This window comes from Eptesicus fuscus, chromosome 1 (genome assembly GCF_027574615.1).
Source record: "Eptesicus fuscus isolate TK198812 chromosome 1, DD_ASM_mEF_20220401, whole genome shotgun sequence".
In the NCBI taxonomy this organism is placed as follows: Eukaryota; Metazoa; Chordata; class Mammalia; order Chiroptera; family Vespertilionidae; genus Eptesicus; species Eptesicus fuscus.
Window position 1 is genome coordinate 70,927,930 of NC_072473.1, and position 71,587 is coordinate 70,999,516.

Genomic DNA, 71,587 nt, shown 5'->3' on the forward strand with positions numbered 1-71,587 from the left:
TGTTCCAGCAGCAGTCTTCTTCCAGAGGATTATCCTAGGGAATTTAGCCAGTAATGGCTGCAGACTGGGGTGGCGGCAGAGCCCCTGGTGACTGATCTAATTAGGCACTGCCATATGTACTAGACCCAGGTGTGGTATCCTAATGTAAAAACAGATCACAGATCCCACTAGACGTCAGTCAGAATTTTTAAAGCAACAGGACTTCTTTTTAAAAAACATTTGTAGGATAGTTCAGTAGTTAATCCTCACACCTGCATAAAATAGACAGGAGAAAATGTTGTATGATCTTCCTATTTTATTGACAATTTATATCCTTTGAACTAGTCACCTCCAAACAGCTGCTCCAGTCACCTGCCTGAGAGTTGGTCACAGACATTTGTCTTTCCTCCCCTTTTCTTCAGTCAGATTCTATTTGTTGTCACATGCCCTGTCCCTTCTCAAGGTGCATCTTCGGGTGAAGACTTGGGATTGATAGGCATACAATGGGGGGTTTGGACAAGGGAGAGCAGGACAAGGGAATGGGGAAAGTAAACCTAGCTGCTGCTGCTGCTTCTTCTTCTTCTTCTTCTTCTTCTTCTTCTTCTTCTTCTTCTTCTTCCTCTTCTAGAGAGAGAGAGTGGAAAAGAGAGGGAAAGGCAAAGATAAACAGCAATGTGAGAGAAACCAGGGCCCAGGCTGGGGAGGAGCCTGCAACCGAGGTACATGCCCTAGCGTGGAATCGATCCCAGGATTTTTTGGTCTGCATGCCGATGCTCTATCCACTGAGCCAAACTGGCTAGGGCAACCTAGGTGCTTCTTTACCTTCTGCCCACAAGCACTACTCTAACACACTTGACTAGATAGGGTTTAACTAAATTAGATAGACAGAAGGACTGCACCCAAACAGTGCAAATAAGTGGCCTAGTGTCACCTCAAAAGATTCTAAATGTAATATAGAATTTGTGCTTGGTGCTATCATGTTCAACATTTTTATTTGTTTGTTTATTTATTTATTTATTTAAATATATATTTTTATTTATTTCAGAGAGGAAGGGAGAGGGGGAAAGATAGAAACATTAATGATGAGAGAAAATTATTGATTGGCTGCCTCCTGCACATCTCACACTAGGTATCGAGCCCGCAACCCCAGCATATGCCCTGCCTTGGTATCATAGGTCAATGCTCAACCAATGACCCACACCAGCCGGACATGTTCAACATTTTTATTAATTACTTTTGAGGATTCTATAGAAAGTAGCCTAGCTAATTAGTGAATGAAGTGATGTTATTGTGAGCTAGATGGGATGAGAAAACCAGAGCAATTTCCCAAAAGATTTTGATTGCTTGATATGATAAGCCAAATTCACCAAAATGTATTTTACCAAGGCTAAGGGTCATGTCCCATAATTGGGCACCGACATTGAACTTCAAATCACTCAAGTGAAAGTGGGGCAGCAATAGCACTTGTGAAAATGGTTCAGAGGTTTTTGCTGATAGTAATTGAGAGAAATGCCATGCCAATGATATGGCTGCCAGAAATTACCAAGTGATATCAGGCTTTCGTGAAGAAGCAAGACAGAGAAACATGAACAGACCACCTACTCTGCAAAGCCAGGCCATATCTAGAGTCCTGTGATCAGTTTTGAGTGCCTCATCTTAGGGAAAATTAATGAGCAAGAGCATGTCCAAAACAGAACAGGATTGGTGAAGGGAATAAAAACCAAAAGCCATGTCACGCAAGGTGTGATAAAAAGAACTAAAGGAAGTCATGTTCACTGTCTTCATATTTCCATGTTATTAATATTGAAAACCTCTAGAAACTCCTTGAAGTACAGTGAGACTGCCTAAGAAGAGCCTGAGAGAAGAAAATGTGAGACTTCAGTCTGGTTCTTTGGCAAAGAAACTTTAAATAAGTTTTTATCTTATTCCCGGAGACCATCCAACAAAAAGGGGATGGGATGATCAGAGAGTCAGCTCAGGACCCATGGATATTCTTGGAGGGTTATGTAAGCAGGAAACCATAGGCTCTCATAGTTCCTCAGCCCCTAATACTCTGGCACTTCCTCGTGCATTGCTGCCCAATTCTCTCTCCTCATCCTCCTCTACCCTGCAGATGCCCCTGTTTCCCCTGTGTGATGTTGTGATTAAACACAAGGCTGTGGTATTAGACTACCTGGAGTCAAATTCCAGCTCTACAAAATAACCATGTGTGTGACCTTGGGTAAGCAAATTTAATATCACTTGTGCCTCAGGTTCCACACCTGTTAAAGAATAATAATGGTATAACGTGTGTGGGCTGTTAGGATTAAAAGAGGTAGTATATAAGGTGGTTAGGAAAATGCCTGGTATATAATAAATGCTCAATAATTGTTAGCTGTTATAATTACCAAGCCACAATAGTCTAATTGTATAATGAATGGCAAGGAAACCCAGACTCTGGAGTCAGATCACCTATGCTTGTATCCTGGCTCCACTAAATATGTTAACATTTGGCAATTTTTAAAAACAGCCATGATGCACTGAGAGGTCGCCCATTCAACTCCCAGTCAGGGAAGATGCCTGGATTGCAGGCTCATTCCCCACTGGGGGGTCAGGAGGCATGTGGGAGTCAGCCAATTGATGTTTCTCTCTTATTGATGTTTCTCTCTCTCCCTTTCCCTTCATCTATCTCTAAAATCAATACAAAATTAAATTAAATAAAAAAAATACAGCCATGGCTTGAGAAACAATGTCATCCCAACAGATTCAGTTAAAAAACAGAACAAAACAAAACAGCCTATTGCTTCAATTTCCTCATCTGTACGATGATAAAAATAGTAATACTTACCTCCTAAAATCAGAATTTTATGAGACAATCTATTTTAAGTACCCTGAAGTCTTTCTTTACTGGACTCACTTAAAAAATATATGTCTTTTTATTGATTTTAGAGAGAGAGGGAGAGATAGAAACATTGATGAGAGAAAAACCATCAACATCCATCTGCTGCCTCCTGCATGCCCCCTGCTGGGGATCAAGCCCCCAGCTTGGGGATGAGCCCTGACCTGGAATCAAACCCAGTGACTTCCTGGTGCATGGGTTGATGGTCAATTACTGAGCCACACCAGCTGGTCTGGACTTACTCTTTTGAAACCCAGCACATGCCTGTTTCCAGGTGTCAACAAAAGAATGTCCAAACCCATATGAAAGTTTCATAAGAGTTATTTGAGCTATAATTTTGAGGACATGTGCAGAAGCAAGATGTCAATGGATTAAGAAAATGCTCCAGAGAATGGCAGTTTTGCATTTCTTTTAACATATTTAGAATCAAAGGAGAGAACGTAAGGAAGGTGCATGGTAGTTGATATGGAGGTGGGAGAAAGCAAAGTGGGGAAATTTCTAGGATTGGATAAAAAGCAAAATGGAGAGTCCAGCCAGCTGGCATGGCTCAGTGGTTGAGCATCAACCTAGGAACCAAGTGGTCACAGTTCGATTCCCGGTCAGGGCACATCCCCAGGCTGGGGGCTCAATCCCCAGTCGGGGGATACAGCCAATCATGATTCTCTCTCATCATTGATATTTCTATCTCTCTCTACCTCTCCTTTCCTCTCTGAAATCAATAAAAATAATTTTTAAAAAAGCAAAATGGAAAAACATATACTTCTTTTACATTGGTGGTTACAGGATAGTTAATTAGCATTTATAGCACATAGAGATGGTATTTAGGGAACAAGATAACAATTAAGGGTTCTGTTCATGCTCTAGTGGTCTTGTGCTCTGGTGCTTGTGGCTGTGCCTTCAAGGCATCTAGAAAAGAAAATTTCTCTGATATTTCAGATTTATGTTATCCTAGATGCAGAAGAACAATGGACAGGGCTTGCTTAAGTTAAAGACTGACCTTTACTGAGGAAGCTGTATGTCTGTGACATGACTACTCCCCATGACCTGCTCAGTTAGGAACTTTTATTTCCAACAGCAAAACACCACATTGACACTTTTAATAAAAGGTACCAATACTCAAATGATCTAATAAATACATACATAACAAAAGTGAATAAAGTAACTGATGAGATGATGTTCTTCCCAAAACTCTGTCCTGTAAAGCAACCTAGGAGTCTGAGCCAAAGAAGCACTCCCATTTTGTTCATTCTTCCACCCACCCACTGATACTTCCTTTGACCCACCTTCATACCCAGCTAACTCCAGTAATCCCTCTAGGGAAGGTTCTGTGTTAGCCCTGGGACTTGCAGGTGCCTCAGTAAACAGACTGAAATGTTTAAAGGTGCAGTGCCTTTAGTCTTCTGGATAAAGAATGATGTTGGTATGCTGGAGGCTAATTCCAGCAGGTCATAAATGCAAGAAGTTCATCAAAAGGTTGATGGAACTTGGGGATTCAGCAGGGCTGAAAATTTGCATATATTATTGCTTGCTGCCAGATAGCCGAAGGCAGTTCCCCCAACCTGAAATCTTTAACTGCTTACCAAACCTTACCTTTGATATGTATATCTGATTTGCTATAGGGAAAAATGTGTAAATAAAAAGCCCTGGGTACAGAGACTCAGAGAAGTTAGTTACTAAAGCTAAGCCTCCCTGGCTCCCCCAAAAATGCCTTCCAAATTCATATTTTTTTCTCTAGCCTCTTTATTAATTTACATCACAATCCCTTCTCCAGATTCCTGAACCCTTCTAGATGCAGATACTACCCCAGCATTAATGGCACCCAAGACAAGGACGTCTGGAGAAGAAGATTTCGCCTGAGCGAAGAAAAGAAGTTAATCACTGGTAAAGGTGGGGTCACTGTGCATAAAGCCTGTACCAAGCTTTGGATTTCGCAAACCAGAATGGGCGGGAAAGTCTTTTGTTTTAAGTCAGACTATAATGGGGAAGAATTTGGTTTAAAGGCGAAACTATCATTGTAAATTTTTAGCTTCCATGCTCAAGGATAAAGAAATTAAAATGTCGAAAGGTACTCTTTTAAATCAGGCTCTAGGAAAAAGAGTACCATTGTCATTTTTAACTATGTGGCTTCTTGTTCAAATTGCAAAATGCCTAATTCATATTGGGGATTGAAAGTCTGTAATTTCTAAAAAGCCGCCCGATCCTCTGCCTCTGGAGTGGAGAGACTTGGCAGCTGAAGAGATTAAAGCTGTCAGCTCTCTCACCGAGACTCTCTAATGCCTTGTTTAAAAATTACTGTAGAACACCTTGGGACAGGCAGAATTTGGCAAAAATAACTTTAAAGGCCAGTCAATGCTGTGGAGAGCAGAATAGGAAGAGATTCAGGAAAAGAACTGTGATTTATTAAGTCTATATGTTATTTGTTGAATGTAGTTTTATCTATCATTTTGTATGATTTAATGTGTTTATTGTTAGCCTATTAAGCATGCCTTTAATTCAATAAGAAAAGAAGTGTGGCCAGATCATTTACTGAATTTCCCCAGAGGAAACTGGATGTGGGGGAAGGGAGACACGTGGTGATCCTGTAAAATGGATATCCATTCCCGAGAGTACTATTAGAAAAATCTCATTTCCACCATGTTTTTTCCCGGTCCATCATTTTAAAATTTTGCAAAATTCAGGAATGTGTCTGGAATTTCTGTACTCATAAAGAGAGAAAGCTGGCTTAACACAAATGCGCACACCATCCGATTTCGGATTTTAGATAGTTTTAGGCTAAGTTTAACTCTCTTTGTGGATGATATAGAAAAACCCAAGACTGTTTTTTTCTCAAAAAGAAAGATGTCAGAAATGACCCAAGAAGAAAAAGAAAGATACAGGCTGGTTCTAAGCAACAAGATTGGTGTTTCCATAATAAAGGGTAGTTTTTAAATAATAATGGACTGCATTCCAAAGTTAACATTAAGGCCACTAAAAAGTCAGTAAATTATCTCTGTTACAGAATTTACCAAAGTAAATGCCTTGGATAATTATAACTGGCTTTAGAATCTCAAAATTGTTGAAACATAGATAAATAATATATTATGAAGGTCCAGTCACCCCAGGGGAAACTAGCTTCGCTCTTTAACAGAGAAAAAAGCTGGTATTCTTTCCCAGGGCAGCAACTCAGCAGAAAGAATGAGGCTATTTTACATTTAAATGGCTACAGGCTTGCTTCCAGAGTACTTTAGTTGGCAACTTAAAACTTTGGAAGTTTACTGAATTAAATAATAAATAACTTGTTGAATATATAGGTATTTTGAAATAACAAAATACTGAAATATTAATCTGTTTGCCTGACATGAAAAATCTAGAGGACAGAATTGAATCTATTAATTAAATATGTCTTGTATTTTTTAAAAATGTGAAGTTATTATTAATCTGAGAAATGCTAAATATTTAACTTTTCAGCTAAATTTTAAGGCTTCTAAGAGTTTAAAGTTCAAATTAAGTTAGGAAAAATAATATAGTTGTGGTAACAAAATGCATAAAGTATAGAAATTTATTTTTAAGAAAATAATTCTTGTATTTTCTCTAGAGAAATTAATAGTTTAAAATATATTGATGTACCAAGTGTGGTAAAATTTCAACCTAAGATATAATATTTTATATGGTCTAATTAAAAAAGAGGATTAATTCTATGGTCTCAACAAAATTTTTAATATAAAAAACAATTTAAATTTGATTGGTATCTTTTAGAATAATTATAAAAAGTATATAATATAGCTGAAACCAGTTTGGCTCAGTAGATAGAGCATCAGCCTGTGGACTCAAGGGTCCCAGGTTCGATTCCGGTCAAGGGCACGTACCTTGGTTGTGGGCACATCCCCAGTAGGGAGTGTGCAGGAGGCAGCTGATTGATGTTTCTCTCTCATCAATGTTTCTAACTCTCTATCCCCTCTCCCTTCCTCTCTGTAAAAAATCAATAAAATTTTTTAAAAAGTATATAATATAATCTTTTATATATATATATATATATATATATATATCCTATATAATAAAGAGGGAACATGCTAATTGACCCTCATGCCATCGCAAAGATGGCGGCGCCCATAGCCAATAAAGAGGGAGTATGCTAATTGACTGCCCTGCCCTCAAAGATGGGGGTGCCCACAGCCAATAAGGAGGGAATATGCTAATTGACTGCCCCATCCTCAAAGATGGTGGTGCCCTCAGCCAATAAGGAGGGAATATGCTAATTCACTGCCCTGCCCTCAATGATGGCAGTGCCCACAGCCACAAGATGCTGGTGCCCTGTCCCCTCAGCCCCACTGGGGTGGCAGGCTGTGAGGGGGCAGGCCTGGCTGAGGGACTCCTCTCTAGTACATGAATTTTCATGCACCAGGCCTCTAGTATATATATATATTTGATAGTCTTTCCAAGTTAAGTTTCAAGACTTTAATCAAGGGACAACTTTGAAATATTTCACAGGCCCTGGATTCAAAGATTCATTCTCTCTTCTTAAAAGAAATAATTTTGAATTAGGCCGATCTAATATACTTGAAATCATGTGGGAAGCTTTATCAAATAAAAATTAATGACTATATTTTGTGTATATACATATATTTTAAATGTTATGGGGGTTTTGGCCTCTAAAGGAGGGCAAGACAAAGTAGCTAAATTTTTCTTAAGATTCAGCAAAAGAATTATAAAGACAAAGCCCCAGGCAGCCTGCTTTCAGATAAGCTGGGGGGAGGAGATGGAATTTGTACCTCCTAGGTCAAACGTATAAGTTTGCTTTTTCAATAAAGATGCCTACTTTAATTACTTAATAAATTAGTTTTTAAAAATATAATTAAGGTCTCATATAATTTTGGTTAAATGAGAAGCCAATGTTTTTATAAGCAGTTGGATTTAACAAAGGCCAACATAAAAATTCGCATTCCTGAGACCTCCCATAATCCCTCTGTGTATGCAAATGAGCACTGGTGAAAAGGAATACTATTTAAAAGTAAATTTTAAGCTTAATAAAAAGGAGAAATTCTAACATTTTAAAATCTCTTCCGCTAATATTTACAGGGTAAACTGAAGGTTATTATTCAAGCATTAAATCTGATCATAAATAAAGTCACCATGAACAGAAAATGAGTCACTTAATATGTAAGCAGCAGTATCATTCAGCATCTAAAAGTAGCCATGTAGGTTGCTTGGCATAAAAAAAAAAGAAAAAGAAAGAAAGAGAAAGGTTTTTTAAAAAAATTATTATTATTACTCTTTAAATAAATATTTATTGTTCAGATTATTACAGGTGCTCCTCTTACCCCCCCAGAACTCCCTTCCACCAAGTTCCCACCCCACCCCAAGCCCTTACCCCCCCCCCCCCCCCCACTGTCCTCATCCATAGATGTAAGATTTTTGTCCAATCTCTTCCTGCACCACTCACACCCTCTTCCACCCCGACTATTGTCAGTCCACTCCCTTTCTATGCCCCTGATTCTATTATATTCACCATTTTATTCTGTTCATCAGATTTTTATTGACTTGATTTTTAGATTCACTTGTTGATAGATATGTATTTGTTTTCACTTTGTTGTTCATAATTTTTATCTTTACCTTTTTCTTCTTCTTCCGCTTCTTAAAGAATATCCTTTAGCATTTCATATAATACTGGTTTGGTGGTGATGAACTCCTTTAGCTTTTTCTTGTCTGTGAAGCTCTTTATCTGACCTTCAATTCTGAATGATAGCTTTGCTGGGTAGAATAATCTTGGTTGTAGGTTCTTGCTGTTCATCACTTTGAATATTTCTTGCCATTCCCTTCTGGCCTGCATTGTTTCTGTTGAGAAATCAGCTGACAGTCATATGGGTACTCCCTTGTAGGTAACTATTTTTCTCTTGCTGCTTTCAAGATTCTCTCCTTGTCTTTTGCCCCTGGCATTTTAATTATGATGTGTCTTGGTGTGGTCCTCTTTGGATTCCTTTTGTTTGGGGTTCTCTGCACTTCCTGGACTTGTAAATCTACTTCTTTCACCAGGTAGGGGAAGTTTTCTGTCATTATTTCTTCAAATAGGTTTTCAATATCTTGCTCTCTCTCTTCTTCTGTCACCCCCATAATTCAGATGTTGGTACGTTTGAAGTTGTCCCAGAGGCTCCTTACACTATCTTCATATTTTTGGATTCTTTTTTCCTTTTGCTTTTCCGGTTGGGTGTTTTTTGCTTCTTCGTATTTCAAATCTTTGACTTGATTCTTGGGATCCTCTAGTCTCCTATTGGATCTCTGTATATTATTCTTTATTTCAGTCAGTGTATTCTTAATTTCTAGTTGGTCCTTTTTCATATCCTCAAGGGTCTCACTAAATTTATCAGTGGTTTCTAGAAGATTCTTGAGTAACCTTATAACCATGGTTTTGAACTCTATATCCAGTAGTTTGCTTTCCTCCATTTCTTTCATTTGTGACCTGTTTCTTTGTCTCTGCATTTTGGCTGCTTCCCTGTGTTGATAGTGTGGCTTTGTGTGCTAGGTGTCCTATGGACCCTGGTGGCTCAGCCTTCCTAATTACCTGAGGTGGACACTCTTGGTGCACCCCTTTGTGGGCTGTATGCACAGTCTTGTTGTAGTTAAGCCTTGATTGTTGTTGGTATCACTGGGAGGAATTGACCTCCAGGCCAATTGGCTGTAAGGATCAGTTGTGTCTATGATGGGGGAACTTCTGTGTTGGAGACACCCTTATGGGGCAAGACTTGCTTCAGTGGGGCTTTGGCACTCATTCAGTCTGCCCCCTGAGTGTGTCTCTTATGGATCTGAAGAGTTGTAGTCTGGATGGTCTCTCTCTGACCACTGGATACACTGCCTCTTGGTTTTCCAAGGAGAGAGGCCACCCAGCAGGCGTCACAGAGAGATCTGCCAATTCCTTCTCTTTGTTTGGGGTTTGGAGGTGCCCAGATGAGTCCCAGCTGTGAAGCAATGCAAGCTGCTCTCAAGCCTTGGGTCTTCTTTTGGAGGCTTTGGGGCTCTTTGACCCAGCTGCAGTATGTTAGGTTTCAGATTGCAAAAGGCCAGGCCATTCATATGCAAAAGCCTCTGCGCTCAGCTTGGGTGGGGTTGCAAATTGGGTGGGGCGGGGTCTTGGGGAATCACCAGGGTGGAGCAAACAGCAATGGCTGACCCTCAGCCCTGCCTGGAAGAGGTCCCGGGTCTCTGTGTCCCGTGGCACCATGCAGGAACAATGATCGCTGCAAGCACCTCTGAGAGAAAGCTGCCCTTGAGTTCTGCCCGATGTCAGACAGTCCGGTTTCTCCCCTATGAGTCTGGTCACCAGAGTGTCTCCCAGAGCTGGAGTTCAGAGCAGTCAGGAGCTTGTATCTCCCTCCTGATTGAAAAAGACAACAGCGTACTCAGTTGCCAGCCCTTTCCGCTCACACGCACCTCCGTAACTCTGCACTTCACTTCTGCACCTCCACCCCTCCTCCAAATCTCAGTGTGCTTTTCTCTTTCCTTCTAGTTGTAGAATTTCCACTCAGCCAGCCTTCCCATGGTTCTGAATGATACCCGTTTTGTCTTTTAGTTGTAGGTTTGAAGTGGTTGTGCGAGGCAGCAAGTTCAGGTGTTTACCTATGCTGCCATCTTGGTATCTCTCCAAGAAAAAGATTTTTAAAAGAAACTCTCTGGAGGTGACCTAGAAATTACTCTGGGAAGAAATAAAGGGAGGTTTCCTTCAAATGTCTGGAAAACTGTAATTAAAAATCAATGTGTTAGGCCTCAAAAAGAAAAAGTAAATAATTTGCATTTTGCCTCCTTAAACAAAGCTTATGTAAAATTACTCAAACACTAATAGAAATTCAATTAGTGTCATTTACTGTCAACACCCAAGGAAAAATGGAGTTAGAAAATAAGACTTATTTCAGACTAATTTAAATTAGCAAATTGAAATAAATGAATATTCAGGAGAACTTAGTTGTATTAGGCGGGAACCTATTCTTTTTTTTAAAATATATTTTATTGATTTTTTACAGAGAGGAAGGGTGAGGGATAGAGAGCTAGAAACATCGATGAGAGAGAATCATCGACCAGCTGCCTCCTGCACACCCCCTACCAGGGATGTGCCCACAGCCAATGTACATGCCCTTGACCGGAATCGAACCTGGGACCTTTCAGTCCGCAGACCGACGCTCTATTCATTGAGCCAAACCGGTTTCGGCAGGAACCTATTCTTGAAGCATTAACTAATTTTTTACTGATGGTTTATCTCATAGTAAATCTGCTTAACACGAGATGAATCCAAACCAGTCATATTTCTGTGCAAAGAATTGAATTAAAAGCTATTAAGACTGCATTGCAGGATTTCCAAAAGCCTCTTGATAGTATTTAAAACAAAAAAAGGGGGTAGTGGAGAAATATCATGTAAGTAAATTACATCAAGCCTTAATTACTTAAATTTTTTACTTTAAATTTATTTTTCACTTGTAATGCTGATGGCACGACACACATGGTGTCAGAATAAGCCAAAAGAAAATGGTTTGGAAAAAGGAAAAGATCCCAAGTCTAGTTTATAGAAAGGATTCCTTTATTAACCTTTGGTGGAGAATATGCTTGTATATTTCCAGAAAACTCCTCCAAGCCTGTGTGGATTCCTGCAATAATCCAAGAGAGGAACTAACCAGACTACTCCGGCCACAGATGGTGGTGGCCCCAAGCAACACGCTGAGGAGACAGAGGAGAAACAGTCCAGAAATGGGAATAGTGAAGACGCCTTGCCATGCTAGCAGCCAGCAGCTGTGCATCACTGCAGGTTGTCGAGGACCAAGCCAAAGAAGGTTGGACCTACATTGCTCACCATTTGTCCATCATCCAGGTATCATTGCTGTCATGTCACAGGAGACAGTAATGGAGAAGGAGACTCAAAGAACTGTTGGCCCAGAAAGGAGCTTACCGCAGACTGATTCCTTTGATGCCTGGCAGCAATTTAAAGGGACATAAAATAACTCTATCCTTTCCATTGAATTTAAAAATCTTGAAAGGACCTGAGCTCTGCAAATGACATACATTCTTGTTAAAGTTATTAAATCAAAGAAGCGGGATATGCTGTAGACTAATTCCAGTATGTCATAAATGCAAGAAGTTCATCAAAATGTTGATGGAACTTGGGGATTCAGCAGGGCTGAAAATCTGCATATATTATTGCCTGCTGCCAGACAGCCGAAGGCAGTTCCCCCGACCTGAAATCTTTAACTGCTTACCAAACCTTACATTTGATATGTATATCTGCTTTGCTATAGGGAAAAATGTGTAAATAAAAAGCCCTGGGTACAGAGACTCAGAGAACTTAGTTACTAACACTAAGCCTCTCTGGCTCCCCCAAAAAATGCCTTCCAAGTTCATATTTTTTTTCTCTAGCTTCTTTATTAATTTATGTTGCAGCCCCTTCTCCAGATTCCTGAACCCTTCTATATGCAGATACTACCCCAGCATTTGTACTGACTGGTTAAGGAGATCTGTGCTGGAGACAGTCACTGTAGTGTCCCAGCCCTGTGACCACAGATTGCAAAACACCAGCATGTCTAGAAAGATTCCTTGGAAAGCTTAATAGTGCCAGATAAAGGGAAGAAACAACTCACAGGTCCTAACAGAAGAAAGTGTCACTAAAAACAGTTAACTAAGCACCACTAATAATTAAAGAGTTATTTTCCTGAACTTGGTTTTGGCAGAAAGATAAGAAAAGTTAAGTTTCATTCTCCATAAAAGCTTCCTCTGCCTGGCTGGTGTGGCTCAGTGTTGACCCGTGAACGAGGAGGTCATACTTTGATTCCTGGTCAGGTCACATACCCGGGTTGCAAGCTTGATCCCCAGTAGGGGGCATGCAGGAGGCAGCCGATTCATAATTCTCTCTCATCATTGATGTTTCTCTCTCTCCCTCTTCCTTTCTCTCTGAAATCAATAAAAATATTTTATATATATATATATATATATATATATATATATATATATATTAAGGATTTTTAAAATTTTTTAATATTTTTGAATTAGAGTTGAGGTACAGTACACTTTCAGGTGCATAACCCAGTGATTGGACATTTATATAACTTACAAAGTGGTCATTCCAATAAATCTCGTATCATCTAACACCATACATAATACTAGAGGCCCAGTGCATGAAAGTGCATGGGTAGGGTCCCTAGCGGCTGCCAGCTGCTGGCCGGGGCCTTCCTTCGTTTTGTGCCACCCCTGGTGGTCAACACATGTCATAGCAAGCAATCGAACTCCCGATTGGTCAAACTCCCAAGGGGACACTTTGCATATTAGGCTTTTATATATATATATATATATATATATATATATATATATATATATATATATAGACTAGAGGCCTGGTGCACGAAATTTATGCATGGAAATGGGGATCGGGCCTAAACCGGTAGTTGGACATCCCTCTCAGAATCCTGGACTGCTGGCTCCTAATCGTTCACTTGCCTGCCTGCCTGGTCGCCCCTAACTGCCCCCCCCCTGCCATCATGATCGCCCCTCACTGCCTCTGCGTGCTGGCCTGATTGCCCCTAACTGCCACCCCCTGCTGGCCTGGTCGCCCCTTACTGCCCCCCTGCCAGCCTAATCGTCCCCAACTGCCCCCCCCCCATTCAGCCTGGTCATCCCTAACTGCCCCCCCTGCCAGCCTGCTCACCCCTCATGGCCCCGCTGCCGGCCTGGTCATCCCATGCAGCCTGCTGTTCAGTCGTTTGGTTGTCCCTCACTAACCCCTCTGCCGGCCTGGTCATAAGCAGCCATCTTGTGATGGCGTGATGGTCAATTTGACTATTCCTTCTTTATTATATAGGACTAGAGGCCCAGTGCACGAAATTCGTGCACTGGGGAGGTTGTCCCTCAGCCCAGCTTGCACCCTCTCTAATATGGGACCCCTCGGGGGATGTCCAACTGCAGGTTTAGGCCCGATCCCTGTGGAATCGGGCCTAAACCTGCAGTTGGACATCCCTCTCACAATCTGGGACCGCTGGCTCCTAACTGCTCACCTACCTGCCTGATTGCCCCCTAACTGCTCCTCTGCAGGCCTGATTGCCCCCAAATACCCTCCCCTGCTGGCCTGATCACCCCCAAGGCTTTTATTAGTATAGATATGACCCTGCACAGAAAATTTTACTAACCCTGCTTTACAATAAGGGCTTGACGATTGAATCATTAGGACCAGACACCAAGATTTCCTTTCTTTGAATAGTGGAGGGAATACTTATCTTGTCTTTAAGTTGCCCGGAAATTAAAATGAGATAATGACTTAGAAAAGTATAAAAGCACCATATAAAGACAACTGTCTTTTTAATGAAGTGGTAAAATGAAAAACACTTTTTATTCTCCCCTTCCTTCCTTTACAGCTTTTATTTAAACTTTGAAATTTATAAAAATTTCACTCCAATTTTCATTTCTTTACATTCAACATTATTTTGTATTGGTTTCAGGTTTTATATTAGTTACAGAATAGTGGTTAGACAATCATATACTTTACAAAGTGTTCCCCGATATTTCTAGTACCCACCTGGCATCATACCATCATTACAACACTACTGACTATATTCCCTATTTAAGTGACAATGGGTTTACAGGTTCCTTTCAGTCTTTCTTTTGTGTTGCTCGTCCTTCCTTTACTCTCTCACTTCTTCCCTCATTTTCTTTATATAGTATCTCAATTGGCCATCAAAGCTCAGTGAAGGCACTGGGACATGCTTAATCCATTTTACAGACCAGGAAACTGAGGCCAATTCCAGTTGGCTGTGGAACTTGACTCAGCACACAGGAAGCTCTCAGAGCCATGCTCTTTGCGCTTCCTAAGGGGCAGCGGCCCAGCAAACAGAACAAACCTTCCAGTCAGGCTTCCGAGCCTCTTTCTCAAGCACCTCCTCATTGCAGATGCTCCACATTCTTTCCACTCCTGCCATTATTTACTGACCCCCCTTCTCCGAAGCAGGTGGAAGGCTTCCCACTCACTGCCTAGGCATGCTCTGCCATGGGGCAGGGTGTCGAGAGCTTGCTTTTGGGTCGAGGCAGGAGCAGGAGTCACTGCCTCTGAAGTGTGAAGGCTGCCTGAGTGTGGCCAGTTAGCACTGGGAGCTTCTCTGAATCACATCAGTCAGTCCAGTACCCTGCAGTGCAGCACCCCTCCACTGAGGTGGCACCACCCCTCAACCCCCGCCTCAGGGGTGAGGGTCCTTGCCCCTCTGCCAGGAGTCCTTCCATGCCCCTTGATCCCTGGCTGGGCCCACCCACGTCTTGGGGGCACTGCAGAACCTCTGTCTCTCTGCAGATGAGGCAGATCCCTGCCCTAGGTCTCTGCAAAGCTATGAATCTGTGGCCAGAGGCCTGGTCTGGGTCTCAGCAACCACATGCCTGCAATGTTCCCAGGGACCCCGGGAGCGGCTGGGCAAGTCCCGCCTCACCTCCCCGGGGTGCCGATCTCCCCAGGGACCCCTGGGAGTGGCTGGGCGGCCTGGCCACGCCCCCCATTTTGCCGATCTCCCCAGGGACCCCCAGGAGAGGCTGGGCGGGCTCGGCCATGCCCCCCAGGTTGACAATCTCCCCAGGGACCCCCGGGAGCAGCTGGGTGGCCCGGGCCACGCCCCTCATTTTGCTGATCTCCCCAGGGATCCCCGGGAGAGGCTGGATGGGCCCGGCCACTCCCCCCCTGGTTGCCGATCTCCCCAGGGACTCCCGGGAGAGGCTGGGCCGGCCCAGCCACGCCACCCCCGCCCCTGTTGCCGAGCTCCCCAGGGACCCCCTGGAGCGGCTGGGCAGCCCGGCCTCACCTCCCCGGGGCGGCAATCTTCCCAGCGACCCCCAGAACTAAGAGGACTGGGCACCACCATCTTGATCTTCTCAACGGCCGGATAGGACACCCGGAGTCCCGCCCCCCAGCCTCCCGCCAGCCCAATCATGGGCGTAGCGGAGGTGCAGTCAATTTGCATGTTTCTCTATTATAAGGTAGGATTATTGACTATGTTTCCTATGCTGTACTTTACATCCCCATGACTATTCTGTACCTGTTAATTTGTACTTTTTAAAAATTCTTATTGTTGAAAGTATTACATATGTCCCATTATTTTTTTTAAAAAGCTTCCTCCTCTTGGCTTTGCCTGCCCTGAGTTTTCTACTCTTTTTGCTCCAGGAATTCTAATGGCTAGGTGAGCACAGCCTGGGGCAGATGCTAGCCACCATGAACAGCACCTAGAGGATGATTTTGGCATATGAGGTTACTCACTCTTAAACAGTTTCACTCAAAGAAACTTAAAGCTATAATTGCAGCCATAAAGGTGAACATATATCCAATTATTCTGTCCTCTGTCAAATAAGAGGTAGAGAAGATGGACATGGGTAGCAATGTTTCCAGGTACCACTTAAAGGAATGCATTAAAAGGAGATCCTGAAAGCCATTTAGTAAGTATACCAAAGTCCCAAAATACAGGGTGTCCTCCAAAAATGTATGCACAGTTTATTTATTTATTTATTTAAATATATTTTATTGATTTTTTTTTTTTACAGAGAGGAAGGGAGAGGGAGAGAGAGATAGAAACATCGATGAGAGAGAAGCATCGATCAGCTGCCTCCTGCACGCCCCCTACTGGGGATGTGCCTGCAACCAAGGTACATACCCTTGACCGGAATCGAACCCGGGACTCTTCAGTCCCCAGACCAATGGTCTATCCACTGAGCCAAACCGGTTAGGGCTGTATGCACACTTTAACAGATGATAGCTCAATTTTGAAAATGAAATGTATTTTAATAAACACTGCCTTTATAATTATTCAAAGTGTGTATATACATTTTTTTCTGGGACACAGCCAGACATAGTGAGTGGCATAGCATTTAACCAATCCTAAAATTAGCAACTCTTGTTCAGATAAATCTTACTACAATCTGATTGCAGTTAACTCTACCTGAGACTAAAATAAAACCACGAATAGTGCTGCATGTAAAACAAACAAAAAAAACAAAACAAAAAACAACAACAAAGGGAGAGAGAATCTAACACAGCTAGATCATCGAGACTTGGAGTGATATCATTGGTGGGCCACTGGGGAAGAAGTAAGTCTGCAGAGAAACCAGGTAATAGTGTTTTGAACATGTTCCCCTAACTTAAATTAGTCCAGTTCGGAATTTTTATGTTCTGACCATCCTGTGGTTACTTTTGGTTACTGAGCTTGTCAGGTTTAGTATATGGCCTCTTTTTTGTTCATACAGGTATACAGGGAAGGGAAGAGCTACTGGATATTTTCTATATCCTGGCCTGATTATTGCTATTGCATGAGCTGAACAATTTCATCTTAACTTTTCAGAATTTAGGGCAGCCAACTTGCTCCCTCAATAAAAAGGGGTGCCTTAACGTTGATCATTTTTCCTTTTTTTTTTTACAAGGTAGTTTGTAATTATACATTTATGAGCATGATTATTTGATTGTTGTGCCCAATGCATTGGAACTGGCCATGTAATGGATGAGCATTGGTTCCCTTCAAGCCCTCAGTGAACCAGAAGTTGGCTGCAAACGATGGTCGGTGTCCTTGAGGTGGAACAGGAATGGGACATTCAGGGGAAGGACCCCTCCACTTGACCCTAGTCCTGGCTTTCATTGGGGATAGGGAGATGGAGGCCAGAGTGTGTGAGAGAGCACTGCTTCCTTCACTTAATTCTGCACGGAATCAGCGTCTGCCAAAAGTGATTAAGCAAAGAAAATTCTCAAAGCTAGGGGGCGAGAGGAAGTCTTAGGGAAAGCTCTTCCTTAAGCTCCCTTCCGTTGCTCCGAATAGAGTCCTCTCAGCCGCCAGACGGCGCCACGCACAGAGCCTTAGACTCTATGGTTTCTCCCATGAGGAAGCGCGACCAGGAACCTCCTATATACTTCCGTTTCCGGCCTATCATCTTCCTTTCACTGCTGATAGCGCTCGCAAACATGGTAGGACTTTGGGGTTGGGGCAGAGAAACATCCAGTTTAATCTTCTCTCCACCGTCAAAGATGCCATCCCGGGGTGGGTCCAGGCCTCTGTGTGGACTCGTACCAAAGAAACTCTGTTGCCGGAATCGATCCCCGAAGGGACCAGGCTTTGGGGCCAGGAATTGAAGTGATGGGATCAAAGAAGTAGACGTAGCGGGGGTTGGGGGTGGGGAGGCAGCTGTACGTGAAGCACATGGGACTGGACCACCTTCTAGTGAGTGGTGTATTAGCCAGGAATTTGAGAGTCGAATCTTCGTGAGTTGCCATAGTGTGAATTGGGTCGCCATTGTGCTATTGGCATCTGATAACAGTGCACGTTCTGAACGGTTTACTTTACTAGGTGAACGTTCCTAAAACCCGCCGAACTTTCTGTAAGAAGTGTGGCAAGCATCAACCCCACAAAGTAACACAGTACAAGAAGGGCAAGGATTCTCTGTATGCGCAGGGTAAGATGGTCTTTTGCACGGGATTTGGTTTGAATGTGGCATTTGTGTAGTATAAATACACAAGCCCAGACCCCCCTCTCCCTACCGCTTGGGCATTGATATTTCTTATGGAAACCCAAGATAAAGCCGTAAGACTTTTATGTGACTGTTGTGAATTACTAACTTTGGCATACTGTAACAAGTAACTTCCCTCAGGAAAGCGGCGTTATGACAGGAAGCAAAGTGGCTATGGTGGGCAGACTAAGCCTATTTTCCGAAAAAAGGTGAGTAGTAATTACTGTTTGACATATTTCCCACTGACTATGGTAAAGACCTTGCATTTGTTGTTAGCCCACACACCTCTACAATATAGGTATGTGTTTTCATAGTTTCAGCGAAGTTATCTCAGTCACCTGCCGTAACATACCTGTTACAGACAGTGGAGCTGGGAGTGCAACAACTTAATGTTTGTCTTCAATACTGCAACATTGCAATATATATTTTATTTATTGATTCGAGAGTGAGATAGAGAAACATCTATTTTTTCCACTTACTTTTGCATACATTGGTTGATTTTTTTTAAATATATTTTTTATTGCCCTAGCTGGTTTGGCTCAGTGGATAGAACGTTAGTCTGTAGACAGAAGGCTCCTGGGTTCCATTCCAGTTAAGGGCATGTATCTCCAGTTCCCCGGCCCAGGTTCTGATCGGAGCAAATGCATATGTGTTTCTCTGTCTTTCCCTTTCTCTCCCACTCTCTTAAAAAAAAAAAAAAACAATGGAAAAATATCTTTGGGTGAGGATTAAAAAACGAAACAAAAATATATATTTTATTGATTTCAGAGAGGAAGGGAGAGGGAGAGATAGAAACATCAATGATGTGACAGAATCATTGATTGGCTGCCTCCTGCACGCCCCCCACTGGGGATAAGTCCACAATCCGGGCATGTGCCCTTGACCGGAATCGAACCCAGGACCCTTCAGTCTGCAGGCTGATGGTCTATCCACTGAGCCAAACCAGCTAGGGCCATTGGTTGATTTTTGTATGTGCCCTGACCAGGGATCCAACCTGACCTTGGCATATCCTGGCGACATGTTAACAACTGAGCTATTAGGCCAGGGCTGCAGTGTTTATATTTTTTGCCCTTCTAAGGACTGAAGTTTGAGTATACCAGTAAATCCTTTGCCGTTTCTATCTCTCATCAGGTCCTAGTGAATCCTCAGTTCTTGTTGGCAGTAAGAATGTTCTTTTGCTTCTCTTGCTTCTCAGCTCAAAAGCCTGCAATGAGTGCTATTTATCTCATGAGGTCTTAAGCCTCTTAAAAAGCGCCATTCAGACCTCCCACTGCATTCTCAGGCTGAGTGTGTTTCTGTTTTTACTCCAGGTGACTTGGCTATTCCTTAAAGTACACACAGTGCCTAGAACAGCATTCCCACGAACAGTGTTTTGGCATTTTGCTCTTCCATTTAGCCTGGTTCCAGAGTATTAAGGAATGACTTGAGTGTTCATTTAGGTGCAGTAAGTGATTTGATAGCTAAGGGATGAAAGGAACGATTGCCTTTTCACATTTAGGTAACTTGGTTAGAAGATGGTGAGGTTCTAGCTAGGTTTTGGAATTTTTGAGAACTGCAAAACTAGCAACAGAATTCTGACTACAGGAGCAGGCTTAAAAAGTTGAGTGTTTATGGAGAGTGTACTGAGTTAAATAATACAGTTGAATACACAAATCCTAGATGTAATTGTAGGTATTCTCCAGACACTTGATAGATCTTACGTAACAGTTAACCCTATTTAAAGAATTGCAAAAGTTGTTTTTATTTAATAGTGCATGAATTAGGATGACCTCTTTTTTTTGTTTGTTTTTTTAAATATATTTTATTGATCCTTTACAGAGAGGAAGGGAGAGGGATAGAGAGCTAGAAACATCGATGAGAGAGAAACATTGACCAGCTTGCCTCCTGCACACCCCCTACCGGGGATGTGCCTGCAACCAAGGTACATGCCCTTGACTGGAATCGAACCCGGGACCGGGACCCTTCAGTCCGCAGACCGACGCTCTATCCACCGAGCCAAACCGGTTTTGGCAGGATGACCTGTTTCGATTGTCCAGAATACTTAACTATGTAAAGCTGTTGAACAGCCACAAGTTCAAGGTGGCATGAGTGCCTCTTTGATAAGAAGTCCTCTAAGATGCCTGATGTGAATGGAGAACTTGATAGCAATTATAACTTTCCACCTTGGCGATTACATTTTCTCTTAAATACATTGGTTTTCACATTTATGTTTTCTCTCTATAGCCCAAGACAAATTAAGGTAGTAGTTAACCTGATGTAGTCATATTTTTGAAGAAAGATTTTTTGCAGTGATTTCTGAGGAGTATCACTTCATTTTTTTCCAGGCTAAAACTACAAAGAAGATTGTGCTGAGGCTTGAATGCGTTGAGCCTAACTGCAGATCTAAGAGAATGCTGGCCATTAAGAGATGCAAGCATTTTGAACTGGGAGGAGATAAGAAGAGAAAGGTATACAATTTGGGATGGGCGGTGCAATCTTTTCTATATAGCTTTATTATATTTAGAGAGGTATTTGGCATCAAGATCAGGGGCACTCCCTTCAAAATACTTGATCCATAGCTAAAGGTGTAAGGTTTTTGGTGTTTGGCATGAGTAAGAAGGGGAGAATGAGATTTACAAGATTTTTAAAAAATATTCTTTAAATTGATTTCAAAGAGGGAGAGAGAAACATCAGTGATGAGAATCATTGATTGGCTGCCTCCTGAAAGACCTCTAGTAGGGGGCCAAGCCTGCAACCCGGGCATGTACCCTGACTGGAGTTGAACCACTGAGCCACACCAGAGCGGGAAGGGGGAGAGTAAGAATTATCAGGAGTAGACACTTGATGGAACAGAGGTTCTTTGCAAGAGAAAAACTCACTTTTTCCCCCTTTTCTATTGCAGGGTCAAGTGATCCAGTTCTAGAGCGTCATATTTTGTTTTACTATATGACAATAAAATCTTGATGTGTTCACTTCATGTGGTTGCAATTGGTCTATTTGGGAAGGTAGTAAACTAGTGTCCCACAAGGGGAAATTCAAGCTTAATGGGTTTGATACTTGACTCATTTTGGATTGAATTTGGTTGAACTCAAATCAGATGTTGTGATGGCACTTGGGGCTTCATGGGATCCCTTTTGTTGTTATTGGTATCCATAGTGAATGTTGAGCTTACCAAGAGTGAAATAATTTGTCTCACATACCTTTATGAGTTCAATCATTTTTTTTAATTCTTGGATGTTTTTATTGATCTTCAGAGGAAAAACACCGGTTGTTTCCTGTATAGAATTTGGGCCCTGTTCTCTAGGCATTACATGTCTTCAGACTACTCATACCACCCAAACATTTTGATACACCACCCCCTTCAAACTTTTTTAAAAGATACATTTTTATTGATTTCAGAGGGAGAGATAGAAACATCAATGATGAATCATCAGTGCCTGGTGCATGCCCCAACAGGATTGAGCCTGCAACCCAGGCATATGGCCTAACCAGGAATCCATCATTGAGCCATGCTGGCTGCCCTCACAACCCCCCATCTCAAATTTATACAAACTCTTTTCATGATGCAAATGACATAATTCCTAGTTAATTAAAATCCTAAATGGAACCTAGCAGTGATAATCCATTTTTTAAATTGCCTAACCATTTCAAGTTCAAATCCCTTTCATCTTTGTGTATTACTGAGATTCCGCTCTTAGTAATAAAGGATATCCAGAGACTGAAGCATTGATCAGAATATCAAACCTCAGAGGGAAAGGAGGGGAGGGTGGGGGTAAGGGGAGATCAACCAAAGGACTTGTATGCATGCATATAAGCCTAACCAATGGACACAGACACGGGGGGGGGGGGTGAGGACACATGTAATACCTTAATAAAGAATGAAGGATATAGCTTACTGAGTTCTACTTGTGCAGTAAAACTGGATGACACAGTAAGTATGCTACATACTTTGGTAACTGGAAGGGCATCTCACTGAGATGGAGCAATTTGCTTCCAAATTTATGTATTTTTATTTTTTTCAGAGAGGAAGGGAGAGGGACATAGAAATATCAATGATGAGAGAATCACTGATCAGCTGCCTCCTGCATGAGCCCTACTGGGGATCGAGCCTGCAATCCAGGCATGTGCCCTTGACCAGAATCAAACCAGGGACCCTTCAGTCCCCAGGCTAACAATCCACTGAGCCAAACTGGCTAGGGCTGCTTCCAAATGTATGTATCTGGATGACTGAGTCATGGTTCACCAATTTCATTGCAATTTTTATCAGCTGACAATGATTAGACTTCCAATTTTTTTTAAATCCTCACCCGAGGATAAGCTCACTGATCCTAGAGTGAAACAGAGATGTGACAGAACATGAACTGTTTATATTCTGTATGTGCCCTGACCACATACAGAATATGAACAGCAACCTCGGTATGTGGGACCATGCTCCAAATGAGCCATTGGCCAGGACAGTCTTCCAACTTTAATTACTTGGCGGGCAAAGGAATTGTTAAAACATACTTTAGGCCTTTTGAACCATTGGTTTCTGTAGTGAAATTTTTTTACCTGGGCATGCGCCTTGACCAGGAATCCAACCAGCAACCTTTTAGCGCATGGGAGGATGCCCAACCAACTAAGCCACACTGGCCAGGGCTGTAGTGAAATTTTATTCAGGTAAATCAAAGAATAGCTGAAGTGAGAATGGAAGATAAGGACAGATGTGTGGTCATTGGCAAAAAATTACGATTTTTTAAGGAAGCTTTTTTTGCCCTGGCAGGGTAGCTCAGTTGGCTAGAGCATCATCCAGATAAGCCAAGGTTGTGGGTTTGATCCCCATCAGGGCACATGCCCAGAATCAACCAATGAATGCATAATTGAGTGGAACAACAACTTGATGTTTCTTTTCCTATCCCTCTAAGAAAAATCAATAACAGTTTTTAAGGAAGCTTTTAAAATGTAGTCTGGCTTATTTTTAGCTGAAGCAAAACGGTGCCTGTGGGATTTATTCGAGTTTTTACATAGGAAGTCCATTCATAAAACCCAAGCTTTGTCTTCACAGGGAGGAGCTCTGTGATATGACAAGCAGGATTGCAGGCCACTCCTTGACCCAGGGAAGCAAGACTGATGGTGTAAGAACGAGGTCCACCAATCTCCTGCAGGTTTACCACAGCCACAGCCCAGGCTAAATTTGAGAGAGGGCGTTCCCATACCTCAATGCTGTCTTCCTGAAAAACAAGCCAAGAAAATAGGTGTGATAACTTGGTAACTAGCAGTAAGCTGCCTTGTAGCATTCAGTCTTATTGTCAGAACTACCAAACACTTCTAGGAAAAATTAAAATTATCTTGTAGCATGTTTGGGAATTAAAGTAATGATTGTAGCAAAAAAGCTTAATTACTGATTATATTGAGATTAAAAAATATATTCTCAAAAGATCAGTGCATATCTTAATATATAATAAATTTAGGTCCACGACAAAGTTGGCATTTGAGTATAAAGCCATCTTAAAATACATAACCCAAATAAACATTTGGATGAATTTCATTATTTTTTTTAAATCCCCACCTGAGGATATTTTCCCATTGATTTTCAGAGACCGTGGAAGAGAGTGGGAAAGACAAAAAGAGGGAAAGACAGAGAAATATCAATGTGAGAGAAACACGTCGATTGGATGCCTCCTGCACAACCCAACCAGGGACGGCTGGGGAGGGGCCTGCAACCGAGGTACGTACCCTTGACCAGAATCGAACCCAGGACCCTTCGGTCCGCAGGCCAACACTCTATCCACTGGGCCAAACCGGGCAGGGCCATTTGGATGAATTTTAAACTAGAAGGCAGGAGAACATATTCTTGTCCAATTCCTATTTCCTTCCAGAGAACATTTACTATACCTTTCTAAGTAGGTACCCCTGCTTGCCCAAGGGGTCCTGGTTGATGGCAATTACATCCTTATTCTGTAGGAGGGTTTTGGCTTGAAAGCTGATGTGTCGGAGGTCATTGGACATGAGTAACGGAGCTGCCATGATAGCCCAGAGGGCCATCTGAGTTATCTGCTGATCCCAGCTGAGGCCAAAGTTGCCAATCACTAACTGGGACAAAGAGTGAAATTAGAATTCAAATGAGAGAAGACAAACATTCTTAAAGTTATGTAGACACAGAAGCCACTTTCCATGGCACCCTGTTTTGAGTACGCTCACCTAAAGGCTGCTCCAAGGAACTTCCCAATTTACCTTGAATGCCAATAGGAAACAGGCCCACTGCAGGGGTTTGAACACAGAGGACTCAGGTTCTTACCATATCTGGGTCATTCCAACCCCCAGGTCCTGCAGCACTAACAAGTGTCCGCTGGTTAGATGAGGTCCAGGCCAAAATATTCTTTACACTTTGCCAAGAATCATAAATGTCTCCAAAATTTCTCCAGTGATTGCAGTATTGTCGGATTTCTGTATAATTGGGCTGTGAAAACAGAGATACTGTAACTCTTCTGCTTACTTTCTACTAATATTCTTGTGAGATGAAAATAGTCAAGTTTAAAGGAAGAACTTGTAGCCTTCTCTTTAGTTTATAGCTTAAAAGTCTCCATTGAGGAGAGCTAAATCCTTATTATAATGGATCTTCATTGTAAAAATTTTGCTTCAGAATTAGGCCATATAACTTAAAATTTCTACTTAAAATGGCTTAAACAATGTTTATGCTGAAAATTTACCAATGGTAACTAAATACTGGGATTATGGAGGAATGACATTTTTTTACACTTCACTATTTTCAAACTTCTAAAATGAACATGTACTGTACAACATTTAAAATCACAAATAACAAACGACCTAATAAGTAAAAGCAGCTGAAAAATTACTAGAACTCATCAAACATAAAGCAATCTGAATGGCATATAATTTGTTAACAGAACAAATACATGTTTATAAATAGGCACATGGGATATCCAAGGTTTAAGATGTTGAAGAGAAAGGTGAAGACTATTTTAGAGATTAGAAATAACAGCCCTAGCCGGTTTGGCTCAGTGGATACAGCATTGGCCTGAGGACTGAAGGGCCCTGGGTTCAATTCTGGTCAGGGGCACATACCTCCGTTGTGGGCTTGATCCCTGGCCCTGGTCAGGGTGCATGCAGGAGGCAACCAATCGATGTGTCTCTCTCACATCCATGTTTCTCTCTCTGTCTCTCCCCCCACCCCCGCTTCCACTCTCTCTAAAAATCAATGGAAAAATATCCTTGGGTGAAGATTAATAACAACAAAAAAAGAAATAACAGGGATTCATTCTATAAATAATTATTCAACACTTACCATATGCTAGTGATAAAGTCAGACAATGTCCCTGCCCTCCTGGAACTTATATTCTAGTGGGGAGACAGACAGTAAGTCAGTTAACATATGATTCTATATAGTGCTAAGGTCTTTGATGGAAACTAAATAGGTTAATGTGGTAAAGAATGAATGGATAGAGCACTATATATATATTTCAGAGAGGGAGAGAGAGAGAGAGAAACATCAATGAGAGAGAATCATTGATCAGCTGCCCCCTGCATCTCCCACACTGGGGATTAAGCCCAAAACCCAGGCATATGCCCTGACAGGGAGTCAAACCACAACCTCCTGGTTCATAGGTTGATGCTCAACCACTGAGCCACACTGGCTGGGTTAGAGCACTATTTTTTATAAATATATTTCAAAAATCCTTGCCTGAGGATATGTTTTCTTTAATTTGAGAGAGAGGAAGGGATGGGGGGGAGACGGGGTTGGTGAGGGGAGAAATCGGTTGCCTCCCATGGTGCGGGGATCAAACGCGCAACGTGTTTGTGCCCTGACTAGGAATCAAATCTGCAACCCTTTGGTGTATGGGACGATACTCCAACCAACTGAGCCACCTGACCAGGGCAGAATAGAACACTATTTTAGAGTAGTTAGAGAAGATCAGTCTGAGTGTGTGGTATCTGGTATGAGACCTCAATGTTAAGAAGGAGCTCAGAAATCTTGGCAAAGACCATACCAGGCAGAAAACAATAAGCAATAGGCCCTGAGGCAGCAATAGGCTTGGAGTGTTGGGGGACAGAAAGAACACCAGTGCAATGAGGGCGAGTGATGGGGAATGGGGTTGGAGAGATAGTCCAGGGCCAGATCAGTGGGGTTTGATTGTATTCCAAGTGCAATGGGAAGCCCGTTAAGGATTTTAAACAGGGGAGTGTTCCACTTACATTTTAACAAGGACACTTTGGTGCTGCTGAAAAAATGGTTGGAGGTAGGTGGAGAGTGGAAGTGAGAGGGAAGGTTGTTGGGATCATTTGGGGTGAGTGATGATGGTGGCTTGAAAGACCAAGATGGATGCAGCAGAGATGGAAAGAAATGGGCTGATTCAGGATTTATTTTGTAGATAGTACTGATAGGATTGCTGATGAACAGGTTGTGAATCATGAGACAAAGGGAAAAATCAAAGATGACTGACTTTCCAAGTGGTGGTAGCTTAGACTCCAGTTGGAGCAGTGGGGATGATAAGAAGTGATTGGGTCCTGGGAGAGATGGTAGGATGAGACTGTTAAGTAAGATGGGACTTTGAAGGAGACCTTTGTTCTCAAGTCCTGAAAACCTATCACCAAGGCTCTATTAAATTCTGGAGTCACTAGCTCACCTTCTGAAAGGGCAACATATAAAGGGGCCACTCACAGGAGTACACAATGCTTCTGCCAGTCTTGTTCAGGGCCAAGGACATGTGCTTATAACCTGAATGAGAAAACAATGGGTAAAATAAGGGGAAGAAAGGGACTTCCAACAGGGGCTTCCCTGAAGGGCCATGTTTATATTTTAAACCAGCAGCAGAGACAGGTAGCTTCTCTGTGTTGAAATTGTGTCTAATACCTCCCAGACTGCTGGGATTGTTCTGAGGATATAGTGCGGGATGGTGCATATATTGAGGAAAGGCAGTCATGAAGATGCCCCTTTCTCTGTGACTGTTTAACATTCTAGATGCTTTCCCAAATTATGTTAAAGAGTTAGAATTACTATTTGTAATTAACTCAGAGCCCTCTTTAATTAAAAGTACACAGTATTAGCTGTGGTTAAGTAGCATGGACTTTATACTGCATGAATGAATGAGTGCATGGACAAACTGAAAGAAAAGAGGTAGTAGCTCTGGCATATTGAGAATAATTATTTCCAATATTGTGACTGGGTACTTAAAATGGGAAGATTAGTTCTGTGGATACCCAGTTACCTTGGCTTCAAAGTTCTTCTCTTTGCTCATGGCTAAATCTCTTGAATGAAACATACCATCTGCCAACTGTTCCACAGTGTCACAGTAACAACCATCAAATTTTAGCAGATCTACGCCCCAGTCGGCAAAGGTCTCAGCATCAATGTCATAGTATCCCAAACTCCCAGGGTAGCCTGCACAGGTTTTTTTCCCAACATCTGCATAAATTCCTAGCTTCAGTCCTTTGCTATGGACCTGAAATGAGAGGAAAGCCACCACAATAGAAGTGCAATCATGAAGCAGAGAGAACCACTCCATGCTGTGGGAAGCGACACACTTCACCAGGTACTGGGGCATTTTTTTTTCACAAGTCCCAAAAATTATGTAGATGAGTTTATTGGGAGACAAAGAGCAAATTCTCCAATTCTGCTGAGTTCAAACTCACATGTAAGCTATAGCATAGAACTGAAGAGAAAGTTATCAGCCACTCTAATCTTTCTCTGATGGGAACCTAATAGTTACCTTTCCAGGGCAATGATATCTGGACAGAGTCTCTCCTTGACCAAACCTTGGTTAGGCTCCTCTAAGCTCTCTTCTCAAGTGGGCCTCAACTTTGTCAGTCAGTGTCTACTTTTAGCAAGAATCCTATTAAGTCTTCCTCCTACTCTTGATATATGATCAAGTTCCTCATCTTCCACCCTTGATGTGTAAGTCCTTGGCCTATTCTTAGCAAGAATCCTCCTCCCCTTAGTAATTTTCCATCCAGTGATCCTCCCAATCTGCTTTTTGGCTACAAATCCCCACTTGCCTTTGTTATATTCAGAATTGAGCTCAGCTCCTTCCCTTACTACAACAGTACTAAATAAAATGTCTTCATTGCCTTTACCTAATGTTTGGCTCGATTACTCTTAAAAATCTTTAGCAAGTATATCTTCTAAAATTCTAGTTTATAGTACAATTACAATACTGCTCAAAGTTTATATGGAAATATATGCACACATATGTCAAGAACCAAGTTCCTTTTTCTTCCCAGAGAATTTGGCTGTTTCAGCAAAAGGAGAACTTACTCAAGATGGGCCTCAAGAAGTGTTGCAAAATATATATCTGCTGACAGATGAAAATTCCACCTGATAAGCCTTACAATTCAATCTTCAGATAATGGCAGCTATTTTATTCTCTAAGTGTTTTTGAACAAGTTTCCATACAGAATTATTTGGTCTCCTGAATGAAAAAGAAAATTATCTATATACTCACATAATTAGATAGATGGCGGATTCCACTAGGAAAGCGTTTAGGGTCTGCCTGAAGTCTGCCTTTTGAGTCTCTTTGGGGAGCCATCCAACAGTCATCAATGCAGAGGTACTCATATCCTACTTCCTTCCAGCCTTCTGAGGCCATGAGATCTGCCATCTGCATGAAGAGCTTCTCACTAAAAGAGAAATTCCAAGAATCATTACAATTAATTAAACAAATGCTTGGGTACTTCCTATTTGTTAGGTACCTTGGGGCTTTCAATTTTTTTCAACCCAGTAATAGTTGGGTAGTAATCACAATCAAAGCAAGTTAAAATGGACTGAGCCTTTTTCCTTCTCCCTGCCCCCAATCTTAATATTTGTACCCTAAGAACCCTAAACAATTAAAATAGGAATGTGCAATGCAAGAAATTGAAAAGGCATGTTCATGGATTGGTAGAATCAACATCATTAAAATGTCCATACTACCCAAAGCAATCTATAGATTCAATGCACTCCCCATTAAAATACCAATGGCATATTTCACAGACCTTGAAAGAACTCTCCAAAAATTCATCTGGAATAAAAAAAGACCCCGAATAGCCACAGCCATCCTGAGAAAGAAGAATAAAGTAGGCAGGATCTCAATACCAGATTTCAAGCTGTATTACAAAGCCATTGTTCTCAAAACAGCCTGGTACTGGCACAAGAACAGACATATAGATCAATGGAACAGAATAGAGAATCCAGATATCAACCCAAACCACTATGCTCAATTAATATTTGACAAAGGAGGCATGAACATACAGTGGAGTCAAGACAGTCTCTTCAATAAATGGTGTTGGGAAAATTGGACAGATACATGCAAAAAAATGAAGCTTGATCACCAACTTACGCCATACACAAAAATAAACTCAAAATGGATACAGGACTTAAACATAAGACGGGAAACCATAAAAATACTAGAGCAATCCACAGGCAGCAAAATCTCAGACATATGCCAAAAGAAATTCTTCACTGACACTGCCCCTAGGGCAATGGAAGCTAAAGAGAAAATTAACAAATGGGACTACATCAAAATAAAAAGCTTTTTCACAGCAAAAGAAACCATCAACAAAACAACAAGAAGGCCTACTGCATGGGAGAACATATTTGCAAATGACATCACTGATAAAGGTTTAATCTCCAACATCTACAGGCAGCTTATACAACTTAATAAAAGGAAGATAAATGATCCAATAAAAAAATGGGCAACAGACCTAAATAGAATCTTTTCAAAAGAAGACAGAAGGAAGGCCAAGAGACACATGAAAACATGCTCAACATCACTAATTATCCGAGAGATGCAAATCAAAACAACAATGCGGTACCATCTCACACCTGTCAGAATGGCTATCATCAACAAATCAACAAACGACAAGTGTTGGCGAGGATGCGGAGAAAAAGGAACCCTCGTGCACTGCTGGTGGGAATGCAGACTGGTGCAGCCACTGTGGAGAACAGTATGGAGTTTCCTCAAAAAACTGAAAATGGAACTCCCATTTGACCCAGTAATCCCACTCCTGGGAATATATCCGAAGAAACTAGAAACACCAATCAGAAAGGATATATGCACCCCTATGTTCATAGCAGCACAATTCACCATAGCTAAGATTTGGAAACAGCCTAGGTGCCCGTCAGCAGATGACTGGATCAGAAAACTGTGGTACATCTACACAATGGAATACTATGCTGCCATAAAAAAGAAGGAATTCTCATCATTTGCAGCAACCTGGATGGAATTGGAGAACATAATGCTAAGTGAAATAAGCCAGTCAATGAAAGAAAAATACCACATGATCTCACTCATTTATGGATAATAAAGAACATTATAAACTTGAACAAAAAGACAGATACAGAGACAGTAAAGCATCAAACAGACTGTCAAATTACAGGGGGAAAGTTAGGGAGAGGTGGGGGAGATAAGAGATCAATCAAAGGACTTGTATGCATGCAAATAAGCATAACCAATGGATGCAAAACTCTGGGGGGTGAGGGCATATATGGGAGTGGGGTGGGGGATGGCAATGGTAAGATATGTACACATATAATACCTTAATAAAAAAAATTGAAAAAAAAGAAACTAAAAAGTTATATTTGATATATAAATGTTAAAACCAAAATACAGTAAGAACCACCATATTCATAACATGATAGACAAAAACAAAATATCCCAAATGCAAAAAGCATTCCAATTGAAAAATAGGGGACTAATACAAATAGGTATAATCAACAGCTTCCTTGGCTATCAACAATAACCTAGCTGGAGAAAAAGATACCATTTACAAGAGCAACCCAAAAAACAACAGGAAAACCTAAAATACCTGGAAATAAATTTAAGGTATCATTTTGCTCTTGGATAAGAAACTCAATATTAAAAAGAAGCTAATTCTCGCCCTGACCGGTTTGGCTCAGTGGACAGAGCGTCGGCCTGAGGACTGAAAGGTCCCAGGTTCGATTCCGGTCAAGGGCATGTACCTTGGTTGCGGGCACATCCCCAGTAGGAGGTGTGCAGGAGGCAGCTGATCGATGTTTCTCTCTCATCGATGTTTCTAACTCTCTATCCCTCTCCCTTCCTCTCTGTAAAAAATTAATAAAATATATTTTAAAAAAATAAAAAAATAAAAAGAAGCTAATTCTCCCTACACTTTATGCATTTTTTGGTTAATCCTCACCTGAGGATATATTTTTTCCCTAGTGATTTTTAGAGAGAGTGGAAGGAAAGGAGGGAGGGAGAGAGAGAGAAATATCGACTAGTTGCCTCCTGCACTCATGCCCAGACTGGGGGCAGGGAGCGAACCCGCAACCAAGGTAACATGCCCTTGACAGGGAATCGAACCCGAGACCCTTCCATGCCCCAGTTGATGCTCTAACCACTTTGCTACACCAGCCAGGGCCCTTTATGCATTTAATAAAACCCTGAACAAATCCCAAAAGGACTTTTTAAGGAACTTGGCAACATGATTTGAAAGGTTCACCTGAAAGATTAAACATATAATCATTCTGCAAAAAAATAAATGAAGCTGGTGTAGTACCAGTAGCATTAGAATACACAAATCAATGGAATTAAAGAGAATGTTCAGAAAGAGATCCTTCCAGCCATTTGGTACCATGGAATTTAGTTAATATTAAATACGGTATTCTTTATAGGATATTAAAGGCCAGACACATTAAAGATTTAAATATTTTAAAAATTCATAAACATACTAGTAGAAAACATAATGACTATATTATTTTCAGGTAGGAAAGTACTTTCTCAGCATTATGCCAGAGTCAGAAATAATAAAGGAAAAAATTTATATTTGATATATAAATGTTAAAACCAATGTATAGCAAAAACCACCATATTATAGACAAAAACAAAATATCATCCAAAAAGCAAAAAAAAAAAAACACAACAAACAAAACATTACAGTTGAAAAATAAGGAACTAACACAAATAGGCAATCTATAAAAGAAACCGTGCCAAGAGCCAATTTAACAAATGAGAAGATGTTTAATTTTATTACAAATCAAATAAATGAAAATAAAAACACCTACCTGATTGACAAAGTTTTAAAAGAATGACAAAAATGCAGTGTTGGCCAGGGTGTGGGGAAACAGGCATTCACATACACTATAGTTAGGACTGTGCATTTGTAAAACTTTTGGGGAGGACAGTTTGTATGTCACAAAATGAGCATATACTTGGACCCAGTAATTACACTTCTAAGGAAATAATCAGATGATGTACAGTGATGTATAGTTTTGTTCACAATAATGAAAAACTGAAGAGCCTGAATAGCTATCAACAGGAATTTTCTTACATAAAATATGGAATATACACACAACTTGCATTTATGAAGTTCTTATTCTATGACAGGCTTACATTTAGGAAGAGTAATTCATTTGCCCAAGGTCATATGGCTAAGTAACAGCAAGCTAGAATTTGAAAGTAGGCAAGCAAAGTTCAGAATCTTGCTAACAACTCAACATAAACATAATTTCATTTTTATTGGAAATAATGAGAAAAAAAAAGAAATCTGTGATCTGTGTTACTTACTAAAAAACTATTCCAAGACCTTATATTACCATTTTAACCATGATTACTTCTGGGTGGTGGAATGAGGGGAATCTTTATTTTCATTATACTCTTCTTTACTATCTATACTTTTTGCATTGATTATGCATTAGTTTTATAATCAGATACAAAAATAAAGACAACCACCACTTAGAAAAAAATTAAAAGAAAAAGAAATATGTGATGGGCACAATTGCTATACACTTTACCCCAGGGTCACAATGGACTTTTTCTGAAACTTAGAGGGTCCATTAATTCTGTAATGTTTGACCAACATTCTAATTTTATCTGTAAAGCTGTAAAGACATTCATAGGACTGTTTAAGAACTATTCTGTTATTAACCAGTGTCATCCCAACAAACAATAAAAAAGAAACTGATATGACAGATGGGTACTAGATTTATCAGGGTGATCACTTTGTAAGTTACATAAATGTCTAATCACTATGTTGTACACCTGAAGTTAATCGAATATTGTGTGTTAATTGTAATTAAAATTTTTAAATAAAACACCCCACTATTTTACAGATCCTTCTGAGTCAACTCCCTGAGGTCAGAGTTGTTATTCCCAATTTACAGACAACGAATGTGCTGATCAGATAGGTGCAATACCTGTCTTATCCAGGCAGCATTGTTGGGGAAGATCAGCGATAAGATGTTGAACCTGCAGTGGGACCTGACAATTGTTGATCCCCTCCCCTGTCCTTGGAATGTTCATTCTGCTTGCCTTCCACGCTCTCAGAAGCTGCCCCAAGGATATAGCCTTGAGAGAAATGTGTTGAAACTTCAGGAAGGTACGCAGGCATACCCCCCTCCGCTTTATTGCACGTTACAGATGTTGCGTTTTTACAAATTCAAGGCAAAGACCCCTCACCAGCAAAACATGACTTCCTTTATTGTGATACCTAGAACCGAACCCGAAATATCTCTGAGGTATGCCTGTACGTGACTACACCCAGCTTAAGGCCTCTGTACAAGCTTTTATTTGGCCGGCCGGCCGGCCGGCAGATGTGGATATTCCTCTTGCAGCCTCCCAAGAAAAGCTGCATAGGTAAGTTCCCTGGCCACTAAAACAGCCACTTACTAATCTGGATGGGTCTGCCACTTTCTGGGGTTTCTCCCAGCCCTGCTCTCCTGGGGCGGTTTCAGATTACACCCAGGTTGCTCCTGGCCAGTTGTTGAGCCAACAAGCCTCAACACTTGGCTTCCATATACAGGCATACCTCGGAGATACTGCGAATCTGGTTCCATACCACCGCAATAAAGTGAGTCCTAATGTTTTTGCTGGTTGAGGGTCTGGCGTTAAATTTGTAAAAAAAAAAAAAAAAAAAAATCAAAAAAAAAATCTCTGAAGCTCAGTAAAGCAAGGTGCAACAAAATGAGGTATGCCTGTACAAAGTTCCTTCAGGTCAACCCTACAGCCAGAGGCCACACTCATGGGAGAGAGGGTGGGGAGATCGCAGAGACTCCATAGTCCTTCTAAACTCCCTCAAGTTACAGTCAAGGAACCCTGTGACCAAAAAAGAAGAAAAGTCCTCTCTCCTACTCACTGCAGCTGTGCTTGCTGCTAGTACCATTAGAAGTAGGGCAGCAGCTCACAAGAAGGTTTGAACGGAACTGGATGGTAAATGAAAAAAGTCCCTAGCTCGGTAATCCGGCAGAGACTGAGAGGCCAGAGAAGTTGGCCGCTGGCAGGGTTCCCACCCCAGGAGGGGTCATAATGAGAAAATTTAGGGCTAGTCGCCACCGAGCCAATTCGCTGGGAATAAAAAAGCAGCAGCAGTGGGGAAGCTCTCCCTCTGGCTCAAATGTTCCCGCTGAGAACCTCTACCCCTCCAAACACACGGAAAGGCGAAGGGAAGGGCGTGCCCAAAGCTCGATACCTGATACAGGAATCCGGCTCTTCTGTGCAGTCCGTGTTGCACATGAAGCGCTCCCAGTGCAGCCAACCCATGGTAGGGGTCATGGCCAAGCCATTGTCCAGGGCCCAGGCCCCAGAAATCTCCCGGAGAACCAGGGCCATGAAGCTAAGCGCCAGCACGCAGCCCAGCCGCTGGAGTCGTCTACTAGTCAGCCTCATCATCAATGTAACCAAGCAGAACTTATTTCCGCGGTAAACTGGGATTTTAAGTTTAACCTTAGGGGCGGGCCAATCACTGGAGAGTTACGTAATGACGTTGTTGTTTCTCAGGCAACTGGGACGGTTATCCCCAGAGACGGACCAATGATCAGTCACGTAAGACGCACCGCAACCAATCACGCTCTTTCTTCCTAAACATGGGCCCGCCCTATTCCCATATCGGAAGGAAGTGTGCTCTTTAGTGATCCAGAGTTTTAAGCGGAGTTAACTCACGTGACCGAGATCTCACATGACGTAGGTGCTCACGTGATCATTCGCTTACGTGAGCAGAAGTAGTTCGGTCGTCGTCTACCGTCTCGCTATAGCCGTTTGAGGGCAGGAGGAACATCGTCCGGCATCTTTGGAGGTTGGTGTGTGGGTGGGAACTGGGGACCCAGGGGTGGCGATAATGAAGACCAAAGCGGGGGTCCGCAGGCCGCCTTCTCCTTTTTCGCTCCTCGCTTTCTCTTCCCCCGCCCCCCACTCCCCCATCTCAGTGCCGGGAAGCCGCCTTTGCTGCGCCTGGTGGGGAAATGGTGGACGTTCGTGACTGTGTGTGGTTTTTGTATCTCTCTCTGTCTGGGCGGGTCTCAGGGGAGCCCTTAAGAGAAACCTGACGGAGAAAAACGTTGGAAAACCACATCCGTAAATTAGGAAAAAAATAACATATTGAGACTAGTGGTCTGAGCGCTCGTCCATCCTTTCAGGCATTCAGTCTCCACTGCCTGATTGTAGGGAGAGGCACCAAGTCAGTTTATATGTAAAATCACATCTAGGTAAATGTTACGTGCCTAACAGAGGAGCCCAATAAATGTTTTTACTGAGTTGAGTATTTAAATAACGTTTTTTTGCTTATAACAATTTGTTCAATTTTGAACATTCGAAAAATAACAATATAAGTTTTTTTTTTACTATAAGTTTTAAAAAAAATACTTGTAATTCATTACCCAGAGATAACTACTCAGCACTTGGTGTATAAAAAGTATGTGTGTAAGACACATAAATACACAAATTCTTAACTCACAAATGGAATCCTGGTTCCTACTTCAGGCAATGGAGTATTAGTGGCCTTCCCGGTGATACAGTAACGAAGTAGAACTTTCCTGCTGCCACTACAGAGGGGATTAAGGCCTAGAGTGCTGCAGGGACATTAAATGGGGCGGGTGTTTCAAGAGTTAAGACAGGCCAAAAACTAGTCCGAAAAATCTATCGCTCAAATCTAAAAATGGTTTATATGACGACTGTTAACCACCGCAGATGCGCTGTGCAAGGCATATAATGGGCAGTTAGTGTTTGTTGAATTGAATCCTCTAGTTTTATGGCAGTTAGTACACTTTGTACTTTTCTAGAGGCCCAGTGTTCCCAGACCATGTCAGATAAGCCACCCACGTACCAAATCAGAAACTTGCATAAAATTTGCTATACCAAACTCCAGAAAAGCAAACATTTTTGCTGAATTACAATAATTACTCTAGAAAATTAAGAATGCACCAACGTTTTTTAAATATATTTTATTGATTTTTTACAGAGAGGAAGGGAGAGAGATAGAGAGTTAGAAACATCGATGAGAGAGAAGCATTCATCAGCTGCCTCCTGCACACCTCCTACTGGGGATGTGCCTGCAACCAAGGTACATGTCCTTGACCAGAATCGAACCTGGGACCTTTCAGTCCCCAGGCCAACGCTCTATCCACTGAGCCAAACCGGTTAGGGCATGCACCAAAAATTTTAAAAATGAAATTGAAAAAGCTATAAACCTAACATTGCTTTTTAAATTCCAATTACAATGATTAAAAAAAATTAAACCTATGTAGTAGTATATAGGATATGGGATATGAAGTGGAAATCCACTCCACTCTTCCTACCCTCCAGTTCTTTCCTCAAAAAAACAAGTTTGTATTATATGCCTCCATATCTTCCTCTTTGCATTTACAAACATACATACATGCATGCTTATATTTTCAAATAAGTAGGATCATACTATGCATATTTTTAATATATTTTGGAAATCTTAGGCCAGGGCAGATCTTTTTAAAAACTTCATAGCATCCACTTTAAGGATAAAGTATACTTTATTCAGCTGTCCCCCTATTGATGGATAATTAGGTTTCTAATTTTCTGCAATTACTAACAGTGCTGCAGTGAACATTTGTATTTCAGTTGACCAGGCTCTGGAAGGAGTTCTAGCAGGGTTGAAGAATATATGTTTTTTACATGGTTGAGATTATAAAGTAGCTGTGATCTTGGGTCACTTAAGATTATAGCAGAGTAATTTCTCATGTAATTAAATATTTTTATAATTTTTAAAAATTGTGTAATATTCTGTCTTTCTTAATGAAATACCTTTCAGTGAATATATAGCTCCATAAATCTTTGAATTTCAGATCATCTCCTTATGGCACATAACCTAGAGTGGATTTACTGTACCAACTTTCACTCTTCTGGGTGTGTGTTAGTTTGTGAACCCTGAATATCAGCATTGATTTATCCTCACTGGTTAGTTTTCGCTATCTTGATGGGTGAAAAGTGGCAATTTAATTCTGGTTTTAAGGTGCATTTCTGGTGATTCATGGAGTTTGAACATTTCCTAGACCCCTCTCCTGTATCCTCATCTCTCTTTTCTGCTATATTTAATCAGTTATTAAGTTCCACAGAGTCCACTGCTTTGAATACATAGATCATGTCTTCCTTTTTTTAAATTGCTGATGCCTTAAGTCAGGGGTGGGGAACGTTTTTTCTGCATTTGGATACTTATAACATCATTCGTGGCCATACAAAATTAGAAGCTTAAAAATTAGCCTGCTATATTTGGTAAAACATTTAATTAATTCACACCTAATGCCTTGGCAGGGCCAGACCAAATGATTTCGGGCCTTGTACGGCCTTCCAGATGTTTCCCACCCCTGTCTTAGGTGAATCCTTAACATGTCTCTAGGAGATCAGGGTTCTAACTGATCTTGCTAGTGTCACCTCAACCCCCTCTGTTTGAGTACTACACTGTTTTTAGGGCGATCTATCTGGAAGGGGTCTGAAGATGTCCCTTCCCTCTCCTCACTCCTATCCCTTCACTCCCCTTCCCCTAACTTCTATCTCCTTGCTCCCTTCTCCCCTCACTCCACTCCCTTCACTCCCCTTGTTAAAGGCCCTTAACATTTGTCAAATAAGGCCTTTGGGACCTGATCTCTATCTTGCCAGCATTATCTCCTGCCTTGCCTCTTCCTATTTTATGCTCTATCGTAATTTTTTAAAATTGATTTATGGATCCCTGAACCAGTTAGTCTGTTTCATTTAACTGTTCTGTGCCAGCTGATAGAATTGACCAACCACGCCCTGCTTTAATACCTTTTCACCCTGCACATAATTCTGACATAGCAGAGATAATATGTTTATTTGCCCTTTTGTTTTTAATAAAGGCATATAGTACCCCTGTAGGACCATAAGTCCTTTTTGGGATTATTGATCCTTGTATGCCAGAGCCAAGTACTGGACCTGGCCGCTGAAAAATGTAAAACAAATGTGTGAATTCCCAATAATGTCTTTTTTCCATTTATCTCTTAGGCCTTAATATTTCCCTTTATTAATTTGTGTGAGTTCTTTATATAAGGGTATTAATGCAGTTATCTTCTCAAGTGTATTGTTTGTCTTTTAATTCTGTTTAATGTTTTGATGTAATGAAGTTTTTCATTTTTATGTAATCATATTTAGCCATTTTTTAATTTGCTGGCATCTTCCACTGATTTTGTTGATGTTAATTTTTTTCTTCTTTTTCTTTAGACTATGATGTTAATATATGGTCAATGTAGAGATCTTAGAACATACAGAATTTCCAAAGAAAACATTTCCTGAAACAAAAAGCTCCCATAATTCTATCATCTAGAAATAACCAGCAGTAATGATACCCAACACATAATAGGTATCAGGTGTCAAAAAAATTGTTGAATGAATTAGAAATTTGGTGCAGTCCTTTTATTTATGTGAATGTATTACCCAAAATGCTACCAGTGTATTTGAATTTTGTATTAATTGTTTTTTTCTTACTGTATTGTGAACATTTTTCCATGATAAGTCTTCTAATTTTTTTCAGCTACACTGAAATTGCATTGATCCGAGCTTGCCACCAAGAGCCTAACAGTCACCATGATGCTGAGCACGGAAGGCAGGGAGGGTTTCGTGGTGAAGGTCAGGGGCCTACCCTGGTCCTGCTCTGCTGATGAAGTGATGCGCTTCTTCTCTGATTGCAAAATCCAAAATGGCACATCAGGTATTCGTTTCATCTACACCAGAGAAGGCAGACCGAGTGGTGAAGCATTTGTCGAACTTGAATCTGAAGATGAAGTGAAATTGGCTTTGAAGAAGGACAGAGAAACCATGGGACACAGATATGTTGAAGTATTCAAGTCCAACAGTGTTGAAATGGATTGGGTGTTGAAGCATACAGGTCCGAATAGTCCTGATACCGCCAATGATGGCTTCGTCCGCCTTAGAGGACTCCCATTTGGCTGTAGCAAGGAGGAGATTGTTCAGTTTTTTTCAGGGTTGGAAATTGTGCCAAATGGGATGACACTGCCTGTGGACTTTCAAGGGCGGAGCACAGGGGAGGCCTTTGTGCAATTTGCTTCACAGGAGATAGCTGAAAAGGCCTTAAAGAAACACAAGGAAAGAATAGGGCACAGGTACATTGAAATCTTTAAGAGTAGCCGAGCTGAAGTCCGAACCCATTATGACCCCCCTCGAAAGCTCATGGCTATGCAGCGACCTGGTCCCTATGATAGGCCAGGGACTGGCAGAGGGTATAATAGCATTGGCAGAGGGGCTGGGTTTGAAAGGATGAGACGGGGTGCCTATGGTGGAGGGTATGGAGGCTATGATGATTATGGTGGCTATAATGATGGGTATGGCTTTGGGTCTGATAGATTTGGAAGAGACCTCAATTACTGTTTTTCAGGAATGTCTGATCATAGATACGGAGATGGTGGGTCCAGTTTCCAGAGCACCACAGGGCACTGTGTACACATGAGGGGATTACCTTACAGAGCCACCGAGAATGATATTTACAATTTTTTCTCACCTCTTAACCCCATGAGAGTACACATTGAAATTGGACCCGATGGCAGAGTTACTGGTGAGGCAGATGTTGAATTTGCTACTCATGAAGATGCTGTGGCAGCTATGGCAAAAGACAAGGCTAATATGCAACACCGATATGTGGAGCTCTTCTTGAATTCTACTGCAGGAACAAGTGGGGGCGCTTATGATCACAGCTATGTAGAACTCTTTTTGAATTCTACAGCAGGGGCAAGTAGTGGTGCTTATGGTAGCCAAATGATGGGAGGGATGGGCTTATCCAACCAGTCTAGTTATGGGGGTCCTGCTAGCCAGCAGCTGAGTGGTGGTTATGGAGGTGGTTATGGTGGTCAGAGCAGTATGAGTGGATATGACCAAGTTCTGCAGGAAAACTCAAGTGACTATCAGTCAAACCTTGCATAGGTAGAGAAAGGAGCATCAAACAGCTACTACAGAAATGAAAGCTGTGCATTTATGGGAGTTGAATAGAATGGGAGGGCTGTCTAGCATATCCAATATGGTAAATGGGAAATAGATTCTGATCACTCTAGGTCAATTTCTTTCTTTTTTTCCTTTCTCTTTTTTTTAAGAAAACAAAGGTTACGTTTAACACTTTTGCATTACAGGATTGTGATTTATGCTTACTGTAAAATGGGAGTCAGGATTGTTTTCAAACTTTAAGCTCAGTAATTTTGAACACTGAAACATTAAGTATTGACCATAACTGTTAAAACAATTTTCATCTTTCCTCAAGTTTATGTTGTAGGAGTGTACCTAAGCAGTAAGCATATTTAGGTTAAAGCAGTTTCTCCTATGTTAAATGTTGCTCTTATACCACAAGACATTGAAAACTTTGGATGTGTGTTGATAAACATGCTTTTCTGTAAAACTCAAATATAGGAGCTCTGTCTATAATTCAAAGTGAAAACATTTGGCATGTTTGTTAATTCTAGCTTTTTGGTTTACTATCCTATAAGGCACGTGAGTGAACACTTATTTTTTATTAAGATCTGGGACAATTTTGAGATGTAATACCAATTGATACTTTAGGAGTAGGGTCATGTCATTTGTATAAAATTCTGAAGCTTTGATTTAAATCTTTCCTTGTATTGTGATTTCCATTAGACATATTGTACTAAGTGAAACTTGTTAAATAAATCTTCCTTTTAAAAACTGGAAAAATAATCTTGTGCAGCTTGATTTTTTATTATGTTCTGTTATGTGAGCCTTTTCTTTTACACATTCCTCTGCTGTTGAAGTTTAAGTTATTTTCAATCTTTAAAATTATTATAAACATACATTAGCATCTTCATACATTCTTGCATATATCACTAATTATTTCTAAGATATATTCCTAAAAGTGCTGAATCAAAGGTACACACATTTTAGAAGCTTTTATTGGAAAGATTGTGTTTCCCTTAGGAATTTTTTTACCATCATAGCCTCAATGATGCACATTATTCTTGATCTTGGCCAATTTGTTAGTTGAAAAATGGTATCCCATTGCTATTTTAATTTGTACTTTGATTAATATTCAGGTGGAACAACTTTCTGTTTCTTACCTTATATCAACATGTCCACAGGACTACTGGGCTACTCCAGAGACTACTTGATTCAAGACAGCATCCTCCAAAATCCAAAGAAGAAAAAGCAAATAATCCAAAATAAGATTTAAGGCACTTTTGTATGTTTTGATAAAGTTGTCCTATGCTATAGAAGTAATTCAGTCTCCTTCATAACTTAATAGTCTCTAAGCACCCTTTTTAAGGTTTTTCAGAGCATTTAAACCTTGTTTTAAACCAGTAGTTCTCAAACTTAAGCATGCAACAGAATCCTTTGCTGGACTTGTTAAATCATTGATTACTGGGCCCCACTCCTAGAGTTTCTGAAATTCTGTAGTTCTGGGGTAGTGCTGAAGAAACTGCTAATGCAGGTTTTGTGACCCATGACAGCTCTCTACAAGGTTTATCTGAACCCTAAAACAGCATCGTGAAGAAGCAGTTTCCTTCATGATCCCTGATTGCCTTCCCTTTTTCCTATAACAGGTAGTTTAAACTTTTCTGTTAAAGTACACTTTGCATATGCTTATTAACAACACCTGTGATACCTGTTTATTTTAAATTTCTGCCCACATCATAAATTTCTGGCCATTAACAATTACACCTTTTGATGATCTAAAGCCTGGATGCCCTTGGGTCAGTACCATCTGTACCTGAACTTCTACATATCTCTTTGTAGATCTGACCAGACTGCAAATGGATTGTTATCCTTGGTATATTTAGAGCTTAGGACCCAGAGAAACACTTGGAGAGGGAAAGTAAATATCAAGTTGGTCTAACTACTTTATTTAAGGACATTTTTTATTGAGCACCATTCCTAAAAAATCATACTGAGGATACAGTTGGAGGTGATTTCAGATTCTTTGATGACTTCTAATTGTGTCAGCTGCAAGAAATCCATTTTGACTCATACCATAATGAGCCAATCATTACTTTCACCTCCTAAGCCCTTCAGGAAGCCTTTCTCAGAGGGTTCACAAGTAGGTAGGTGCTTTTGCTTTCCAGGCTGCTCAGTTAATTTTCCAGAACGTTCTCTACATGTGAGCAAAGATTCTCCAGTTAGCCACTAGATGTCACCAACTCTCAGGAAATGATTGACTGAGTCTAGCGAGCTAAGGTGTTTGCTTCCTAGGCTGGATAAGAAAACAGAAGGTTCTAGGCTGGGTGAAAAGGGATTAGGCAAAAACAACAACAAAACAACCTCATAGACACAGGCAACAGTATGGTGATTACCAGAGGAAAAGAGGAGTGGGGGGTGGTAGAAGAGGTCATATGAAGGGGATAAATGGTGATGGAAAGAGACTTGACTTGGGGTGTGAACACACAGTATACAGTTGATGTACCCTTGAAATATATCTTATTAACCAATTAGAGGCCCGATGCATGAAATTCGTGCAAGGGGCTTGGCCCTCACTGCCCTGGCTGGCCCTCGCAGCCCCTTGCAGCCCTGGCCAGCCCTCGTAGCCCTGGCTTTGTTCTGAAGGTCGTTCGGCTGTTCGGTCTAATTAGCATATTAGCTCTTTATTATATAGGATGTCACCCAAATAAATTTTAAAAAGTTAAAAAAGAGAGAAGGGCTTGGGGAAGCGGTCGAAAGAGAGAGACCCTGGAAGATCAGCAGTCAGCACTAGAGGTATGGAAAGGGACAGTAGTTCCTTTCAGAGTAACAATACAGATGGTCATGCGAACACATAACCACACACACACACCCCATCTCTAATTCTCTCAAATCTAACACTCACACTACCCAGGAGAGCTTGCTTAAAGGTAAAGTGGGCAACACACCCATATCCACCAGCCACCAACTCAAGGGATTCATTTTATTTTATTTTTATTTTTTTAATTACTTTATTGATTAAGGTATCACATATTTGTCCTCAAACCCCCCCCCCCATTCCCATTCCAAACCCCTCCACACGCATGCCCCACCCCCCTGTTGTCCGTGATCACTGGTTAGGCTCATATGCAAGCACACAAGTCCTTTGGTTGATCTTTCTCCCTTATCCCCACCCTCCCCTACCTTCCCTCTGAGGTCTGACAGTCTCAAGGGATTCATTTTAGACTGCCCCTAGGAGCTAGTTGGTAGGATCAGGCTGAAAGTTTGCAGCTACAACTTTCATGGTCTAAAGGGGTCGCCACTGATAATGCCAATGGTTCTCAGAGTGAGGTTCCTGGGCCAGCAGCATCAGCATAACCTGCGAACTTGTTAGAAATGCAAAGTTTCGGGCCCCATTCCAGACTGACTGAACCAAAAACTTACGGATGGGGCCCAACAATCTGTGTTTCAACAAGTCCTCCAGGTGATTTTGATGCTCAGAACCACTAGCTTCTGCATGGATTTTGTTATTCACCCATTTACTTATTCCTGCATTCATTCACCCAACCATAAAGGAGGTCTCTAAGCTCGTCTCATCCTATCTGTAAGCATGGCACATTTTCTGTACCCCTCCACCCAGCAAATTAATGTAAAATGCATTGCAAATTCCTTTACAAATCAAGGGAGAATTCCTAAGCTGCCAGCAAAAAGGAAGATTACTCCAAGATGGGCCTAAAGGTCTATTGCAAAGAATCGCTGATGGAATGAAACCTGAATTGTTCAATAAGTGTTCCCCAGACCCAGGGCAGCCAGAACAGGTGAGAGGAGCCATTTGGAATAGCTGTGTCTGATACCCAGCTGGGAGAATCACAAGGGCCGTTTTGCAACCTGCTCCCACACTGATCAACATTAAGTCTTGTGAATGCAAAGCAGGCATATTTCAGGGGTCACCAGGTTAGCACTCCGGAGGGGAGGGGTTAGCTTGTGCCTGGAGCCTGTGTGTGATCTGCACAGACAGATGCAAAGAACACACAGGCTACCACCAGCCCTCTGAAAAGAGAACGTTAGGCTTCTGAAAGAAGAGATGGGTACAGAGAGACAACACGTAAGAATCACTGTCATTTATTTAGTAATTATTTTCTGAACTATTTACGTATTCCAACGCTCTGTCCTACCTATACACTAATTAGGACATTTACCTGCAGATTGTGAGTACTCTTTTCCACTATCCCTTTTTCTTACTCTCTCCCTCCCTCTTTCTGCCTCCCCCCTTGCACTGGGCTTGTTTCTCATACACTGGATGTCATTAGGTGTCGATGCCATTTGGGGGGGCAAAAATGGAATAGTGGAGACTAGCTATAGTTATAAGAAATATTAATCATGCCCTGTTAGCCGTGATTGTTTTGTTCTGATTAAAGTAAGCACATTGTAACCTGGCTGGGAGTTGTAGGACCCGGGACCTGGAAGTTAACCTGGAAATTTTGTCCATTCTCCTAATCAGAGAACTGCCTATCATCATAGAAAGATTAACAACCTTGTTGCTGAAACAATGGAGGCAACAGCCCTTTGCAACCCTCTAGCCCCAGCCTGCATTGCCTGTAATCTGCAACCAGTTTACTCATTATTATTCCTTTTGGATACCCATTCATATTCCTTTTGCCTACTCCCCATGTAATCTTTGTCCTTCTACCCAATATAAGCAGCTGGCTTAGGGTGGGGGCAGAGCAGATGTTTGTGGATGACCTGCCGCTCTTCCACACTGCCGACAGTATTGGAATAAAGGCTCCTATAGGATTCAACCCTGTCTCTGCTTAATTGGCTCCAGTAGTGACAGGCAGCCCAGACCCCTTGGTTGTGGGGTTTCACTATCTCCACTTTAAAGATGAGGAAACTGTCTCAGAGAGGGTGAGGATCAACCTTGTCTTTGGGAAAGAAGCAGGATACCGGAGGAAGGGAGGAGGGGAAGAGAAGAACATGGCTTAGACCCGCATGGGACCTGTGTGGTGAGGGTGGCGATGACCAGAGGTGGGTCCATCATCTCCTCCCTCGCTCCCCGGCCCGTAATCCCCTTTCCCTACTGATCCCACCGAGAGGAAGGGGAAAGGTCGGGTAAGCGGGCACCAGGAGGGCAGAGAGTTCGATAAGACTCATTCCTATCTCTAGGCTTGCGCCGTCCAGAGACCCTCAATCTGCCTCTCCGCCTTGTATTTCATTTTAGGGAAGAGATGCGGAAGAGGCTGCCCGGGCAATGGCGGCTGGCCGCGTGGGCTAGTGCTGGTCGCTAGAGGGGGCGCGCGGTCAGCGCGGCGATGGCGGGCAGTGGCGGGCTCGGGGAGTTGGGTGTCTGAGTTCTGAAGGGGAGGCTATCACTTTGTTAGCCGCGGCCAGACCTGTGAGCCCTGGTCCGTCCTAGAACCTCCCCCGCTCTCCCAGGACCCTCTCAGTCTTTTCGGTCCAGTTGAGCGCCTGGAGCGGGAGGCCCAAGGCCAAACCGGGCGACACCGATCTAGAAGGGAAGAAACGGCCCTGGAACCTCTCTGGTCCCCCTCCGTGGGTTATCTGGCCGCCTCTCCCCCCCCCCCCCCCGCCGCCCGCTGTTGTGCGATCGTGGCTCCCGTGGCCCACGGGCAGCGGGCTGGAGAGCGGACAGAGAGAGGGAGTCACTTTTTCCTGCGCACACAGCAGGCGCTCAGTACATGTTTATTTTCAGTTGAGTGTTGATTCAACTTTTATGGCTTGTGATTAATCCTTTTCCTTCGGTTCTCAAAACTCCCATTGCTTACTGGATCAAGGACAAACAGCTCCCCAAGTATTATAGCACCATACTGAGAATTTAAAAAGTTCTGAAAACATGTGAGTTCTTTTGTTTGAATATTTCTCAACTTAGGTTTTTATTTTTTCTTTTGCACTTTTTTTTTTTCATTTGCAGCAAACCCCTAAAATGTTCTACCTCTTCCTTGAAACTTCCTTCCACTCCTCACTTCATACTGATTTCTCTTTTCCTAAATCGTTTTGAGCAAATAATCAGGCTGCAGTTATTACTTGGTGGTTCTAAAATTATTTCAACATGTGGCGGTTTTTATTTTTGCTTGTCTGGCTAAGCTGCACCTTTTATCCTTATGTAAATATAAGGACAGGGAGAGTAACTGCAAAAGGGCATGAAGGTTCTTTTTATTTTTTATATTTATAATTTTGAAGGTTCTTTTTAAAAGATAATGAGAATGTCCTAAACTTAGAATGTAGTGATGGTTTGTACAACTCTATAAATTCACTAAAAACCATTCACTTATACACTTAAAACAGGTGAACTTTATGAATATAAATTGCACCTTAAAGGAGCACTTACAAATGCCTGTATTTTGTGAACAGCCTAGCAGGATAAATGGAAATACAATGGCCTAAGGCAGTGGTCGGCAAACTCATTAGTCAACAGAGCCAAATATCAACAGTGCAACGATTGAAATTTCTTTTGAGAGCCAAATTTTTTAAACTTAAACTTCTTCTAATGCCACTTCAAAATAGACTCGCCCAGGCCGTGGTATTTTGTGGAAGAGCCACACTCAAGGGGCCAAAGAGCCGCATGTGGCTCACGAGCCACAGTTTGCTGACCAAGGAAATGACAAAGACTCTCTCCTTGACCAAACTTTATTTTTAAATTTTTTTAATTTTCATTATGTAGTTTTTATTTTAGATGAACAATATTATAAAAAAGAGTTCACCTGGAATAAAATCCACTTAAAAAACAACAAAAACACAGCAATAGTATCAGTACACAGTTAATGAATTGGCTTAAACAAGACTAACCACATGACAGGCCCACTTTATCTGCAGGAGCTTTTCACATTAAGCCGTTGGAACAAAAATAAAAACACCAAAACATATGCAGTGGGATAATTCTACGGAAAAATTAGATATTTTCCATTAGGGGGCATGATTTTAGTCAAAGAGTTATGGTATTTTGAATTAAAGGAAATGCTGCAAACAAAATAAAAACCCATCTGTAAGACCATAGGAATGAATTCTGATAAGTTCACATTTTTTTTAAAATGTAAGAAAATGAAACAAGTTCTATTAGTTGTTGGCAATACGAAATGCAATTACATACGGTATAAGTTATTTCAAAAAAATGAAGTAAAATTTGAAAATATCCCTAAAATAATTTTTTGCTAATTTTTATTTCTGTAAATTTCAGTCACTTAGATTTTTTTCATAGTGAGCATGACAACCATTCATTTTATTAATCTTTTAAAAAAGACCAATTCTATTGTAAAATTGTGCTAGCATTTGAAATTTTATTAGCATATCCTGTCTCTCTAGGTTTCTCTAGGACAAGGAATTTCATTTTTAGACATTCCTTTCTCCCTTCTTTAGCTATAACAAGAAGGAAAATGGAATGTACTTTCTGTTAAAAGGAAAACTATAAAACCTGACAGCAGAAATGACTGCTTATAATGTGACACAAGTACACCAACATAATGAAGTGCTGTTTTAAAATTTTAAGCTTAGAAGCTCATCTTTAAAGATTAAGAACTAAATTTATAAAGAAATCTAAGTCATAATCTAGAAAAGAAAGTCTGCTTATATGTATCACTTACTGTTCACAGGAAAAACTTTATATAAGCCTTAATAAAGATTCCCAGCATTAGAACCTGTAAAATGGAGTTATAATCTCTTATTAGAAATTTCTGCAAACATTTATCTATATTGCACAGCTAAATTTATTAATGGAGATAGGGAGATAATACTTTTTTGCACTATTGGATATGACATGTATGTTCTATTCTAAACTACCTCCTACCTTTCCCAATGATGCCTTTAGTTCAAAACAAAACATATCATCTAAATTGTGTTGGATGCATAAAGCCTGGCTCACTGTTTTTCTACCAGGTATTAGAACACTAGTAAGCTAATGAGGTATAATAAAAAATAGTCCTTCAAAGTAAAGAGTATAGTCTTTTGAAAATTTATAATAAAGACTGCACAAAATGTTCATGTAAATAGTAAGAAACCCTGCAGCACCTCCTAACTGATGCACAGGTGGGTTATTTTCTTATAATCTGTCTGAAGTAAAATAGAGCTAAAATAAGTTCCCAGTGAAACATTTTACAATCAACTGATTTACATGCTACTTAGTTACAGCACATTTTCATTGTCTGATACCCTCAGACTCTATTTGAGAAGGTCTAGTCAATCATTGGCAGAAATGAGCACACTGATAATAAAGTGCAGCCACTGAATACCACTGGTACTGCTGCACAATTTTCATGTACCTGATCCATAGACCACAGAAATGTTCAAACTAGATTTCTTCAGTTTCAGCAGGGAACAGACAATTATCTCTCACTAAATTCATCTACAAATAGAAAAAATAATGCACTATATGTACATTATTTAGCAAACTGGAATATTTATTGGGTCATTTTACCATGCAGAAGGTGAATTTCCTATGGTCTTAGCTCAAATTATATACAATTTAGCAAGTCTAGATGTAAGAAAATAGCAAGGACGATTTATTTATATACAACAGAGCATATACCCCGAATTGCTGCTACTTCAAAGAGCACCTTTAAACTCATCTAGCTTTCACGGCTCTTTCAAAGGAATTTCATGGAGACTAGTTATTAATCCATACAAGACAAAAGACGAGAGAAAGAATAAAACAAAAGCAAAGCATTCTATTTTTAAAAAAAAAAGCTAACCATAGGATATGTCAGTTTTGGTTTGCAGATAACCCCTGAGATATAAACCAAAGTGTTAAGACACCAAATAGTCAGAGGTAAGTTACTAAGAGAATTACATTCATACATGGTATCATAGCACTTGCTTTTTAGAAATGACTTTGTTAGCCTCCAGAAAGCTTAACTGCTTGGAATATTTTTCAGAAAATTAGTGAATACAAGATGTTTCTAAGAAATTATTTTTTCTTTCCAAAGATGTATCTAATTTTAAGATGGTAGACTCATAATAAACTTTCAAGCAAGGAACCGCTTGATTATACTCAGACACCAACAGATGCCTTTAAGCCTATAGGTAAGTTTTTTAAAAATTTGTTAACAATGTTTAGTGTCCCCATCAAAAATAGCTCTGGAATATTTATACTTGCTGTAGCAAAATTGTGCATAAGTTTTCAAAAAGTTTGAATGGTTCAAGCATTCTATGATACATCTTAATTTGAAGCAGAATTCTCTGTGGTAACAAGCAATCTGTTTCCACTTCCATTTCCAATTCTTAGTTTCAAGCATGATGGTAAACTCTGTGAAACAAAACAGGCCTAAGAGGAAGAATACTTCTCAACAGAATTCATTTCCTTCATCACCTCTTTGTTACTCCCCTCTGTGTTACGACACTGAAGGCTAGGATAACAGCAATGACATAATGACCTTAATTTGGCACACAGTTAACACTAAATCCCTATCTTTTCCTATGTGATGGTTTCATCTACAAAAGGTACCCCAGTTCCAGGGTTTGGTGAGAAAGACAGCTAAGCTTTTGGTCGGCTTTGCCCCAGATGACTGGACCAAGTTCTCTAACAACAAACCTGAACAGATGGAACTGGGTCCTACCCATTCAACAGTAGCTGTTTTAAAACGGAAACCTTGCTCATATTTTCTCTAATGAAACAGCAAGACTTTTCCTAGAGACTGCACTAAGTCTATTTATTCTTATTTTGTTTAAAAACCCAAGTAAAAACAGAACGAAAATCGTTATTTTCACCATTACCAAGAGCTATTTCTTCTATATTTATGTTAACAAGTCATCTCTTCCTTTAGGTAAGCTTTCTGTGAGCCAAAATTTAAATTAACTCTTGTTAACTCTTGTACACAGGGATCATGGTAGGAATTGGGTATTACAACTAAATCAGCAATCTGGGGAGTAAACCTAAGATAAAATATAATATGTATGCTAATGTGATGGAACCACAACTAGACACTGAAATAAAACCCTAAATGGTACATTCTCTGCCCATGTAAAATTTCAGCTCAAGAGTTCACAACTAGAAACAGACAACCGTGGTAAAATATGTTACGTTTTAGATAACTGACTGATTACAATAGGTCAAACATAGGAAAAGACAGCAAATATGAACCCCAGAAAAAAAGAGATTAAGGTCATTTCCAAATGCAGTTTTTATAGGTTAGGCAGAGGGAATCAACTGAAAAGTGATTTCTTCAGCTACCCAGACTGGCTAAAAAGTCAAGAATGAAGCAAAGTGCTAAACAATAAGAAACAAAAAATAAAAATAAAAATTACAGCCTATGATGAATAGGTGGACATTTTTAAGATAAATTTTATCAGAATTTAATGATTCTTATTTAAGAAAATCACAAATCAGAGCCTTTAAATAAATGCTATGAATGCAATAACATCTGGCCATATGAACATCAGCCCAAATGTACTTTAATTTTAGTTATATTGACCTCTGCTTTAAATGTTCTGCTCTTGTTTTACACATCCCCAAAGCACAAATTTGTCTAGAACTTTATGAGACAAAAGTGTGCATGTGAGAGTCTAAGACTGTGCCATAACAGGGAAAGGCTAACACTGATGTGCAAAGTGAAAAAGAAAAGATAGCAGCTTCTGCAAAAAGCAACAAAACAAAGAAAAAAAAAACAAGTCTTGCATGTGTCTCCATTTCATTGCTTCCATGTTTGAAAAAAGGAGCCTGTTATCTCGCTAGGCTGTGGCTGGAATCCACTAGGTGTTCTGTGTCGAGAGGTCTAGGCTCGGTGGTGCTCTCAGCAGCAGCCTGGCGGTGTGATTCCGAGGCTGGGGGACCTGTGCTTTCAGAGAAGCAGGGAAGGGTCCTCTAGGTGTGCTGCAGTCTCTCAGAAAAAAGTTCATCAAAGTAGCGAACACCGGAAGAAACTGGTCTTCTTTGATCGGTTTTCTGTTATTTTCACTGGTCCACCTGCCCCTGATGAATTGCTGTCGTTCATTTTTTTTTCTGTTGAGTTTTGTCATTATATCTCGTGCAAGTGTAAAAAATGCCTCTTCTACATTTGTACTGGATTTTGCACTTGTCTCCAAGAATTTAGTCCCATAGTCAATTGCTAACTTCTCCCCTCTTTCTTTTGACACTTGTCTTTTGTCATTCATATCGCATTTGTTACCCAGGATCATTCTTTCCACGTCTAAAGAGGCATCCTCTTCAATGTTTCTTATCCAATTTTTAATATTGTCGAAGGACTTTTCATTTGTGATGTCATAGACCAGCATGATTCCCATGGCTCCTCTATAGTATGCTGTCGTGATGGTTCGAAATCTTTTCTGACCTGCTGTGTCCCATATCTGAAGCTTCATTTTCTTTCCATCAAGTTCTATCGTTCTGATTTTAAAATCAATTCCGATGGTCGAGATGAAGGTGGTGTTAAAGGCTTCCTCCGAAAAGCGGAAAAGGAGGCAGGTCTTGCCCACCCCCGAGTTGCTGATCAGCAGCAGTTTGAACAGATAATCGTACGTCTTCGCCATCTTCTCCCTTCGGCCGTCTGACCCGGGAGCGAGAGCTCTCCTTGACCAAACTTTAGACCTCTTTTCGATTAGGCCTCTTCCTTTGGGCCCTGTCCAAGTGCCCAGCCCAGTTTTAGCAATAATTTTTCTAAGTCATCTCATATACTTGATACCTGATCATCTTGCTAAATTGGTTTAGCAAGAATCCCCCCTCCTTGATGTCTCCTCAGTAATTTTCGATCCACTGACCCCCCCCCCCCACTCTGTTCCTTGGCTATAAATCCCCACTTGTCTTTGTTATATTCAAAATTGAGCCCAGTTTTATACTGAAGTATCTTTTCCCCTATTGCAATAGTACTGAATAAAATCTGTCTTTACTGCTTTTAACTAGTGTCTAGCTCTATTTCTCCTTCACAGATGACACTTTTAGACAGTGCTTATGGCAGTACATATCAGTTTGTCCTGCTGTGGGACAATTCTTTTTTAAAAGACCACTGAACAGTGTCTACTCATCCATTTATTAACAAAATGCTTATTGAGGTCTTATTTGTTGCCAAGCACTGTGCTGGGTGCTGAGGGAACAGATGTGAGCAAAAACCATCTACAAGGTCTCAGTCTTCATGGAGCTCATACTCTAGTGGAGCTCCCAAATAGCAAGCAAATAGCCATACAAGTGTGTATTTGCAATAAGGACAAGTACTAGGAAGAAGGGGTTCACAGCCGAAACCGGTTTGGCTCAGTGGATAGAGTGTCGGCCTGTGGACTGAAGGGTCCCGGGTTTGATTCCGGTCAAGGGCATGTACCTTGGTTGCGGGCACATCCCCAATATGGGGTGTGCAGGAGGCAGCTGATCGATGTTTCTCTCTCATCGATGTTTCTAACTCTCTATCCCTCTCTCTTCCTCTCTGTAAAAAAAAAAAAAAAGCAATAAAATATATTTTTTTAAAAAAAGAAGGGGTTCACAGTTCTATAAGAACCTATAAAATCGGGGGAATTGACTAGTCAAGGTGGTCAGGAATTCTGCCCTGGGAATGTGATTATTATTAATATTTTAATATATTTCTATTTATTTCAGAGAGAATGGGAGAGGGACAGAGAGATAGAAACATCAATGATGAAAGAGAATCATTGACTGACTGCCTCCTGCACACCCCCTACTGGGGATCAAGCCCACAACCCAGGCATGTGCCCTTGATTGGAATCGAACCTGGGACCCTTCAGTCCACAGGCCGACTCTCTATCCACTGAGCCAAACCGGTTAGGGCGGGGATGTGATTATTGAGCTGAGAGAGAGGTCAGGAAGAGTAGAGGCTTATTAGGTAGGAGGAGAAGGCTTAAGGCTATGTGTAAAGATATGATAGTGAGTAAAAGGGGCTGAGACAATGCCAGTACTACTGGAGTTCAAGAGGCAGTGGGAAAGCAGTGTGGTAGGAGTTGAGGGTGTGCTGATATATAGGAGGTCAAGACATGTGGACTGTCATGGCAGTGGACTGTCAACAGAAGCCACCTTTAAGCTGTTTTGTCTATATCCTAAGGGCCATTGGCAACCCGGTGTGTATGTGTGTGTGTGTGTGGGGGGGGGTGGTAGTGGTGGTAATGGATTTGATTTGTCTTTTTAAAATACCACCCTGGCTACAATGTGGACAAAGAACTGGAAGGGGGTCACACTGTATTGGGGAGTCCTATTAAGAATCATTACAACAATCTAGGATAGAAGTGATGGCAGATTGGACTAGGCTAGTTGTGGTTTAGATGGAGGGAATTGGTGTATTTTTAAAAAGATATATATTTTTATTGATTTCAGAGAGGAAGGGAGAGGGAGAGTGAGAAACAGCAATGATGAGAGAGAATCATTGATCGGCTGCCTCCTGCATGCCCCCTACTGGGGATATGCAACCCTGGCACGTGCCCTTGACTGAAAATCAAACCTGTGACCTTTCAATCTGCAGGCCAACACTCTATCCAATGAGCCAAACCAGCTAGGGCAGGAATTGGTGTATTTTAGAGTTACACAAGAAGTAATATCCACAGGAATTAGAAATGGATTGGAATTGGGAGTGAGGAAGAGTGAAAGGTCAAGGATGACTTCTCATTTTCTGGCTTATACAACTGCATGTTTGTGGGTGCTGGTCAGAGACAGTGAATACTGAGTTCGAGGATGAAAATTGTGAGAGTGGTTTTAGACATGTTGTGTTGGAGACGCTTTTGAGGACACCAAGAAATCCAGATAGATAATTCAATGGATGGATCTGCAGTTTGGAAGAGGAATCTAAACCGGAGATATAAATTGTGAAATCTATGCCCATAGATGGTAATTGAAGCCATGTATGGGGATAATGCTGAATAAAATTACATATATTCTCTATAGAAAATTGGAAAATACAGCAGATCAGAAGAGTATCAGAGCGGGGAATGAAGGAGAACATAGGAAGGAGCCTTAAGAAACTCCAGGATTTAATGTGGAGTAGAGGAGGATCAGCCTGCAAAGGAGACAGGGGAGGAGCAGCCAGGGAGGTTTAAAAGAATGTTAGGAGGACTCAAGTCATTGAAGGCAAAGTAGGGAATGGATTGTCAGCAGTGTTTGTTGGTGATGAGGGTCAAATAAGATGTAGATTGGAAAATATGTGTTGCATTTAGAAATATGGAGATCATTGGTTATATATTTTCATGGAATGACAGGGCCGAAATCTGGATTTGGAGTGTGTTTTAGCTGAGGTGGGTTGTGTGTGTGTGTGTGGGTGTGGGGGGGGGGGGGTGGAGTCAAGGTGGCGGAAACAGTATAGGCAACTATTTGAATCCGTTTGGCTGAGAAGGGTACAAAAATGCCAACTTTAGCCCTGACCGGTTTGGCTCAGTGGATAGAGCATCGGCCTGTGGACTGAAGGGTCCCGGGTTCGATTCTAGTCAAGGGCATGTATCTTGGTTGCGGGCACATCCCCAGTGGGGGGTGTGCAGGAGGCAGCTGATGAATGTTTCTCTCTCATCGATGTTTCTAACTCTCTATCCCTCTCCCTTCCTCTCTGTAAAAAATCAATAAAATATATTTTAAAAATGTCAACTTTATAGTAGGAGTGGGGTTAAGGGTCTAAAGAGACATTTATTTTTTATTTTCATTTTGTTTAATTTTTAAAAATTTTAATTGAATTTATGGTGGTGACACTGGTTAATAAAATTATACAGGTTTCAGATATACAAGTCTATAATACATCAATTGTATATTGTATTGTGTGTTCACCACCCCAAGTCAAGTCTCCTTCCATCACCATTTAGCTTCCTATATCTCCCTCCACAGAGTGGCATTTAAAAAAAAATTCCACTCATGTAACCAGATCAAGACATAGAACATTTCCATCACCTCAAAAGGTTCCTTCAGGCCCCTTCCCAGTTAATCCCTTCTCCCCGCCCCCCCTCCAGAGGTAACCACTAATCTGATTCCTATAAATATACATTAATTTGCACTTCCTAGACTATTATAAAAATGAAAGAATACAATATGTACTCTTTTTTTGGTTTGGTTTCTTTCAGTCAGCATAATTATTTTGTGATTTATTTATTTTTATTGCTAAGTAATATTTCATTGTATGGATGTACCACAGTTTGCGTATCTACTCATTTGATTTTGCACATTACTGTTATTTCAAATTTGGGGCAGCTATGAATAGAGTTGCTAGGAACATTCATGTACAAGTCTTTGTATACATATAGGTTTTCATTTCTCTATGTTTACTCTATGTTATATCAAAAACACTGAATCTTAGGTCGCTGTCCTTTGCCTAGCCTGGCTTTTTATTTAGAGAATGTAACTTCATTTTCCTCTGCAAGTTAAAAATTACATATATTCTTTATAGAAATTTGGAAAATACAGCAAAGCAGAAAAAAGGGAAATTATGCTAATGATCTCCATATTCCAAAATGTAACCCAGCCTCAAAAAAGCTCTCTCCTTTGTGAAATTAGGTAATGTCTAGTGGCTGACTTGAGAACGCAGAATCACAGCTGGAGAGTTTCTGAAAAATTAACTTAGGAGACTGTCAAGCATAGAACCAATTTACAAATTCGTGGAGGCATGCTCTATGAAATATTCAGGGCCCAGTATACTACAAGGCTTAGTTTGGACAGAGCTTCTAGTCAGGCCCAGAAAAGCAAACAACTCCACATTCTCTGCCAGCCTTCCTGAGCTGTCTTACAAGATGACACAAGGGGAAAGAAACACATTATTTTCAGGTTCCGGTTCTCAAGTTTAATGGGCCTCTGCCACTATGGAGGAATCGGAAATGCAGCTCAAGGGAAAGAAAGGTAATTTGAGGCCTCAGACGAAGAGCCCAAGAACTCGTGGAGGGGCAACCTGACAGAGGGAGGGGGCAAAGACAAGGAGGGAACGTGAGAGGCAGATTGAACTGCCATTGAATCCTGGTTCGGCCTCTGACTAGTTTTGAAACCTTTAGAAAGACCCCATGCCTTGGTTTTGTCATCTGTAAAATGGGGAGAATAGTCCTCCTCCTCTCTTCATAGGCTTGTGAGAACTCAATGAACTGATATTTGTAATGCACTGGAAGAAAACTGGGGGCGTGGCAATTGTGCATATTGTTGCCTTATAGTTGGCAACAATATGCATTAGTGTATGTTTACATTGACTTACCATATATTTATAATCATATAGTTACAAATTACAAAATGCCATAAGCTTTTTAAATTATGAAGTTTCTTGTTATTTTATCACACATGTTATGTCTTTTTTAAAAAATATTTTTTATTGATTTCAGAGAGGAAGGAAGAGAGAGAGAGATGAGAGAGATAGAAACATCACTGATGCCCAGCCAGCGTGGCTCAGCGGTTGAGCGTTGATCAGGAGGTCAGGGTTCAATTCCAGTCAGGGCACATGCCCGGATTGTGGGCTTGATCTTCAGTGTGGGACATGCATGAGGCAGCTGATCAATGATTCTCTGTCATAATTGATGCTTCTATCTCTCCCTCTCCCTTCCTCTCTGAAATCAATAAAAAAAAAGAAAGAAAGACATATTTTCTTCATGTCCTGGTAACTGAGCTTGTGGCTAAAAGGAAAAAAATGTATGTGCTACATCCATATAATGCAGTGCACCATGAAATATATTATGTAGAGCTATATGAGCAGCGCAAATGTGTGATCAGGACCTGTTTTGGGAGATATCTTAGTGTACTGGTTAAGATCATGGGCTTTAGAGACATTATCTGGATTTGATGCCTGGCTTCAACCTTAAACAAGTGACCTTAAACAAGTGACATTGTTTTGCTGTTGCCCCATTTCATCATCTGTGAAAAGGGAGGTATATAATACCTCATGGGGTTGCTTTGCGGATTAACTAAGATAAAACACTGGAACACTTAGAAAAACACTTAGAACAAGTAAAGCTTGGTTCATGATAAACTATCGACAACCTCAAATGGCCCATCAATATTACTTTGAGGTCATTCTATTTTCCTGTGGTCAACTCACCAACTCTTACAACGAGTTAAACCTTCTCCAGTATGTAAAGTTTGTTGAGCTATATACTCAAGATCTGTGCACTTTACTGTGTGAATGTTGTACCTCAATAAAAAAGGTTAAAAGAAGATGCAACTGCTTTTGTCAGTCTATTTCCCCCTTCCTTTGATCCTTTCTCTCCTCCTCCTCCTCCTTCTTCTCTCTCTCTTTCTCTCCTCCTCCTCCCTCCTCTCCCTCCCTCCCTCCCTCCCTCCCTCTCCTCCTTCCCTCCCTCCCTCTCTTTGTTAATCCTCACCTGAGGACATTTTCCCATTGATTTTAGAGTGTGGAAGGGAGGGGGAGAGACAGAGAGAAACATTGATGTGAGAGATCAATGTGAAAGAGACATATTCATTGGTTGCCTACAGCACGTGCGTGCACCAACCAGGGCTGGATGGAGCCTGAAATCAAAGTACCTGCCCTCGACTGTAATCCAACCTGGAACCCTTCAGTCCCCAGGCCAATGCTCCATCCACTGAGCCAAACCAGCTAGGGCTCCCTTTCTTTTTATTTCTTGTGTCCTTTTGGGAAAGAGTTTATAGCATGTCCAGGTACTAATGCTGATTCTACCCTCTATCTTGCCAATCAAATTTCACATTCTCCTCAAATGGAAAATTATCAGAGAACAATTTTTTTAAATTTAATAAATCTTTATTGTTCAGATTATTACAGTTCCTCTTCCCCCCCCCCCACAGCTCCCGTCCACCTGGTTCCCATCCCACCCTCTTCCCTCACCTCCCCGCACTGTCCTCATCCATAAGTGTATGATTTTTGTCCAGTCTCTTCCCACACCCCCCACACCCCTTTCCCTCTGAGAGTTGTCAGTCCACTCCCTTTCTATGCCCCTGATTCTATTATATTCACCAGTTTGTTCTGTACATCAGATTTTTAATTCACTTGATTTTTAGATTCACTTGTTGATAGATATGTATTTGTTGTTCATAATGTTTATCTTTACCTTTTTCTTCTTCTTCCTCTTCTTAAAGAATACCTTTAAGCATTTCATACAATACTGGTTTGGTGTTGATGAACTCCTTTCGCTTTTTCTTATCTGTGAAGCTCTTTAGCTGACCTTCAATTCTGAATGTCAGCTTGGCTGGGTAGAGTACCTTTGGTTGTAGGTTCTTGCTACTCATCACTTTGACTATTTCTTGCCACTCCCGTTTGACCTGCATAGTTTCTGTTGAGAAATCAGCTGACAATCATATGGGTGCTCCCTTGTAGGTAATTAACTGTTTTTCTCTTGCTGCTTTTAATATTCTCTCTTTGTCTTTTGCTCTTGGCATTTTAATTATGATGTGTCTTAGTGTGTTCCTCTTTGGATTCCTCTTGTTTGGGGTTCTGTGCACTTCCTGGACTTGTAAGTCTATTTCTTTCACCAGGTGGGGGAAGTTTTCAGTCATTATTTCTTCAAATAGGTTTTCAGTATCTTGCTCTCTCTCTTCTTCTGGCACCCCCATAATTCTGATGTTGGTATGCTTGAAGTTGTCCCAGAGGCTTCTTACACTATCTTCAAATTTTTGGATTCTTTTTTCTTTTAGCTTTTCCAGTTGAGTGATTTTTTTGCTTCTTTGTATTTCGAATCTTTGACTTGATTCTTGCGATCCTCTAGTTTGCTGTTGGGTGTCTGTATAGTATTTTTTATTTCAGTCAGTGTATGTTTAATTTCTAGTTGGTCCTTTTCCATATCCTTGAGGGTCTCGCTAAATTTATTGGCCTTTTCTAGGAAATTCTTGAAAAACCTTATAAGCGTGGTTTTGAACTCTATCTCCAGTCATTTGTTTTGCTCCAGTTCTTTGGTTTTTTATCTGTTTCTTTGTCTCTGCATTTTCACTGCTTCCCTGAGTTGGTAGGGTAGTTTTGTGTGCTAGTTGTCCTATGTGGGCCAGTGGCTCGTCCTCCCCAGTTACCTGAGGTGGACACTCTTGGTGCACCCCTTTGTGGACTGTGTGTACAGCCTTGTAGTTAAGTCTTGATTGTTGTTGGTATCAGTGGGAGGAGTTGACCTCCAGGCCAATTGGCTGTGAGTATCAGCTGTGTCTAAGCTGGGAGACAGCCTTATTCGACTAGACTTGCAAAATTGTAAAAGCTTCTGTGCTCAGCTTGGATGGGGTAGAGTTTCAGGGTGGAGCCTACAGCCTTGGCTTCCCGTCAGCCCCGCCCTATGAGGTTCCTGGGTCTCAGCGTCCCTCAGTACTCACTGCAAGCACCTCTGAGAGAAAGGCGCCCTGGGGTTTCGCCTGCTGCCAAACAGTCTAATCTCTCCCCCAAGGAATCTGGATTCCCAGATTCTCGCCCAGAACTGGGTGGGGTTCAGTGCAGTCAGAACTGGGGTTCAGAGAAGTCCAGAGCTTTTGTCTCCTTCCCGCTAGGGCAATTCAGCGGCACAGTCAACAGTCTGTCCTCTGCGCACATTCATGTGCACGTCTCCGGAGCTCTGCCTTTTGCTGCTCCCTTGAGTTTCCGCCTTACAGCCCAGATTCCCCCAGTATGAGCCTGAGTCCCCAGGGTCTCGCCCAGAACTGGGGTTCAGTGCAGTCAGAGCTGGGGTTCAGCACAGTCTGAAGCTTTTATTTTCTTCCCCACTAGAGAACGCCAGCCAGGCACTCAGCCACCCCGTCCTCTCCACACGCGCGCGCCAGTGTCTCCGTACCTCAGGCTTTTACAGCTCCTCTGATGTTCCTTGTGGTTTTCTCTTTCCTTCTGGTTGTAGGATTTTCAGTCAGCCAGCTTTCCTGTGGTTCTGGATGATGTCCATTTTGTCTTTTAGTTGTGTTTTTGAAATTGTTGTGCGAGGCTGCAGTTTAGGTGTTTAACTATGCTGCCATCTTGGTTTCTCCCAGAGAACAATTTTTTGGGAAGTCTGTGGTTAAAGGATGGCTCCTGGGAGTGAACATTTCATTCTCTTCCTCATCCCTTGCACTTGGATTAAATATATAATCTTTGGGCTGTGCGAACCACGTCCCATGTGGTTCAGGGTTCAGGATCTGGAGAAGGGCTGCATGCAAATGACAGAGATGAAACAAGAAATAATAATTTGGAAATTGGGGGCCAGGTGGAGAGTCCAACTCTAGGGGAAGAACTTCACTGGTGCCCAGGCCTTGCCAAACTTTTATTCAATTTTGGATACACATATTGCCCTTAGTCTGGCAGGCAATTCTGGTAACAGACTATCTTAAAGGCCAGTAAATATTGGTAAAGATTTACTCTGAGACTATTTGGTCAGGAAATTGCTTGAGCTACCATTGTCTGGACTAAACAATCGGTGCATAGCTCTGGCCCTTGCCAGGGCTCAAGGTTCACTAGCATTCCGGGCTCCTTGTTTACACTTCTCTGATAGTGAGGACAATGGGTAGCTTCCAACATCACGCCCTCGCTTTTTTTGTGGTTACTAGTATTTCTCTAAGAGCTGGTGTCTTTGGAATCAGACAGACTTGCCTTTGAATCCCTGTTGCACTACTAACTAGCTTTTTGACGCTAGGGAAATGACAGCTTCTGTGATCCTCAGTTTTCTCATTCAGAACTTGGGTGTATAAATTCCCTCTTCCTAGGCTTGTTTTAAGAATTCAGTGAGAGAATACAAGTAAAGCACTTTGCCTGCCTCAGAGAAACCACCTAATTTTGGATGGCTCTCTTATTTCCCTATAGAGTTGCAAACCTGCAGTCTATGAACTTCTGGTGACATCCTGCTCCTGACCCACTGGACATTAAATAACCCTTCCACCCTGGTCACATTGGCTCAGTGTATAGAGCATTGGCCCTCGGACTGAGGGGTCCTGAGTTCAATTCCCGTCAAGGGCATGTACCTTGGTTGCAGGCTTGATCCCTGGCCCCAGTCGGGGCACTTGCTGTAGGCAACCAATCAATGTGTGTCTCTTACATCAATGTTTTCTCTCTATCTGTCTCTCCCCCTCCTTTCCACTCTCTCTAAAAATCAATAGATAAAAACCAACCAACCAAACAAACAAACCTGAAACCATAAAACTCGTAGAACACATAGGCATTTAGCTTCTTGATATAGGTCTTGGCAATGATGTCTTAAGTCTGACCCCCAAAGCAAAAGCAACAAAAGCAAAAATAAACAAGTGGGACTACATCAAACTAAAAAGTCTCTGCACAGCAAAGGAAACCATCAACAAAATGAAAAGGTGGAGTCATTGGAGATCGTGCTCCCTGGCATATGTCCTCAGGTTGGTTTAAATAAACTCTTATAAACATCTACACTAATAAAAGAGAAACATGCAAATGGACTATCACTCTGCTATGCCCACCAGTCAATCAGGAGTGAGTATGCAAATTAACCTAACAAAGATGGCGACAGCCATGGAGCTGGAGCGAGCAGGAGGCTTGGGTTGCCTCCAGCGACAGAGGAAACCAAGCTTCCTGCCCTCCCTGGCCTCCGCTCAAGGAGGGGCTGGGAGCCTTCGCTGGGGGACGTGGCCAGCCTGAAAATGGCCCTCAGCCCCTTACCCAGGCTGGCCACACCCCCATGGGGTGAGGGTCCCCACTGAGGGGGCGCGGCCAGCCTGGGTGAGGGGCTGAGGGCTATTTTCAAGCTGGCCACACCTCCTTCAGGGTGGGGGTTCCTGCTGGGGTGCCTGGCCAGCCTGGGTGAGGGGCTGATGGCTGTTTTCAGTCTGGCCACACCCCCTTCAGGGTGAGGCACCCCAGCAGGAACCCCCACCCTGAAGGAGGTCCAGCCAGCTTGAAAATAGCCCTCAGCCCCTCACCCAGGCTGGCCGTGCCCCCTCAGTGGGGACCCCCCATGGGGCATGGCCAGCCTGCAAACCACCACAGGCCCCTCACCCAAGCTGCCCCACACCCCAAGGGAACCCCCCACTCTGATCCGGGACATCCTTCAGGGCAAACCAGCTGGCCTCCACCCGTGCACCAAGCCTCTATACTAATAAAAGGGTAATATGCTAATTAGACTGGGAGACCTTCCAGGAGACCTTCCAGACATTCTTCTGGACAAAGCCATGGTGGCAGGGCCGAGGTAGAGGTGGTTAGAGGCCAAGAGGGGAGGGCAGTTGTGGGTGATCAGGCTGGTGGGGGGGACCTTGGGGGTGATCAGGCTGGTGGGGGGGCCAGTTTGGGGTGAGCAGACCAGCAGGGGGGCCTGTTGGGGGTGAGCAGGCTGTCAGTGGGGGTCAGTTGGGGTGATTAGGACAGTGGGGGGGCAGTTTGGGGTGAGCAGGCCATCAGGGGGGCAATTGGGGGCAAGCAGGCCAGCAGGGGGGGCAGTTGGGGGTGAGCACACTGACACAGGGGGTAGTTGGGGGTGATCAGGCTGACACGGGGGGCAGTTGGGGGTGAGCAGGCCAGCAGGGGGGCAGTTGGGGGAGAGAAGGCCAGCAGGCAGAGTGGTTAGGGGCAATCAAGCAGGCAGGCAGGTGAGCGGTTAGGAGCCAGCAGTCCCGGAATGCGAGAGGGATGTCTGACTGCCAGTTTATGCCCTTTCCCTGTAAACTGGCAGTAGGACATCTTTCGAGGGGTCCCAGATTGGAGAGGGTACAGGCCGGGCTGAGGGACACCCCCCTCTTTGCACAAATTTTGTGCACTAGGCCACTAGTTTTTTATTTTATTTTTTTTTTATTTTTAAAAATATATTTTATTGATTTTTTACAGAGAGGAAGGGAGAGGGATAGAGAGCTAGAAACATTGATGAGAGAGAAACATCGACCAGCTGCCTCCTGCACACCCCCTACTGGGGATGTGCCTGCAACCAATGTACATGCCCTTGACTGGAATCGAACCTGGGACCTTTCAGTCCGCAGACTGACACTCTATCCACTGAGCCAAACCAGTTTCGGCTTTTATTTTTATTTATTTATTTATTTATTATTTTTTAAAATATATTTTATTGATTTTTTACAGAGAGGAAGAGAGAGGGATAGAGAGTTAGAAACATCGATCAGTTGCCTCCTGCACACTCCCTACTGGGTATGTGCCCGCAACCAAGGTACATGCCCTTGACTGGAATCGAACCTGGGACTCTTGAGTCTGCAGGCTGACGCTCTACTGAGCCAAACTGGTTAGGGCAGGCCACTAGTTTTTTAAAATAAAAAGGTAACTTACTGAATGGAAGAAAGTTTTTTCAAGCCGTATATCTAATAAGGGCTAATATCCAAAATATATAAAGAACTCATATACCTCACTAACAAACAAACAATCCGATTAAAGGTGGGCAGAAGAACTGAAGGAACATTTTTCCAAAGAAGACATACAGATGGTCAACAGGTACATGAAAAGATGCTCAAAATCATTAATCATGAATGAAATGCAAATCAAAACCACAATGAGATATCACATCCCACCTGTTAGAATGGCTGCTATTAAAAATACTAGAGCAGTGATGGGCAACCCTTTGAGCTTGGTGTGTCAAACTTCGCCAAAAAAACTGAGCATAACTAGGGTAGTGTGTCACTTTAAGGAAAAAACATTATTTTGCAAATGTTTCATCCTCAGGAGCAGCAAAAGTTTCATCCTCGGCATGTGGCCGCCTCAGCGGCCGCGTGTCATCAGAAATGGCTATGCGTGTCAGTGCTGACACGCGTGTCATAGGTTCGGCATCACTGTACTAGAGGCTTGGTGCACAAAATTCATGCACTGGGGAGGATGTGTCCCTCAGCACAGCCTGCACCCTCTCCAATCTGGGACCCCTCGGGGGATGTGCGACTGCCCGTTTAGGCCTGCTCCCTCTCAAAATCCGGGACTGCTGGTTTCCAACCACTCACCTGCCTGCCAGCCTGATCACCCCCTAACCACTCCTCTGCCAGCCTGATCTACACCTAACTGCTCCCCTGCCAGCCCGATTGCCCCCAACTGCCCTCCTGTTCTGGCCTGATCCCCCCCAACTGCCCTCCCCTGCCGGCCTGCTCACCCCTAACTAACCTCCCCTGTTGGCCTGGTCCCCCCCAACTCCCCTCCCTTGCAGGCCTGGTTTCCCCCAACTGCCCTCCCCTGCAGGCCTGGTCACCCCCAACTGCCTTCCCTCCCCTGCAGACCCGGTCACCCCTAACTGCCCTTCCCTGCTGGCCTGATCGCTCACAACTACCCTCCCCTGCTGGCCATCTTGTGGTGGCCATCTTTGACCACATGGGGGCAGCCATCTTTGACCACATGGTGGCGGCCATCTTGTGCAAGGGTGTGAGGGTCAATTTGCATATTACCTCTTTATTAGATAGGATAAGAAGTAATAGGTGCTGGTGAGGATGAGGAGAAATTCGCACCTTTGTGTATTATTGATGGGAATATAAATTGGTGTTGCCACTATGGAAAACAGTATGGAAGTTTCTAAAAAAACTCCATGAAAATAGAACTATGATACAATTCAGCAATTCCACTTTTTGGTATTTAATCAAAGAAAATGAAAACACTAATTAAAAAAGACAAGTACTATATTATTTCATGTACATGTGGACCCCAAAAAGCAAACAAAGAACAAACAAAACAAAACAAAACCAGACTCATAGATAACAGAAGACAGACTGATGGTTGCCAGAGAAGAGGGGGATTGGAAGGTGTGGATGAATCAGATGAAGGGAATCAAGAGGTAAAAACCTTCAGATATGAAATAAATAAGTCTTCAGGATGTAATGTACAACACAGGAAATATAGACAATAATATTGTATCAACTTTGAATGGTGACAGTTGGTTACTGTATATAAAGGTTGAATCACTATGTGGTACATCTGAAACTAACATAATATTGTATGTCAATTATACTTCAATAAACAAGCAGACCAATAATCTAAGAAAACTGTTATTTTTAACAAAGAGAAAGCCAAATTCTAGTTTTTCATCTCTGTACTTTTGATATTAAGTCTCCTTTGAAAACAACTTATAAATCTACTCTATCTTAAGAACCTGATCACACATAACATTTCTTTTTCACAAACCTTCTACAACGTATTTTTCTTTATATCCATTCAGTTTTTGTCCTACTCTTTTTTCTTTCTCATTCTGGAACAACTAGTCATTATACTTCAGGACAAATTTGCTCTCTTTTTTCCCATAACAAGAATACATCCTTTATAGTTTTCCTTATCAAAAACACATCTTGTTTTTCTTGCATATAGAGTTTTTTTTTACACTTATTATTCCTAGTAGTTTCTTTTACAGGCATTGGTTATAATTTTTAGCCATTGGTAACCTTTTACAAAGAAAACTAGAAAGTAAGCAATTCTGAACTGTCTGCCACATAATATATTCTGTAGCAAATTTATGAATTTCATTTCATAATTTCTAGAGGCATGTCTTTTTAAAAATATATTTTATTGATTTTAGAGAGGAAGAGAGAGAGGGAGAGAGAGAGAGAGAGAGAGAGAGAGAGAGAGAGAGAGAGAGATCAATGATAAGAGAGAATCATTGATCAGCTGCCTCCTGCACACCCGCTACTGGGGTTGGAGCCAGCAACCAGGGCATGTGCCCTGACTGGGAATTGAACCATGACCTCCTGGTTCATAGGTCAATGCTCAACCATTGAGCCACACCAGCCAGGCCATATCTCTTTTTTGACCTAAGCCAGTAACATTGTGTTTATTATCATTAAGTGTTATATATTGTACATAATTGTATGTGCTATACTTTTATACAACAGATAGCAAATAAGTTTTTTACACCAACATCATCACAAATACATGAGTAATGCATTGTACTATGATGTCGCTAGTTGACAGGAATTTGTCAGCTCCATTATACTTTTATGGAACCACTGTATTACATGCAGTCTGTTAGTGACCAAAACGTTATGTGGCACATGAACATACCCAAAATGTAGCAGTACATTCCTTTGATTTTTGTACATAAATGTTGATATATCACTAGGGGAAAGTGTTGACTCTTTTTTATTGCCATTTAAAACTTTCTAAATATCATTTTTTATTTTATTTTAAAGGTCAACTTGTAGTTAGATTTTTAAATTCTTGAATATATTTGTTCTTTATCCACATTTTTCTGTTGATCCAGTGGCCAAAGACTATTAATGGGTCATGATATTGTCACTTATCAACAACTGATTTAAAAAAGAGGCAAAATATTATAAAATTTTTATTTGCCCTAGCAGGAAGGTTACTGTTCATCTAGCCAAACACTCTGCAACTTCAGAATTCCAGGCTATTTTATTTCCCGTATAATTGAACACTGCTTAGAGGCATAGGTCTTTTTCATAGTATAATTTTTCATGTTTATTAACAGACCCAAATACATTTAGCTTCTCTATTTAGTCTTTCATTTAACCAAAAATATTTTGTTCAGATTTTCAGTAAGTAATTCAATTAAAAGCTGAAATGGGCACACAATGCAATATACAGTTGATGTATCATAGAATTGTATGCTTGAAACCTATGTAATTTATTAACCAACGTCACCACAATAAATTTAATTTTTAAAAATGCAGAATCCCATTATTTCCCTTTCCCTGGATTATTTCAACCCTTATCCACCTGGAGGATTTTCTAACAACAGCTCAAATAAAGTCATGGACCTCCTACTTAAAGTAAGGAGGTCTGGGATTCTGAGAGAAAACCACGTTTACCTGATGCAAAGCATCAGGGGCACAATGGTCCCTTGCTTATACCTAGTACAGGGTCTGGGTTCACAAGATGGTCCTGGGTGGGCTTCCTCGGAATCCTGCCAGCTACACCAAGTAAATGTCAATGTAAGTCAAAAACTGTAGAGAATTTTAATAAAAGTTTATTTGAGCCCAACCCACAAGATCTCAAATGCTCCCCCAATTCATTTTTATTTTACACTAGAGGCCCAGTGCATGGATTCGTGCACCGGTGGTGTCCCTCGGCCTGGCCTGTGCCCTCTCGCAATCCAGCCTGGGAGGGACCATAGGATGTTGGCCAGCTGGCTGAGAAGGGACTGCGGGAGGGCTCCAGGGCATGTCTGGCCTGTCTTGCCCAGTCCCCATTGGCCGGACCCTAGCAGCAAGCTAACCTACTGGTTGGAGCATCTGCCCCTTGGTGGTCAGTGCATGTCATAGCGACTGGTGGAACAGTCGAACGAATGGTTGAATGAACAGTCGGACACTTAACATATTATACTTTTACTAGAGGCCCGGTGCACAAAATTCATGCATGGGGGTGGGGTGTGTGTGTCCCTTAGCCCAGCCTACATCCTCTCCAATCTGGGACCCCTCGAGGGATGTCCGACTGCTTGTTTAGGCCTGATTCCACTGGGATCGGGCCTAAACAGGCAGTCGGACATCCCTCTCACAATCCAGGACTGCTGGCTCCCAACTGCTCGCCTGTCTGCCTTCCTGATTTCCCCTAACTGCTTCTGCCTGCCAGCCTGATCACCTCCTAACCACTCCACTGCCAGCCTGATTGATGTCTAACTGCTCCCCTGCCAGCCTGTTTGCCCCCAACTTCCCTCCTCTGCTGGCCTGGTCACCCCTAACTGCCCTCCCCTGCAGGCTTGATCACCTCCAACTGCCCTCCCTTGCAGGCCTGGTGCCTCCCAACTGCCCTCCCCTGCTGGCCATCTTGTGGTGGCCATCTTGTGTCCACATGGGGGCAGGATCTTTGACCACATGGGGGCAGCCATCTTGTGTGTTAGAGTGATGGTCAATCTGCATATTACCCTTTTATTAGATAGGATAGAGGTGTGGTACATGGGTGGGGCCCAGCTGGTTTGCCCTGAAGGGTGTCCCAGATCAGGGTGGAGGTTCCCTTGGGGCGTGGGGTGGCCTGAGCAAGGGGCCTGTGGTGGTTTGCAGGCCAGCCATGCCCCCTGGCAACCCAAGTGGAGGCCCTGGTATCTGGAATTTATTTACCTTCTACAATTGAAACTTTGTAGCCTGGAGTGGAGCCAAGCCTCCTGCTCACTCCGTGGCCGGCAGCCATTTCTGTTAGGCTTTGTGTATATCTTCTAAAATTGAAACTTTGTAGCCTTAAGCAGAGGCCTGGGCTGGCCAGGGTGTGTGGAAATCGGGGGGCAACCCTAGCCTCCTGCTCTTTCCAGCTCCGTGGCTGCCGCCATTTCTGTTTGGATTTGTTTACCTTCTATAATTGAAACTTTGTAGCCTTTAATGGAGGCTTAGGCCAGGAAGGGCAGGCGGAAAGCTTGGCTTCATCCGTTTCCTGGGAAACCCAAGCCTCCCTCCTGCTCTCTGTGGCTGTAGCCATCTTGGTTGGGTTTATTTGCATACTCGCTCTGATTGGCTGGTGGGTGTGGCTGGTGGGCGTGGCTTGTGCATGTAGCAGAGTGATGGTTAATTTGCATATTACTCTTTTATTAGGTAGGATTATATAGGACTAGAGGCCAGGTGCATGAAATTCATGGATGGGTGTGGTCCCTAGGTCTGGCTGGCGATTGAAGTGCGAGTGTCTGGCATGGAAGGGCAGGTCCCAGCTGACCTCTGGGCCCTGGGAAGCACCTGGGCTCCCAGGCCCCCACACACCCCCCTCCACCTGAGTCACAGTGCCCGAGTCCCCACACAGAGATACGGTGAGCGCTGCCAGACGCTGTGGGCTGGGGTGCAGCGTGGGCCTCTGGGCCACCCAGTAGCAGCCACATAGAAGCTGGGCAGGCAGCATGCTCTCTCCTGGCCAGCCTCACAGACTGGCTCCTGCATGAACCCATGGGGAGCCCTACTGGGTGGCCTGGCACATTTGGAAGAGGCCTTGTGGGTGCAGGGCGGGTTCCTGGCAGGTGCCTGGCACCTGAGCGCAGGGGTTTCCCCGGCACATGAGCCCAGACATCCCAGGGGAGGGTAGCAGGGAGAGTGAGAGTGAGCTTGGTGGACACCCCGCATTCTCACTACACCTCAGTCCCCATCAACCCTGCCCCCAGGTAGCCGGTGAGAGGTCTGCAGCTCCCGGCCCTGCCGGCTGCTGGTCACCATCTGTGGGGTGATCAGTGGGGCAATTGGGTCCCCACTCGCACCCGCCTTGGCCTGGCACTGCCTGCTCACCTGCTCCACCATCCCACTGTGGTCCCGCTCTCGTCTTGGGGCCGGCAGTGCCTCCACTGCTGCCTGCTACCAGTGCAGCATCGCTGATGCCCGCCATGTTCCATGCCACCCCCTGGTGGTCAATGCACGTCATAGCAAGTGGTCAAACTTCCAGTCAAACTCCCAGTTGAGGGGATAATTTGCATATTAGCCTTTTATTATATAGGATGTTGTTCTTAGGATGAATTTATCCTAATAAAAGTCTAATATGCTAAGTGTCTGATCATCCGGTCAGCCATTCAACCAATCAAAGCTTAATATGCTAATGATATGCTAAGGCTTCTCAACAGCTCGCTCTGACGTGCACTGGTAGGTTGGCTTGCTGTTGGGGTCTGGCTGATTGGGACTGAATGAGATGGACCGGACACGCCCTGGAGCCCTACTGAAATCCCTCCCTGGCTGGCCAACCTCCTGTCTCTCTCCCTGGCCTCAATTGTGCACAGGTGGGGTTCCCTCGGCCTGGCCTGTGCCCTCTTGAAATCTGGGCTGAGGAACCCCACCCCCCACCGAGTGCATGAATTTCATGCACCAGGCCTCTAGTAGTTTTATAATTTTAAACAACCAGTAGAGATAACATAAACTGATTTGATTAGCAAACCTAGGTAGAAAAAACTTTATGTCTGCATCACATTTAAAGCTGATGACTCTGAAGACATGCTTGTTTTTATTTTACCAACAATTTAAAAGCTTTTTTTTTTACCAAAGATTTTCCCAGTCATGAACTTAAAAAATACATTAGATTAGTTTCTATATTTCTGAGAGTTTTAGGAATACTTAATTTATATACCTGCTCATTTGTCTGTAAGCTAATTTGAGTAGAACTCCTTTAAGGGATTTTATAAATTAATTTGGTAATACCATCCAGAAGTAGAAAAATATCACTTATATGTAACATTCATGCATATGTCCATACATATACAGAGAGATACAAAGATCTTATATCTTTCATTCTAAAATTTTAGCCATGAGTCAGTAAAACATAATAGTAATACAAATTCACTGGTTTATATAAAATAATTACCTCTCTTCTTTTCTCCACTTTATATTTTTATCCAAATTGTGTTTTTGGCAAATGGGGCAAGTTAAGGTTAATCTGTTTACCAATATTTGTGAAGAAGACTTTTAAGGGTTTTGTTTTTCCCCTGATATATAATATTATGGAGGGTATCTACTAAGTTTTAATTTTATTTTTTAATCCCCACCTGAGGATATGTTTTTATTGATTTGAGATAGAGAGAGAGAGAGAGAGAGAGAGAGAGAAAGAGAAACATCGAATGGTTGTCTCCCATACCCATCCCAACTGGGGAGTGAACATACAACCTAGGTATGTGACCTGACTAGGAATCAAACCCACAACCTTTGGTGTATGGGATGGTACTCCAACCAACTGAGCCACCAGGCCAATGTGTGGAATACATTTTAGGTGATTGGCTGAGGAGTCATCTAGCCACTGTCTGGATGTCTCTACAGCCATCTGAGTCGACAAGACATCTAGTTCTGTTTCTCAATAGCCTTTTTTTCTTTCAGCTTCAGATGGTTGCTTTTGGGGGTCCTTGAGTCCCTTGAGAATGTCAATAGAGGGTAGAGGGCCTAGAATTCCAGTGACTGTGGGTAGCTTAGGGGATTAAATGGGAAGGGAAATGTCTGTCAGTGTGGACAGAGGGGTGGAGGAGGTAGGAATTTGAAGGAGGACATAGCAAATGAGTCAAAAGAACTAGCAGGAAGATGGAACGTGATGAAAGAAAGGAGGTGATGAGGTGATGAGGTGATGGGAAGGGAGATGTTTTGGAGGAGCCAGTTTGGGAAGATCTTAAGTTCCTCAAAGAGGCCTTTGAAATTCCAAATTATCCTTAACAAATCATGCCAACAAGAGAGGAAGCAAACATAATTGTTGGAGCATATTGTCACCAGGGTTTCAAGAAGGGGGTCTTCTGTGAACTGAGAAGCTACCATGTTCCTAACTAGTGGTACCTCACATACAAAGAAACCTGGGACTCCATCCTGCTGGAAGCAAAGATCAACAGTAATTAATACAAATGGGAGAAGTCCGGTCAGAAGGCTGAATAGTACTTTGATATTCAGAAGGTTGAATATCTGCATGTTATTACCTGCTGCTGACTGGCCAAAGGCAAACCCCCCAACCTGATAATATCTTGCTATTTACTAAACATTACCTTTGATATGCCTGTTTGCATTCCTAAAAGCCAATTGTGTATTCTAGTAAATAAAAAGAAGATGGGTGTGGAGATTCAGCGGATCTTAGTCACTTGAACTAAGTTCACATCTAGCTTCCCTGATAATTTCCAAATT

At 42.0% G+C, this 71,587-nt stretch overlaps 4 protein-coding genes across 4 annotated transcripts; 2 read left to right on the forward strand and 2 right to left on the reverse strand.

The window, feature by feature from the left end:
* The first annotated feature begins 17,711 nt into the window (after positions 1-17,711).
* Positions 17,712-21,272, forward strand: RPL36A (ribosomal protein L36a). The gene is made up of 5 exons (XM_054720510.1): positions 17,712-17,777; positions 18,157-18,262; positions 18,458-18,525; positions 20,641-20,763; positions 21,198-21,272. Exons 1-5 carry the CDS (start codon positions 17,775-17,777, stop codon positions 21,216-21,218), a joined length of 321 nt encoding a protein of 106 aa, XP_054576485.1. The 5' UTR covers positions 17,712-17,774; the 3' UTR covers positions 21,219-21,272.
* Positions 21,273-22,325: 1,053 nt separating this feature from the next.
* Positions 22,326-34,934, reverse strand: GLA (galactosidase alpha). The gene is made up of 7 exons (XM_008156555.3): positions 34,694-34,934; positions 28,735-28,909; positions 27,558-27,735; positions 26,920-27,011; positions 24,573-24,734; positions 24,170-24,367; positions 22,326-23,505 (listed from the first exon to the last, which is right to left on the reverse strand). Exons 1-7 carry the CDS (start codon positions 34,891-34,893, stop codon positions 23,230-23,232), a joined length of 1,281 nt encoding a protein of 426 aa, XP_008154777.2. The 5' UTR covers positions 34,894-34,934; the 3' UTR covers positions 22,326-23,229.
* Positions 34,935-35,186: 252 nt separating this feature from the next.
* On the forward strand, positions 35,187-40,579 carry HNRNPH2 (heterogeneous nuclear ribonucleoprotein H2). Its single transcript, XM_008156557.3, has 2 exons — positions 35,187-35,296; positions 39,014-40,579. Exon 2 carries the CDS (start codon positions 39,067-39,069, stop codon positions 40,414-40,416), a length of 1,350 nt encoding a protein of 449 aa, XP_008154779.1. The 5' UTR covers positions 35,187-35,296; positions 39,014-39,066; the 3' UTR covers positions 40,417-40,579.
* A 10,556-nt stretch (positions 40,580-51,135) lies between these two features.
* LOC103299709 (ras-related protein Rab-8B-like) lies at positions 51,136-51,837 on the reverse strand. The gene is given in 2 exon segments (XM_054716826.1): positions 51,136-51,314; positions 51,316-51,837. Coding segments are annotated over 2 exon segments (627 nt in total). The 3' UTR covers positions 51,136-51,209.
* Between the last annotated feature and the right edge of the window lie 19,750 nt (positions 51,838-71,587).

Bases quoted from the DNA above. Each gene is read 5' to 3' on its own strand.
- RPL36A (XM_054720510.1), top strand. The intron at 18,263-18,457 runs GTAAGATGGTCT...AACTTCCCTCAG, and splicing joins GGATTCTCTGTATGCGCAGG to GAAAGCGGCGTTATGACAGG. The intron at 20,764-21,197 runs GTATACAATTTG...TTTCTATTGCAG, and splicing joins GAGGAGATAAGAAGAGAAAG to GGTCAAGTGATCCAGTTCTA.
- HNRNPH2 (XM_008156557.3), top strand. From the start codon at position 39,067: ATGATGCTGAGCACGGAAGGCAGGGAGGGTTTCGTGGTGAAGGTCAGG.
- GLA (XM_008156555.3), bottom strand. From the start codon at position 34,893: ATGATGAGGCTGACTAGTAGACGACTCCAGCGGCTGGGCTGCGTGCTG. The intron at 27,736-28,734 runs GTGAGTATATAG...CTCTCATTTCAG, and splicing joins TCCGCCATCTATCTAATTAT to GTCCATAGCAAAGGACTGAA. The intron at 24,368-24,572 runs GTAAGAACCTGA...TCTTTGTCCCAG, and splicing joins GTTGGAATGACCCAGATATG to TTAGTGATTGGCAACTTTGG.